We start from the raw sequence: 72,089 nt of genomic DNA, 5'->3' as shown, positions 1-72,089 counted from the left end.
CTTGGAAACTTTAAAGCATGTTTTGTTTACCCATGTATCTTAAAATGTGCAGTTTAACTTGTAATATACTGTATATAATACTAAAAAGATTGTGCTATAATAATAAATATTTGTTATTAAAATTCAAAACTTTTCATTACACACAACATTAAATATGATTGTAGATGGGAACCCATGCATGTGAATCGTGAGCGGTGAAAAAAAGAAGATATTTCCCTCTGGGAAAGCCTTAAATTAGAAAAGTTGTATAGATTAAAGTCCACTTTCAGACTCCTTGAATCACCGCATGGCTTCCGTTTTGATCTCCTTTGCCTTGATAATCTCCACAATCCACTGGGTTTGATTCAGTCATCTTTTTAATGGTATTCTAATCCATTTGCTCTTTGAGTTTTTGTAGAAGTCACAGTTCGCAGTCGCTAACACAAAAGAAAGCCGCCAGTGTATGACATTAAAGGTTTTGTGAACTTCTCCATACTTGAATGCACCCTTACATAGTGCTTATGCTTAGGGAAGTGCATGTTTTCATCCTTGTTGTCATGGTAATTCTGATTCCTGCTCTTGCTTTTTTTTTTTCGTACACATTTTAGATGACATAAATTAATTCTTCTGGCCTTTATATCGGACATGACTGAATATCTACTAAAGTTGCTTCTTTCACCACCTGCGCTTTGAAATATGAACTTGGAACAGTATGTTTCTTTAATGGGGAGGGGTTGGACTGGGGTGAAATGCTTTATGTTTCATGGCCTGAAGAGGGGAAGGTCTAAAGTATAACTCAGTAGTCACATCATAAAGCATAAGAACTGTTCATCAAGTGTCTCAGCAGGAGTTACACAGGCACAGATGGGGAATGGGACATGATGCCATTGTGTTTTTTATATTATAAAAGGTTTCGCCGGAACAAGGCAAGACATACAATTGAACTGAATGCAGAGACTCCTCAAGAGCAATAACATTGTCAAATAATACTATTCTGTAATACACGCTTACAGTCATATGATACAGATTCATCACAGTGCTTTTGATCATTAATAATGATGCTGTCACATAATATTGTTTGAATTTTTTTATCTTTTTAATAACCCCATTCATGTAGCTCAAACAGTAGATCATAGTGTTAGCAAAGCCAAGGTCATGGGTTTGATATCCAGGGAATGCATGAACTGAAATATAATATTCACAGTCTTCTAAAATATGATCTGTATGTGAAAGTGAAAGTGACATGCGAAGGCCAAGTATGGTAACACATACTCGGATTTTGTCCTATGCATTTAACCTATCCGGAGTAGTGAGTAGTGAACACACACACACTGCAAATCGTGGACACACACACCCGGAGCAGTAGGCAGCCTTTTTTGCCGTGGCGCCCAGAAGCGACTGAGGTTTGTTGCCTTGCTCAAGAGCACCTCAGTCATTTCCAGTCGGTATTGAAAATCGAACCCACAACCTTCAGGTTACTAGTCTGACTCTCTAACCATTAGGCCATATTATCTGATATCATTAGTTCTTGTGTGTCTCATAATCAACTCTTATGATGTCAAAACTGTGGCATAGGCACTATGTTTATTTTGAAATTAGCTCTTGGTGTGGAGAAGAGAAATATTATCAGTAAATAATACATAAATATACAATAGTAAAAAAAAGTGTGATTTTTTGTGTTGTTGTTAAAATAAAATATAAAATTAAATTTAATTCAATTTAATTTAAATAAATAAAATTTGTCCTGAGTTTTTACTGATTTATTCAGACTGAGAAAGCAAGCTTGGTATGACATGTGATGAACTGAAGACAGGATACGTCTAGATGTCTAGATTAAGGAATTAATCAGGGGTAATTTACATGTTAAAATAGAAGTCTTTTGTTCCCATTGGCATGTGCTTTATTGCTGGATTCTCGCTAACTGGATTTGGTTGTAAATGTTTTCTGGCTTTCCTGGACACACAGAAAATTGCTTTCGACATATCCAAAGCTCCCCCTCCTCTAACCATCACTGTGTCAACAAAAGGCAGACGGGACCTCGCCTCTGCTGACAGCAGAGAGAGAAAGGGACGGAGCCTCCAGCAGACGACATCCTGTCCTTGCTCAATGAGTCTGTGTCATTTATAACAAATTGGGCCCTTTAGTCGGACTACCTGCGTGGGCTCTGAATGCAGTCCCTGACTGACTTCGCCGTCTTGCCCGCTGCTGCTTCCCCCCGTGCCTTTTTGTTCTCTTTTGGGCAAACTCTCTCCTCTCACTCTCTCTCCATCTCAAGTGGGCTGGAAGTATCCTGGGAACCTAGCTAACAGTCCAGCAGAGCTCTTAGGACAGCTTGTGAATTAGCCCTTATTAGTCTCCCCCTGACATCATGACCAGCAGCGACTTGTCAGAGGAGCTACGGCTAACAATGGCAGGCCTTTTAACAAGTAAAGGGAAAAGAGCTGTCAGGCAGAGGAAGGCAGCAATTTGCTCAAGTAAGAAGAGTTAAATGACCCCCTCACGTACATAGGCTTTCTCTATCTCTTTCTCTCTGTGTTGATCCGTGTTATCCTCAAGATGCGCTAGCAAAAAATAGTTAGTCTTTACTTTGAGGCACATGTGATTACAATACAAAATGATTATTTTATCTTTAAATAGCATGTTTACAGGCCAGGGCAAAGTAGAAATGAGTTACAGAGTGTCCTATCCAGGTGTGTGTCTGTCCACAATGAAAGGAAAAATGCTACTCAATAAGAATCAATCAGAGCCAGTCAGTTAAAATATTTGATGTTTAATGCACAGTTATCTCAGTATTTGTATTTTGTTTGTCTTTTGTGTATTTTTGTCCATACACTGAAAGTCAGTGGGGTCCAAACCAAAATTAGACCCCAATGATTTTTATTATTTGGTCAAAATCCGTTGACATATATACACAGATCAGGCATAACATATGACCACTGACAGGTGAAGTGTATAACACTGATTATCTCTTCATCACAGCACCTGTTAGTGGGTGGGATATATTAGGCAGCAAGTGAACATTTTGTCCTCAAAGTTAATGTGTTAGAAGTAGGAAAAATGGACAAGCATAAGGATTTGAGTGAGTTTGACAAGGGTCAAATTGTGATGGCTAGACGACTAGCTCTGGGTCAGAGCATCTCCAAAACTGTAGTTCTTGTGGGATGTTCCCGGTCTGCAGTGATCAGTATCTATCAAAAGTGTTCCAAGGAAGGAGCAGCGTATGGGGCTACATAGCCGCAGACCAGTCAGGACCATGGAGCAATGGAAGAAGGTGGCCTGGTCTGATGAATCACATTTTCTTTTACTTTGCATTGGGTTCTGCAGGGAAACCTTGGGTCCGGCCATCCATGTGGATGTCACTTTGACACGTACCACCTACCTAAGCATGGTTGCAGACCATGTACACCCTTTCATGGAAACAGTATTCCATGGTGGCTATGGCCTCTTTCAGCAGTATAATGCGCCTTGCCACAAAATGGTTCAAAAATGGTTCAGGTATGGTTTGAGGACCACAACGAGTTTGAGGTGTTGACTTGGCCTCTAAGTTCCCCAGATCTCAATCCAATCAAGCATCTGTGAGATGTGCTGAATGAACAAGTCCAATCCATGAAGACCCCACCTCGTAACACACACAACTTAAAGGATCTGCTGCTAACATTTGATGGCAGATACCACAGCACACCTTCAGGGGTCTAGTGGAGTCCATGCCTCGAGGGTCAGGGCTGTTTCGGCAGCAAAAGGGTGGAGCAACAGGAAGGTGGTCATAATGTTATGCCTGATCGGTGTAGTGTGTGTTATTTTACTATTCTAGTACCATTGACATACTATTAAAGTTTGTGTTAATATTTAAAATTTTCATTTTTGAGTGAACTATCACTTTAGCCTTTAAGAGAATATGTACACAATGTGGGATCTCAGCATTTCACTATTTGAGTTCATGTTCCAGTGGGTCAGCAGCCCAGCAGCAGGCTATACTTGAGTATACAGCTGCTGCAAATTATAATGGAGGAGTGTGCTGGACACAACCATGCATAATTTGTCTCTTACACACAGTATTTTCTCATACATCACAGTTCCATGCTCCTACAATTTCTTGAGGTACCCGGCACATGGCATGCTGAGTTTTGGCTGCCTGCTACAATCCCACATCTTGTCTGCAGGAGCCAGGGGCCAGAGCCAGGCATCCAGGCAACTTGTTTGCCTCACTATGGTTCCTCCTCCCAGCCATTCATTAAATCTGGGGCTCCAGAAGCAGCAGCCTGGCTGCACCCAACATCCACCCTCACTCCCATTAGACACTGCTATAAAGCAGAGCACAGTTTATTCTAAAATGACTCACCACCTAATAAAGCACACCGCTGGGAAACAGATGATGTCATGTCGTATTACAAAAGACCTGTCTATATCGTTCTGTCAATGCACAGAATTCATTAGCTTCTCAAAAAAATATTAGCAATATTTATAGCGACACAAATTCATTTTGTGGGAGAAATTAACCTACACATGGCTTACTAACAACTTTCACTAAGTATCACAAGAAAACATTTTAACACTAAAAAAATACAATTTTAAACTTTTTTTTAAAGATATTGATCAGTTCAGATGATAACAACAAATGTGCTTTCATAAGAAGCTCACTCCTGAAGCGCAGAGAAACAGAAATGTCACTATATTATAAATGTGCTTTCTTGGATGAAAGGCCTATACATATGGAGAGCTTATGAGAGGGGATGGCTCTATGAACCTGAATGACAGCGTGGAATCCCAGATCTTCACAGCTGTCTCAGCAGGGCCAACAGGTTGTACCGATCACACTCGACGGTGAGATCCCTCATAGCCCTGGCTCTCCTCCTTCACCATCTGTATTATGTTAGGGGATTCGTGTCTTTACTCTCTCGCTCTTGCCCTCTGGACACGGGCCTGGTTTAGATCTAAAAGCATGCACATTGCTCATCTCCATTTTTCCTCTGCTGGAGCAGCAGGAATAGAGTTTATCAGAGAGCAGTTCACTGGCAGACAAACATGTCTGAATTTCAGGAGTTTAAAAAGCATATGACTTCTGTCTCACCAAAAAGAGTACAGCACTGCGTAGCTTTTAGTGTAATATCATTGCACTAACAACAGCAAGGTAATGGGTTTAACTCCCAGAGAATGTATGAACTTTATAGATGTTAAATGCATTTGATAAATTAAATGTCTGCCAAATGTGCAAATACAATAAACAACTAGATCCAAAGTGTTAAAAAAAATGTTGCTGCCTTAAGTTTTTAAGTACAATCAACTTAACTAAATATGTAATTTCAACTTAAATTACATTAAACTGACTTAATAAGTTGAATCTTTTATAAATTACAAAAAAAAAGTTGAAATTTTTTTGATGAGTTAAAGTAATGTAAAAACATGTTGTCATAACTTATTGATCATATAATTTTTTTTTCTTTTTTTTTTTTTTAACAATGTTAAGGTTGTGTTGCTGGACTGTTACTAAGTGGTTAATTACTGACCCAAGTCAAAATAACCCTCCATCAATCCTCTTACTTGAGTTATAATCTGAAAATAAATGTTTCCCATTTTATCATCCGCCAAAAAGTCTGACCTCATAGAAAACAAATCTTTGAGATTTCTTTCATGTCCATTTCTATTTCAAATTAGATGCCAAAGTTACATCCAAACCATAAGTTTGGTTTCAGTAAGATGAGTACACCCCATTTGAAAAGTAACATTTTAAACAATATCTCAATGAACACAGAAACAATTTCCAAAATGTTGACAAGACTAAGTTTAAAATAACATCTGTTTAACTTATAACATGAAAGTAAGGTTAATAATATAACTTACAGTGGGTACAGAAAGTTTTCAGACCCCCTTAAATTTTTCACTCTTTGTTATTGTCACGATCATTGCCCGTTCTTGTTCACTCCGGACTACATTTCCCATGCTCCCCCCCGTCAATCACATGCACTCACTCCACCAATCACCTGTTGCCACATCCACCCTAGCACACCACACTGATCACCACACCCAGCTGCAGCTCATTATCAGGACTATAAAGGACTCACACTCATACCACCAGTTTGCGAAGTCTTGATTTCCCTGTGTGTCATTTCTAAGCGTTATTATTCTGTCTGCCTGTCTGTTGCCGTTCCTGCCTGTTTCCTGTTTGTTGACCCGTTGCTGCCTGTCCTGACCATTGCCTGCACCCTGACTACGATTCTGCCTGTTCCTTGTTGTTCCCGTTTGCTCCCGTTTGATCCCTACCTGAGTCCAGCCTCCGTTACAGAAGACTTCGCCACAACCAGATCCAGCAGCTTCGGTGAGCGTCTTTCCCGTCTCAACATGGACCCAGCAATGCAACTGATCAGCCTCCGCCAAGGTACCAGTACCCTCGAGGTGCACATTCAGAACTTTTTGGATATTGCTTATCTATCCGATCTGCCGGACTGTGCCCTCATTGACTTCTTCGCTTACGGATTAAACGAACCACTAAAGGACTGTGTACTCACCAATGGTCCCCGCGGATCGTTCATTGAATTCCTGGACTTTGCCTTGCTCGCAGTTGGTTCGACTTTCACTGTGGGAGTCGCGGAGGATTTCGACACGACGGTGAATCCCGTAATGGCTGCCAAGCCCGAGAACACACACAAAATGGCGGTCACTACAACGAGTCACGTCGCCGCTGATCACCCAGAGCAACGTCACGCCTTCGTTGATCACCCAGAGCAATGTCACGTCACCGCTGATTGCCCAGAGCAACGTCACGCCTTCGTTGATCACCCAGCGCAATGTCACGTTGCCTCCAGATCAGTCAGGGAGCGGAGAGGACTACGTTCCAGTGTGGTTGATCCTCCACTGACTTCAGCTCGAGCGGCTGGCATTCCGAAGCATCTGCCGGATGCTTCGCTCTCAAGCCAGTCGGCCGCCCCGCTCACAAGCCAGCCGGCCGCTTCGCGCTCAAGCCCGGTGGTCGCTTCGCACTCGGGTCTGCCGGCCGCGTCGCTCTCAAGCCCGGCGGCCGCTTCGCACTCAAGCCCGGCGGTCGTTTCGCACTCAAGCCCGGCGGTTGTTTCGCACACACACCCGGCGGCCGTCTCGCTCTCAAGTTCGCCGGTTGCAACGCTCTCAAGTTCGCCGATTGCAACGCACTCAAGTTTGCTGGTTGCTATGGACTCAAGCGCCCTGGACGCGCTGGACAAGATGGCTGCTTTGCCAGTGCCCACGGGCAAGATGGCCGCCCCTGCAGTGCTCAAGGATGTGGGGGGCGTTCCAGCCATTGAGTCCGCTCCAGAACCCGCTTCAGCCAGTGAGTCTGCTCCTGAACACGCTCCAACCGGTGAACCATCGCCTCATCCTCGGAAGAGGAGGAGGAGGAGGAAGAGGAAGGCTCCTTCTATTCTTCCCCTTCTTACACCCAAGCTCCTCGCTCTGCCGGCGCCACCTGTGCTTCTTGCCCTGCCGGCGCCATCCACGCTTCTAGCCCTGCCAGCGCCACCCAAGCTTCTAGCCCTGCCAGCGCCGCCCAAGCTTCTAGCCCTGCCAGCGCCGCCCAAGCTTCTAGCCCTGCCAGCGCCGCTCAAACTCCTTGCGCTGCCAGCGCCACTCAGGCGTCTTGCCCTGCCGGCTTCACCCACACGCCTGGCCCTGCCGGCGCCACCCGAACTCCTTGCCCACGAACCTGCGACGGCCCCCGCTGAAATCCCCAAGAACTTTTTGGGGGGGGGGCAGTATACCTAGGGGTGGGGAGCTGGTGGGTGGGGACCCTGCCCAGCCACTGCTGCCGTGGCCGCCCGAGCCACCTGACCTGCCGTGGACGCCCGAGCCACCTGATCTACCGTGGCCGCCCGAGCCACCTGATCTGCTGTGGTTGCCTGAACCACCCGACCTACCGTGGCTGCCCAGGTCATCTGACCTGCCGTGGCCGCCTGAGCCACCTGACCTGCCGCGGTTGCCCGAACCACCTGACCCACCGTGGCTGCCTGAGTCCCTGGGGCTGCATTGGAGATTCCGTCCCCGTCTGCCGTTAGATCTCCAATGCACCCACCCCCCCCTGCCTAGCTGTTCCTTCTACGGCGCGAGGACGCGCCTTCCGGGAGGGGGGCGTTATGTCACGATCATTGCCCGTTCTTGTTCACTCCGGACTACATTTCCCATCATCCCCCCCTGTCAATCACATGCACTCACTCCACCAATCACCTGTTGCCACATCCACCCTAGCACACCACACTGATCACCACACCCAGCTGCAGCTCATTATCAGGACTATAAAGGACTCACACTCACACCACCAGTTTGCGAAGTCTTGATTTCCCTGTGTGTCATTTCTAAGCGTTATTATTCTGTCTGCCTGTCTGTTGCCGTTCCTGCCTGTTTCCTGTTTGTTGACCCGTTGCTGCCTGTCCTGACCATTGCCTGCACCCTGACTACGATTCTGCCTGTTCCTTGTTGTTCCCGTTTGCTCCCGTTTGACCCTGCCTGTATGACAACGCTCACTGTAAATAAAGCTTTGCATTTGGATCCCTACCTGAGTCCAGCCTCCGTTACAGTTATATTGCAGCCATTTGCTAAAATCATTTAAGTTCATTTTTTTTTCCTCATTAATGTACACACAGCACCCCATATTGACAGAAAAACACAGAATTGTTGACATTTTTGCTGATTTATTAAAAAAGAACAACTGAAATATCACATGGTCCTAAGTATTCAGACCCTTTGCTCAGTATTTAGTAGAAGCACCCTTTTGATCTAATACAGCTATGAGTCTTTTTGGGAAAGATGCAACAAGTTTTTCACACCTGGATTTGGGGATCCTCTGCCATTCCTCCTTGCAGATCCTCTCCAGTTCTGTCAGGTTGGATGGTAAACGTTGGTGGACAGCCATTTTTAGGTCTCTCCAGAGGGTTTAAGTCAGGGCTCTGGCTGGGCCATTCAAGAACAGTCATGGAGTTGTTGTGAAGCCACTCCTTCGTTATTTTAGCTGTGTACTTAGGGTCATTGTCTTGTTGGAAGGTAAACCTTCGGCCCAGTCTGAGGTCCTGAGCACTCTGGAGAAGGTTTTCGTCCAGGATATCCCTGTACTTGGCCGCATTCATCTTTCCCTCGATTGCAACCAGTCGTCCTGTCCCTGCAGCTGAAAAACACCCCCACAGCATGATGCTGCCACCACCATGCTTCACTGTTGGGACTGTATTGGACAGGTGATGAGCAGTGCCTGGTTTTCTCCACACATACCGCTTAGAATTAAGGCCGAGAAGTTCTATCTTGGTCTCATCAGACCAGAGAATCTTATTTCTCACCATCTTGGCAAACTCCATGCGGACTTTCATGTGTCTTGCACTGAGGAGAGGCTTCCGTCGGGCCACTCTGCCATAAAGCCCCGACTGGTGGAGGGCTGCAGTGATGGTTGACTCTCTACAACTTTCTCCCATCTCCCGACTGCATCTCCGGAGCTCAGCCACAGTGATCTTTGGATTCTTCTTTACCTCTCTCACCAAGGCTCTTCTCTCCTGATAGCTCAGTTTGGCCGGATGGCCAGCTCTAGGAAGGGTTCTGGTCATCCCAAACGTCTTCCATTTAAGGATTATGGAGGCCACTGTACTCTTAGGAACCTTAAGTGCAGCAGAAATTTTTTTGTAACCTTGGCCAGATCTGTGCCTTGCCACAATTCTGTCTCTGAGCTCTTCAGGCAGTTCCTTTGACCTCATGATTCTCATTTGCTCTGACATGCACTGTGAGCTGTAAGGTCTTATATAGACAGGTGTGTGGCTTTCCTAATCAAGTCCAATCAGTATAATCAAACACAGCTGGATTGAAATGAAGGTGTAGAACCATCTCAAGGATGATCAGAAGAAATGGACAGCACCTGAGTTAAATATATGAGTGTCACAGCAAAGGGTCTGAATACTAATTGCTCCAGAGACTTTCAGTGGGGTGTACTCATTTTTGCATCACCCTAATTTGAGTAAAACTGAAAATGTTGTTCCCTAAGTTATGTTATTAACCTTACTTTCATGTTAAAAGATGTTATATAAAACATAGTCTTATCAACATTTTGGAAATTGTTTTTGTGTTCATTGAGATATTGTTTAAAATGTTACTTTTCAAAGGGGGTGTACTCATTTACGCTGAGCACTGTATTAAAATATATATTAATATTTCACAAATGGTTCGCACAATATATGTGTTTTTACTGTATTTTTGATCAAATAAATGCAGTCTTAGTGAACTTAAGAGAATTCTTTCATAAATATTACAAAACCCCAAACTTTTGAATGGTAGTGTATGATAAGTTGTTGTATATATATATATACTGTATGAAGAAAGAGATATTCATACATGTGTATTCACAACATATTGTCGAGATACAGATAGTAGGAACAAAGAGTGTTTTGATAGGAGTTGAAAGCAAATGTCTATAGAATGTGAGTGCTTATCTTGGGCAGATGGTGGTTAGTGAGACTTGAATTGACTGCAGAAAAGCTTTACACAAACAGCATTGTGCAGAGTTGCTTTTCCATGCCTGCACTTGCTCCAGAGGGCAGTCGGTCGGCATCCTGCCAAATTAGACCATAACAGCAGGGAGTGCGTTCTCTCTTCTTTCACCTCTCCAGCTTCTCATCCTGACCACTGGCCCCCAAAGAGCTTTTTGTCAGTGGTCAGCAACGTGCACAATACCCACCTAGGGACCCAGATCCCCCATCCCACAGGGGGCCAATCCTAGCGATGGACCCAGGAACTGAATGCTCTCAGTAGGTTGTTGACACCAGGTCAACCCTGGCCTGGAGCTCAGTGGGTCGGCACTGGTCTGGCCAGGGAGGACAGAAAAGAAAGACGTCTGAGCTCTGACCACCCAAGGATGCACAGGTCATCAAGCACAGAGACCTGTGGAATTTCTGCTCATTTCAATGCTGAGACTTACTCCAAGTTGTAAGCACTATCAGTTGCAGTTGTATGGACTCTAATGGGCTTTTCACACTTAAAATTGTTAACCTAAAAAATAATCTGCATCGTCAAACTGTTTCTTACATCATACTGTTTCTTATCATGTCAGGTTTTGAGGTAAACCCTGAGTTAACGTTCTTATATATGTCACAATGTTAAAAAATTTGGGGTCAGTAAGATTTTTTTAATCAATAAACACTTTAATTCAGTAAGGATGCATTAACTTGGACAAAAGTGATAGTGAAGTCTTTTTAACTGCCTCCTAAAATAACAACAACAATAACAACAAATCTATTAATGCTGCACTTTAGAACTTTCTATTCATCAGAGTGTCCAGAAATTTTTTTATCACGGTTTCCATAAAAATATTAAGCAGCGCAAATGTTCCTTGAGGACCAAATCAGCATATTAGAATGATTTATGAAAAATCATTTGACTGAAGACTGGAGTAATGGCTAATGAAAATACAGCTTTGGAAACACAGGAATAAATTACATTTAAAAAATAGATTAAAACAGAAAACAGTTATTTTAATAATAGATTAAAAAGTGTTAGTCACTTTAGAGAAAAGCATCTGCTAAATGAATAAATATAAAAGTGTCAAAATGCAACAATGTAAATTTGTTAACATTATTATGTGCTGAAAACTAAGATGAATATTAAATATAAGCTCTGAGACCGTTAAAGATTGGTTGTTCAAAGCAGAACAGATGAGACAACAGCTAAACACTCTATGGTTTCATAGTCCAGTGTTAAAGTTCACTTTGACCCCAAAAATGACCCCAAGATTTATTCACTGTCAAGCCATCCTAGGTGTGTATGACTTTCTTCTTTCTGATGAACGCAACCGGAGTTATATTAATAAATATCAGGACACATCCAAGCTTTACAATGACAGTGAACAGGACCAACGAGTATGAAGCTCAAGAAAGTGCATCCAACCATCATAAACATACTCCACACGGCTCCGGGGGGTTAATAAAGGCCTTCTTCGTCTGTGTAAGAAAAATATCCATATTTAACAAGTTATAAAGTAAAATATCTAGCTTCCGCCAGACCGCCTTCCGTATATAACTTACAAGGAAAGTGTAACGCCTCTCGCAGTTCAGAAACGCTTATGCTACATCCTACGCCTTGGTCTGGCGGAAGCTAGATATTTTACTTTATAACTTGTTAAATATGGATATTTGTCTTACACAAACGCAGAAGAAGAGGAAGAAGAAGAAGTGTAAGGATCTCGAAAGAGATTCATGCTAAGTCCTTTTTAAACCAAGACAGTCCACTTGGTGATCGACTATCTTGGCTGCATCCATAAGCAGCTATTTCCAAAGTACATCTACATCACCAAAGTACAAGGCCGAAATCTCTCAAAATGTCAATTTGCATCAAATGGCAATAAAATCTGAAAATCTTTTGCTGAATTTATACAAAACAGCTGTATTTACTGTCTGGCTAAAGTATGTGGACATTCAAAAGTAAAAAAAAACATAGGCGATGCCTCAAATGTGAGTGGCATTAAAAATTTTATTGCTTCTTTTAACTGTAAGGTGGTCGTCAAAAAGCGTTTCTGTTTTTCCCATTTATTTTTATACGAGCTGACTTATAATGTCCCTGGTGTAATGACACGAAAAAGGATTCTGTTACCCAATACCTCCATTAGCACCATCAGTCAAACATGTGTCTTTCTAAAATGTGTGACATCCTTCCTGTTTATCTGGGCTGGCTTTTCTCATCTCCTTTGCACAGGGCTGATAAGTTGAATGACATGAGAAAACTGTGCCTCTCCATTATAGTGCGGCCTGATGCTACAGCCAAAGTGGCCACATGATAAGAGTGAGGAAAGCAGCCGATTGCCTTTAGCCCCTCATCAATCCAGCCCCCATCCTTCTGGGCTGACAGTGTTTGACTGTTTCCAAACGTTTGAGGAAGCCCTTCTGGAGATAGGCCTTATCAGGACCAAGCCAAACTGCCATTCTGCATCCATCCATCTATCAGCTGCTCGGCAGCCTGGAATCACATCTCACCGCTCACTGATCTGACATACTGCTGCGACTACAAAGAACAGTAGGATGATAGAGCGATTAAAAACAAATAAAATGCAAAAGTAATTTAATGAAAGATAAATAATGCTATTAAAGGAGCTACTGTAAATCTTGTCTTTGGCTCTATATTTTATGGATTGGAGTAAAGGTTTTTCCTAAGGACCAGAAGTGTTTTTGTACCCAACACTTCATCTCTTGAGAGTCAATGGCTTTTTCTTCACTGTGAGACTCATAGATCTATGTGACTTCCACTAGCTAGCTCTCTCCCACCCTCGCAATTTGCAATAAAACAACTGGCCAATTAACACCAAATAGAGACATACTTGGATCCTGATCTGTTCCAGATTAATGACTGGTCACTGGTTTGACTCCCAGTGGCCATTCATCAAGCTGCACAAGTAGGTCACTTCTACATCATGCATTTGGTCAAGTCCACAGGGGCCCAGCACTCACCAAAGGCTCCAATTTGATTTAATTGCTCGTTTTGGTTTGTGACCTGAAAAAGCCCTATTGGCAAGATTTCGCAGCAACTATGTTCACAGCTTTTGCTAGACCAGAGTTATGAATGGTTTCAGGGTGCTTTTCTGTAGAGTTAAAGCATCTACTGTTATGCTCGGTATTGGGAAGATGCTAATTAAAATTAATTTTTCAGCAGTATGACAGTTGCACGGGAGTTTTTAACACAATTTAGCTTTTCACATAAGCTACTTTTTCAACTTGCAGTTGTGACAAAAAGTAACTTTTTTGCATTGTTACATTTTGCATTGTAACTGTTGCATTGTATTGCGTACAGAGCTTTATAGCACACACCTAAACTGTCATCTTTCAAGTAGAATTGGGAAGTCCAATTCAGTTTTAAGTGAATGTTTGTTCTGACAGTTTGTGTAAATCAAACAATTCAAAAACAATACATCGAATGCATCAATTTTGGGGGGATAGCCATGTTGAAAAAAACAAACAAAAAAAAAACAGCAAATGCTGGTTAGGTATGTTTTGAAGCATGGCATCTGGTTTGAGCTGGTTTAAGCTGATCCTTAGTTGGTCCTTAGCTGGTCATGAGCAGGTTTAAGCTGGTCAAGTGTCTCAACTAGCTCCAGCTCAGGACCAGCTTAAACCAGCTCATGACCAACTAAGAACCAGCATAAACCAGCTGCCATGCTTCAAAACATACCTTACCAGCATATGCTGTTTTTTTCAACAGTGAGTTCACCCCAAAAATTAAACTTTTGTCATAAATTACTCACTCTTATGTCATTCCAAACCCACAAGACTTTCGTTCACATTTGAGTTTCCCTATAACATATTTGATCTATGTGTATTCATCAATATTTATATGTGAATAAAAGTTACCGGTCTACTGACATTTATGACATCTGCTTCAAACATTACAATGCCCAACTCTACAATAAGTAAATCCACTTCACTAGCTAATTACTCTGCCATAGAAATATACAGAGCTACCACTAAAATGAAAGTTCAAACCCAATATTCTAAAGATGGCTGCACACGTTTTTCTCTGGTGCATAAGGCCTGTAAAGCAATTGTGTCTCTTCAGATGACTTAGATTAAAACATACATTCCATATAGATCTCTCATGACCACTTTAGAAACTTCTCGCTTCAAAGTTTTGCTGTAATGGATTTTCAATGGAAGGACAGAAATCTCTTAGGTTACAATAAAAATGTTTTAATTTGTGTTTTGAAGATTAATGAAAGTCTTTGGAACAACATCAGGGTGAATAAATAATGACTGAATTTTCATTTTTGGGAACTATCCTTTTAAGTCTTTGTTATAAAACATAATACTTTGAATATTAATACTACAGTTCATCATTCTTTCTACTCCGTTATATTGTGTTTACTTTCATTTAGCATAGCGGAAGCAAAAAATATAATGTCATTTTAGAGTTACCCTCCTTTTCAAAAGAGAATTTTCTATTTCAACAAAAATCATATTTTTTTATATATTCATTGTTATTCCTGTAGTTCAGACAGGACCACTTTGGCAAGTTACTTTGAGTTTCTTGAAACACAATTTATCTTTGGTGGTATGGTTCCTTATGGGGGTGCTTGCTCCGAAATTAATTGAACATACAAGAGCCTTAACATTAACCCCCCAGAACCATCGGCTTGGAAATACATAGACAATTAAGACACTTTAGTAATGTCTTTAAAAGCGAACAGTGGTAATTGTGTAGATGTGGCAGTGGGACGTTATGGTTATGAGGATGAGTGTCTCTCAGCAGTGCGGTCCATGCCAGCTAGGACTTGAAAGCCTTAGTAATCTGAAACAAAAGACGACGACAAGCAGAAGATGCACAGTAATATGCTCATGCTTATAATGGGGAGGGAGGGAGGGAGGGTTGCGAGCAGTTTGAGCATACTTACCGAGCATTAATGCCATGTATATATGTCCCGTGTCTAATAGGTGAATGGTAGTGATTGGAACAATTTGACAGCTGTCCGTGTCAACTGGTCGCAGCACTATGCCTACGTGGCCTGATTGAACTGACGCTCGATTTCAGTCTATAACTTCAGTCATGTAAAGATTGCTTTCTTTTGCATTATTTATTATGTGGCAACTGACAAGAGCTGACTGAACTTATAGAACAATCTTCATATGTTTTAGTATAGCCTCTTGACTAATGTAGCTTTCCCAAAATATGATTACCGTGTGTAAACTCATGCAGAAAACTTGATGAAATCAGAAACAGTACAAAGCAGGCGGCTCAAATGGAATTACCGGCTTGCGGCTTCTATAAAGGACTAACAGCATTAGCAGCGCTGGTTAACACACTCGACCCAGACATTTATTGGCCTTAATTGAGGACTGTGTCAACAGCTAAAGTCCTTCTAATGGATATGGATCTGCTTCACCTGATTGGTATCCCAGTTAAGTGAATGCTTCACCTTAACACATGAACATAATCATCCATACACACCCTACAGAACTAGAATTTTTATATTAAAACCTAGATAAAGCACAATTAAAAGTCTAAATCTGTAATAAGAAAAGTATTATTTAGGATTGACCAATATTTAATCCCATGTTGCTGGATTAAACTAGTAAATGAAAACAGAGAACAAACCCTATAAGGATCTAATCTACACATCTGTGTATAAACAAAGTAAAGCTATACAGTTAACACAGACTGCCTTTTCTCGTCCCTGTGAAAAGAAAGCAGAGGATGAAGGCTGGAAGCGCATTGTGGATTGCATTTCAAAGCTGCCGTCATCTGTGGCCAGTCTGACCTTTGAGTCCTGGTCTATTCAGATAGTGGCCTTTGTCAGACCACTGGACAAAGCGCAGGAGGTCTCAGTCTAGCTGTTGAACTGATTAGAGAAGTGGACCCAGCAACGCTCTGCTCCAGTGCCCTCCCGGGACCCTCCACTGGCCACCGAGGCCTCGGGGGCCAAGGTCAGCGTCCACTGTGACCCTTTCGGACCCCTGTCATGTTTGGACACATGCGAGCACAATGCTGCACAGGTCCTAATCCAGCAGATTAGCATACGAGGAGGATAAAAGAGGGCATAAGGCTACGGACCTGTGCACCCACCACGGTGAATGCAGGGCCAGAAAAGAGAGTGTTGGCATGGAGATGGACAAATTGTAAGACGATAAACACAGTCTCATCTTCTGCTCTTTTTAAAGATGGATTTGTGGGGATGTATTATATAAGGAATCATCCTGAGTCTGTATTCAGCGGGATCTTTCAATTGTGTCCCAGGTTTAAGATGAATTCAGTGATCGTGCTTAGTCATGCTGTGGCTTGAACCCTTTTTTCTCTGTGAATCATGAGAATAGCTAAATATTGTGAAATATGCAATGACTGCAGAACATTTGTGTGCATGCACTTTGCTGCAAAGGATTGCTATTGAATTAAAATAAATAAATTATGCAAACTGTTCTTTTTGGAGATAATTTATATAAATATGATACAGGATGTGACAGTGATATTGCTATAATTTAAGCTACAGAACAAGAACAACAATCTTGCAGTTCTGAAAACAAAATGCACAAGTTGTTTGTATGCATGCCAAAACTTACTTGTTTGACCCTTGGACCCATGGTAACTCTGCACCATCCTTAATGGAGGCCATCCCCCCACTGACAGCAGCTGACCAAGTTTGCCCAGTTTTACTTTTAAACATTAAATGAAAATTACAATTAAAAAAAAAAAAACATTATATCAAAGCTTATTTCTGTAGGCCAAAACTTAGAAACAATTTAGCATTTTAGCACTTCCATTGTCAAAAGAAAATGGGATTTTGGTTAAACGCCTGAAATAAGGTCCGTGGTTAACACAAGTTCAAGATGTTGTCACTTATTACGGGCACTTGACGTTGAAGTCATGCGACCATGGTGTAGTTCAATTGTATTTAGGTTAAAAATCCAATTGGGTTTTTGTCGAGGGAATCAGGGTGATGCAAACTTCCAGGTTGGCCAACCAAAAATATATTATCTTTCCAGCGGAAAGGACCATATATATATATAGGACCATATTATTTTGGGATTGAATGTTGGTTTATAGTCATTGACAAACTTTAATATCAATAAAATAAAATAAAATATTAAATATTTTAAATAAAATAAAATATTTTAATAAAATATTAAAATAATGATAGTAGAATAATAATAATAATAAATAATAGTAGAAATGGTGTAGAAGTTGTCAAAATGATGTGACTCAGTTTTGAGGAATGTCATTTATATTATATATATATGTGTATGTGTGTGTGTGTGTGTGTGTGTGTGTGTGTGTGTGTGTATGTGTGTGTGTGTGTGTGTGTGTGTGTGTGTGTGTGTGTGTGTGTGTGTGTGTGTGTGTGTGTGTGTGTGTATATATATAAAGTAATGGGATAATGGGAAACCAAAGTGTACCATAAATGAGCAAAGTTTCCATACTGACCTGGTGACTGGGTCCAATCTCTTACCCCTTACCCCTGTAAGCTGGTGGTCTGCTTGGTCATTTCCTGTCAGGAATGCAAAGCCAGAGGCTGTATGTGTGTGTGGTGGTGTGGTGTTTTGGGAGGGGGTGTGGGGGGTGGGTCTCGCTCTGACGCTCCTGTGTGTTCTCATTCAACACAGGGGTCGTGTGTCAGGGGTGAAAGGTCAGGTCTGGAGGTGTGGAGGGAGTGCTCAGGCCTCAGGCAGGTAGAGTCTTAATTGGTCCTTGGGGATAAGGGAAGATTTTCTGTGCCTGTTGGGGAGTCAGTCTGTGATGAACTTGGAGCATTAATGATAATGACTGGATGAAAGAGAACTGTCATAGGGTGAAGATTTCAAGAAAAAGCCTATGGTAGTATTTGTATATACTTCCTATGGAATGATGCAGGCAGATGAATCCTTGAATTGGAATTTTGAAATTTTATAAAGCATTCTCAAAGTTTGAATAGTGCACGTGTGTTATCATGGGCTCTCTGTTGCCAGTGATCTCTCCCAATCTTTAGCCAAACTAACTTTAATCACACTTAACATTAACAAGAACCTCTATTCTCCAAAACTTCTGACCCTCTCATCAAAGTTCACTCCCTCATCTACACTCAAAGTTTTTCTATTTGTCCTGGCCAATTTGTTGACATAACTCTGCCATTACCTCAACTAAGAAGCATCACAGAGTGCTGGGTAATTTCATTAACAAGAGAGGGCCTGCAGCTGGCAAGAGGATATGGAGAGATGTAGTGAGTGTGAGGAAGAGGTGGGGGTCACATCTCTTGTTTGTCTCCAGTGAATGACAGGAATGTGTCCGGCTGAAGAGAAAGAGTGTGTGAGAGGCAGCAAACGCAGCTGTGTTGAGGCAATGGTATGAGAGGGTAATAAATGCTGTCATATATCTGTGCTTTTCTATAATGTGCTGATTGCAAAATAAGAGCAGGCCTTCCTCAGCTCATTAACCATCACGTCCCAGGGCTTGGGAAGCAGAGCATGAGGGCTAGGGATTGGTCACAATGAATTTCTATCTTTAGGCCAAGGAGTGTGTGCATGTGTCAGCTTGACTCATAACAAAGAAAACCTTGCTCGTCCTGAATGGTCTAGAACAGGGGTGTCCAAACTTGGTCCTGGTGGGCCACCGTCCTGCAGAGTTTAGCTCAAACCTCAATTAAACACACCTGAACCAGTTAGTCATGGCCTAACAAGGCATACTAGAAACTTCCAGGCAGGTGTTTTGGAGGTGGAGGGAGCTAAACTTTGCAGGACAGTGGCCCTCCAGGACTGAGTTTAGACACCCCTGGTGCAGAAGCTTGACCCTTGCCTAAGATATTTTCATCAATTATAAATGGATGGATGACGAACGGAAGCTCAAACGTACTGCGTAACACATGAGAATGAAACTCACTGGTTAAGCAGTACTTTTGAGGTTTCTAAAAGAGGTGTGTTCATGTGCGTCATTCAGCTTCTGCTTATGTTCGCCGATTAATGTTTATATGCGAGTAAAAGCCTAAATTAAATCTGTTCGTAATATAAAGTGGCGGAGTCTCTTCAGAAAATCTGGACTAAACCGCTCGATTCATATGGATTAGTTTTCCGATCTCTTTATGAACTTTTTTGAAGGGTCACAGTGTCACTGGCAAAGGCAGTCAATGGGGGAACAGACATCTCTCAGATTTCATCAAAATTTGTGTTCCGAAGACGAATGAAACTCTTACGAGTTTGGAAAGACATAAGGGTGAGTAAATAATGATTCATTTTGATTTTGGGGTGAACTAACCCTTTAAAACTAGGAGGGATACAGTATATTTATGCATACTGTGCAGTATTCAGCACATAGTAAGCCATTTAATTTTGAACACTGTCACTGTTAAAGATGACTAGGATTTGCCTCTTACAGGTTGCAGATGGCACGTCCTGTTAGTGCCTATAAAAGTGTGTGATGTACTGGAACGTGCTGTGCAAGACAGCCAGTGGATCGCCCTGTTTGCTCAGGGTGAGTCCCAGCACCCTGGGAGCACATTATCCACCTATTAAAGCCTTGTAATTATTTACCTTCCCCATCCTAAAGAAGGGCAACGTCTCTCAGATAAAGAAGAGCCTCTTGCTTTGCAAGTGCTGTTTGAGTTGAAGCTGGAGAGGGCTTGGACTAGACAGACTACAGTTGCTGTCTATTGTCAGAGCAAACATTCCTGAGCACAGGATCACAGCGATGGGTACACAAACTCGCAATCGCCACCCCCCGTACACACAAACCAACAGTCTTGGCACACACCCACCCGCACACATATTTACACACAGGCATTCTTGTCCCCTGGCTGCAAAGGGCAGGTCCTGGTCTGGTGAGGAGCACAGCAGTCATCCCGGACAATGAACACAATGGCCATTAGGCAGCAACTGTCAAAGGCTGTAGGGTGTGCATCAACCATCCCAAAGGTCCTAACCCAATATTTGAGCAGGCCTGTGGGTTTGTTGACCACAGAAAGAGCATCTTCATTGCTGGAGAAGTATACTTACAGACCAAACTGGGGGATGTTCCCTCCCTAACAAGCAGGTGAATAAACATGGTGTCCATAGTAACATCAGTGATTTATCGGTCGGGTACTCTGGGGCTCGTAACAGGTACTGAGCTCCATTCCTACATGCATGAGACATTTTGTCTCACGAGGATAAACGAGTAATCTTGTGCAGGCTCACCCGCCACACGCACCCTGGACTAGGACATTGGGTCATGCGACACTTCATTTCTAATTCCCTAGTGGAAACAATATGCTAGTGTATAGTTCTACCTAAATGAGTTACAAATATATGTAGGAATTTAACATTTAAAACTCAGCAGACTTCTGAGAAAAAAATGCTGTATGACTGGTGTTGGCATCCTATAATATCATACCGTTTTCCGTATACTCAACTTTTCCCTATACACATCTTCTGTATACACGTTTTGTTAGCTAAAAATGAAAGAAAAAAAGTACATTTTTAATCGACTGATATTTGTATTTATTTGATTAATGACATTTATGGGATAGTGTGACAAATAGTGCAAATAATATATAATATAAATGTTTCATAAGCACCAAATCATTATTTTAGAATGATTTTCGAAGGATCATGTAAGCTGAAAACTCAGTTTTGCCATCACAGAAGTAAATTACATTTTTAAATATTAAAATAGAAAACAATAATTTAAAATTGTAATATTTTTCACAATATTACAGTTACAATATTAATATTATTTTTGATAATATTAATATTGTAACCGTATTTTTGATAAAATAATTGCAGGCTTGATGAGCATAGGAGACTTTTTTCAAAAACAACAGAAACAGACAAATATATTTATACATATAGGTTAAGATTAGGGATAATCTGAAGTGTATTATGAACTGTATGCAACATAGTTATGTTACATGTAACATTATGTAATGGTAGAATAACAATATTCAACTAGATTCAATTTGGTCTCATCTAGTTGTTAGTGCTGCTAAGCTACAGAGGAAATGCAACCAGCATTCAGTCTTGTAAAGAATCTCTGCTTCAATGCAAAGGCTCTACACTTGTTTGCCAAAGGCTTTAGCATCTGCTAAGATACCATTCTTGCCAATGAAGTAATGTCACCAGACTCCGTTTGGTGCAGACACACTATACCACTTACACAGTGAATGCGGCCCTTAGAGTCTCCTACGCTGTAGTGGCAAGGCCCGACAAGAGCCACTCCGCTAGGAGGGATCAGCCTGCCTGTGGATACACTTTCATCCTGGCAACCGATCCCCCCTTGGTCCCTTCTCCATACCAAACAACAGTGTTTACCTAAAGGATGAGGGAGCTGAGCTAGGACCTCACCTGCTGGCCCCGAGGTTGCCATGAATACCCCAATAATCCCTCTAAGTCCATGCAAATTCACCCAGGCTGAGTCGCTCGGCCCAGCAGAGGCGGCGCTCTGTTGTTGATCAGTTTGCCATGGCAGCAGCCCTTATCTCCACATGAAAGTGGGAGCCTGTCATGATGCGGACCTCATTCGCTGTCTTCACCGCCTCCCGCCGTCTCCGAACCTTTCACAGGATGCCGCGTGTTTACTCCCAGCGCTCGCCGTGTTAAATTAAACCTCTAACAGTAAGCATTCGTGTCCCTTTATGAGTGAAAGAAAGAGCCTGGCTTGTTTTGTCTTGTGAGTGGAAAAGAGCCACGGAGGGATTAGGGAGCCGAAATATAGATTTGCCATTGGGAATCCATTAAATGCCCTCGTTCCTCTAACAAAAGAGCTAATTCATTTATGACATTCCAGGCCATGAGACAGTGAGGTCATCTTATTGATTTTTCCCACTTTTACTATTCAGATGAATAGTGAAGCAAAGAAAGAAAGAAGAAAAAAAAAAAAAAAAACATCCAATGCTTGAGAAACTGAACCGTGGATCTATTCAGCCTCTCCCATAAGCATTAGGGATAAGTGCGTCACAACCAGTGGCTAATATCTATGCTAAATAGTTATAGTAATTTATGGCTCATCCTGAGTCGTATAGGCCAGGGGGGATGGGGAAGAAAATAAGTGACCTTTGTGCTTTGGCCAAAATCCCCATGGGCCTAATTCAGCTGGGGGAATGGACCCCACAGCAGCAATGGGAAGATGCCTCAAACATAATGCACACAATAGCCAATTGTGCAGTGGTTTCTCTCCTTAACATAAAGCAAAGAACCCAGGGGACAGTAAAGGGTGAATGAAGCCTGTTGCTTTTCTCAGGCATGATGACACTCAGTGATGAAGGGGTGTCGACTCAGCAATCAAGAGTATCTCATTGTAAGATATACAAACCCATGAATTTAGGATAGACACTAAAGCTGTTCAGCACATTTACAGTAAAAAAAAAAAAAAAAGTAGTGTTCTCAAAAGGTTGAGGGGGCGATAATTGCTATTTTTACTTTGCATGGCTTTAGATTGAAGGCAAAAATGTAAAATTGCTGCAATTAAAAATCAATACGTGCGTCCAGATGTGATTTGAGTGCGCGCCAGTGTTTTCTGTACAGCAACCATAAATGCATTGCAAGTCATGATGTCTGATTCACAAACTCTTTTGCACCTCAATACAAATGATTCATGAAACCGCCTTAAACATGTTTATGAGTTAGCGGTTTCAATCAGATGTGTTATATTCACAAAATAGTTTTCTATCACAATCAGTTACTAAAAGGTAGGCGTGTAACGATACCCTCATGTCACGATTCGATGCATATCACAATACTGAACTCACGATACGATATTATTGCGATACTCCTAGACATATGGTAAAAGGTTAACAAAAAAATGTACTGTTGATTAAAATGCTAAATTTGGTATTACATTGGGGGTGGAAATTAATAGGCTTGGACTTGGTGCTGTTAACTCAATGCACAGGACAATGGTGACACCAGAATAAAAATATTCATGATTTTGTAACTGAAAATACAGAATTATTTTAGATGAATATGCTTGCACTCTGTCACTTACTAGATATATTTAAAATAATTTAGGCCACTTTTTACTGGTAACATAAGACATTTGGCATTTTCAGGACCCACAAATATCCCCCCATTGCATTCTTATACATTATATGCAACATTATATATAGTAGTTTAATGTAATATTGACACTAAAGCTCTGTAAACTTGAATTTTTTTCTCGCACAGTAATTTTCACTTTCCTACTAAAAGGTATTCTAAAAAACATTCAAATATTTGACAAAAAATATTATTAGTTATTGTTTAGCAAATGACTACCATGTGTAAGTTGAATTTAATGTTAAAAGTAAGAAGCTATGCATTCAATGAACTGAAGCACCTCTGAACAACCATCTTTATCAAGCAATTCTGTAATTTACCAACTACAAAAGTTATTTGGCAGGAAAATGTTCCATTTTAGTGACTTTTTTTGATTGGAGTTCAATATTTAGAATAAAGTTTTCTTGTAGATAAATTAATAAGAAAATCCTATTAAATGATTCCTACGATTAAAAGTCAAAGAACCCAAAAAGCATTAAGAATACACCGACATGCATAACACAGGCGGCTTCGCTCCAATTGTCATTGGCTTTCGGCCGTTATTAGTGCAGTAAAAAATTAAAATCCCACCCCGTCTTACAGCCCTTTATCAACTGCGATCTGTATAGGACTGGGACAGCACAAAGCCCAGAGGGGCTGGCCTGTCCCAAAAGACAAGCCTGTGAACAAATGGTTACATGGCCAAAACAGCCCAAGAGCTGAACTGCTGAATTTATTTCCTTTTCCCAAGCTTTATTCACAAAGTGACTCTGCGTGGCCACCCTCCCCAAAAAAGGCGGGCGGTGAGGTAGACTGGGGGCCGATGACAGAAGGGGCATAGACAGAACAAGTCAGTGTCTTTTGAGGGAAAAATAAAGCTTTGTGAGCATCGGCAGTGGTGGCACATTTGACAGGTCTTTACCAGTCTTCAGCTCCTTTGTGTCACTCACATAATGGAGAAAAACACAAACTGAGCCACTGTGGCGTTGTGGCCCTGGCTATTAGTCAACGTGACGGCCTTTGGAGATGCTAATGGCCATATAGTGTGTCCTCCCCCGTCTTCAGAAGCCGGTTATCTGATAGCACAAAGGCATTTCGCTGGAGGTTGACTTCTTCTTCGCCCCTATTGAAACGCTACAGAGTCATTAGGTTAAAGTCTTTCTCTCTTTTTCCCCTCCAAACACTCCTCCTTCTCAGACTATCCTTTTAACAAACGGGGAATATAACCGTTCTCCGAGACGTGAGAGAGGCCGGAGCATATGTATGCGTGCGACCCCTCAGGTGCTGGAAAAGAAATAGAGAGCTCTCTAAAAAACAGACACCCCGCAATTCCCTCCGTGCCCCTCCGGCGAGGTAACGATGCCAGTAACAATCAAGGCCTTGTGAAATGGGAGAGGATGCCCAGGAGTTAAAGACCTCTTGCCCACTGTGTTATTCATCAGTGTGGGCTGGAGCCGAGAGCTCAAGGGCCCCACGCTTCCACACATAGCCCAGAGGTCCGGCTCGACAACCCTACACTGATGAGCACAGGCCACAGAGTCATACCTCAGAGCAAGGGCCACTCATACCTAACATACATCATTTTCCAGCTTCATTAGTTGCAGGAAATGCACACTGACGTACAAGGACTTGAATGTATACGGCATCTAAAATTTGATTTCCAGTAAACGTAATATGAAGAAAATTCTAAATAACACCGCCTTTTTCTTTTTTGTAAACTAATCTAGGGCAGTGGCCTTCAACTGGTAATTTTGCATTGCACATTAAGCGAAAACCAAACTAACTCCCAAAATATATTGTTCAAAAATGCCATTGAATGGATAATTCAAATTAAAGGGTTAGTTCACCCAAAAACAAAAAATCTGTCATTATTTATTCACCCTCATGTTGTTCCAAACCTGTAAGACTTTCGTTCATCTTCGAAACACAAATGAAGATATTTTTAATGAAATATGAGATTTCTGTCCCTCCATTGACATTCTACGCAACTACCACTTTGATGCTTCAAAATGTTCATAAAAAGATTGTAAAATGAATGAAACGTATGAATCGAGCGGTTTAGTCTGGTTAGTTCTTTAGAGACTTGAACGCTTTATGTGATGAACAGATTGAATTTAGGCTTTTATTCGCATATAAACATTGATCACCGAACATAAACAGAAATCAACCATACTTGCTTTAATGCACAAGAACAAACCTCACTGGTTCTTGTAGAAGCTCAAATGTGCTGCGTAATACACTAGAATGAACCTCATTGGTTCTCGCACATCAAGCAAACATGCTTGAGCTTCTGTTTACCTTATGTGCATTTGTCAATGTTTATATGTGAATAAAAGACTAAATTAAATCTGTTCATCATCCAAATTTGGAGTAAACCACTCATTCATTTTACAAACTAAATGAACTTTTTGAAGACTCAAAGTGGTAGTTGCGTAGACTGTCAATGGAAGGACAGAAATCTCTTCTGATTTCTTTAAAAATGCCTTTATTTGTGTTCCGAAGATGAACGAATGTCTTACAGGTTCGGAACATGAAGATGAGTAAATGATGACAGAATTTTCATTTTTGGGTAAACTAACCCTTTGATTAGCCTTTTGAATAAACTAGATTCAACTAGATTCTGTCATCATTTACCCTTATTTTATTACAATATGGCTGCTGTGGAAAATAAAAGATATTTTGAGAAATGTCTTTTTGTTGTTGTAGGGTTTTTTTTTCTCCAATAAATAAAAGTCAATTCTTTGGTTCAGCATTCTTCAAAATATCTTTTGTGTTCGGCAGAAGAAAAAAATGACATGAAGTTTTTCCCTTAAAAAAAAATCAAATTGCATAAGGTCAACCATTTGCACAATTATTAACATTTAACAGGTTAAATAAAAAATTGACAAATTTAGTTTCTAAATGTCTCTTTAAATGAATATGCATTGTTTAACACTGATGCACTGGTATATCCAAAGTGACTTACATTGCATTCATGGTATACATTTGATCTGTTCATGCATTTCCTGGGAATCGAACCCACAACATTGGCGTAGCTTGCACCATGTTCTACTTTTTGAGCTGCAGGCGACCCACCAATTGAGAACTGCTAAGGACTTTTGATCTAGTCTTTTTCTTAATTACAATATTGGGATGAGTTTATTCTGGTTATGTGCATTTAAGCACAAAAACTGGACAGAGAGAAAGATGAGGCCAGGACACGGCCAAACTGTGGCTCTTTCAATAAATGTTTTCCAAAGTGCATCAAATGAGTTATAATTTAACCAGTTTTTTTTTTTTTTTTTTTTTAAAAAGGTTAAACATACCAGACAAAATGTTAAACAGCAATCGTCAAAGTTGCAGCAAGCAAAAATGTCATAAAAGCTGGAAATTTCTGCACATGTTGGATATCGCCCATCACGTCATCTTAAATAGAGATCTGTTTAACATACTTTAAGTCACTTTTATTATTACTTTTTTAAACACCAATTTAATAAATAAACCACATCTGTTTGGGTACAACATGCAAACATTACAATCTACAACAAAAGGGGGGAAACATTCTCAAATCTACCCACAGATATTTTGTTACACTCATATATTTTCCCGTTGTGACAACAGATCCATGACTTCAATGAACTTAAGGATACTTTACAAGTACATATATATTTACCCATTTACATTTTTGAGCAACCAGGAACAAAGGTGTTGTGTCCCTTACACTCAAAATTATCAGGACATGAAAGTGGATTTTATATAAAACCCAATCAGACCACAAAAATTAGAGGATGCGAGATATAAAATGTGCAAGCAAAAAATAAAAGTGCACTAAAGCTGAAGATGACTGATGAAAATCTTTGAAAGATTTGATTTTGAAAGAAAGAAAAACAAAGTGAGGAAATGTTCTGTAGAGCAATGTAATGGAACAGATATGCCATTGCATTTTCATTCATTTGTGAGAGCAGATGACGTAATGTCTCTATGTTTTGCATCTTGTGACTACAAACAAATGGTAACAATGAGGTGCAGATGAGATCTACTGTACTATTAATATCAGATTCTACAAAATAACTACAAAGGATTTATATGGTGGTCTATCGGTAAGATGTTAAGTCGTATAATTTTAACTGCCCTCCCTAACTGTGAATATGTCATAAGAGAGATTTTGTCTAAATGTTGTAAAATCCCAGCTCCAAATGATGAACAAAGGCGGCAATTAGTGATAAGACATTTTTGAACATTTTCTCTATTCACAGCAAGGCCAATCAATAACAGATGCACTTTACCATGTGGATTATCCATAAGCATCACCTTAATTAATAAAGAAAGTCAGGGGAAAGAGAGACCCGGACAAAGCCATTTATTGGGAAGGAGGGATGGGAGAAGATGTATGTGCATGTCTGTCTGACTGGTTTCTCCGAGAACATGTCTGGTGAACACATTGGTGGCTTTTAAGCACTGGAGGAAGTAAGAATAAAGCATGGCACTCTGACACATGCCATCTTTAGCCAAGTAAGTGCTTTTTCTCCAACACTGAATAAATATGCAGCAAATGTAAAGGGACTCCAGCTCACTTCACTAACTTTAACTGTTGTTAAGGGGGAACAGTGAGTGTGTGCATGTGTGTGTGAGGAGATACGTTAAAAAAAGTGAAGACGAGAAGCTAGGAAGAAAGTCATTTTAGAAGGGCAAAGAGCAAAAATGATGTTGTATTTAATCAGTGCATTTTCTTCTCTAAGGGCATGACTGTCCAGAAACAAGATGATCCTGAAAGAAGACAAAACGTTAAGATTTAGTTCTCAGATCATGAAATCCAGCAAAAAGCATAAGTACATTTATAATAATAATAAACTTTAATACGACAATGAACACTATATAACAACCCATGCTTATTAATTATGGCTGTCCATTGATTTAACATTTTGAATGTATAGAGGGTATGCATCGACGTCAATTTCCCGCCGGAACAAGCTACCTCAGCTGGACTGAGTGGCAAAAGAACCTGCTGCATGACTGGATTTAATAGGGGAAACTGCGAAAAGCCGAGTAAAACACTAGGTTGGGCTCGAAAGTGTTCCTTATAACATGTAAAAGAAACCTAATCCATGGATATTGACATGCAGCCAGGAATCGTGTTTCCTGACATTTATAAGTGCCTGATTTCGAAGCTGGGGAAATACAGAAAGCAAATCTGCCCGTGAACTCTTTATATAACTATACAATATATATATATATAGCCATATCGTCCAGTCCCAAAGTTTTTGTCAGTATTTATTTAAAAACACCCAATTATGCAGAATATAAGATGGTAAATATTTAATTGATGAGTTGTCAACACAATATATAATAAAAAGGGTTTGATTTTACCCCAAAATCCAACATTTTGACACAAAATGATAACTGCAAATTCACATTTCTCTGCCTGGAGTCCAATTGATACTGTGAATTGCAGCAATCCATTTACTTCTTTTTTCTGTAAAAAATTTACCTCAGATTTTGTGTCAAAGCTATTTGTACAGTCAATCACAAAGCTCTTTTTTGTGTTTTTTGCGGCATTCACGCTGAAAACCAATGCTGCCACTCAGTCTTTTTGCCACTCAGTGGGTGTAACCGCAGTCATAATGGCCGACGGTGACATCACCCGCATACCCTCTATTACTTATGTTGCATAATTGCATCTCATGTAGTATATCAAAATCTCCAAATGAAAATAACTCATTACTTTATACAAAAAGATGAGCAGACATTGAAGAGATGAAAAGTGACTTAAAGTCTTTTTACATACAAGTCAGAAGGCATAGTTTATTTTTTAGTATTTTATTGCATTTCTTGTGTTCTATTTTTATATTAAAATGATAAAATACACTACAAAAAATCATTAATAAAATCAATTTTATTTTTAATATTTAAACTAATTATTAAAAGTATAAATTATAATTAAATTAATAATAAACGTCAACAAACTATTTCTATCACTTTCTCTCTAGTTTTCTTTATCCATGCAGAAGAAATAAAAACCACCTACTGCTCTATTTCTCTTTGTGAAGAGCTTCAATGAAGGCTTCAAGTTTCTCCTGAATTTCACGTACTTTTTCTGTAAAGAAAAATGCAAATGTGAGCAAACCACATACTAATAATGCTGCCATTTCAATGGCACAGAATTGCTGGATGATAATCACTTGTCTTCTCAAGTTCAAGCTTCTACTGGGAAAAACCCTAACATGGCCACATCACTGCAGACACGCACTTTCAAGTGGACTCGTATGCATACAAATATTTGTAGGTTTTCTTGCAGATAAAGTATCAAGTCGTGTCAAGTGCCACTGTGGGTATATTCTCTGTCACCCAAACAGCAGATGGTGGCCACTGACAGTTCAGCACTCAAAGGTGTGTGCGGTTGAGGAGCAGATGATGAAGAGGTGGTGTTCTATTGCACCTCCTCACCTCCACATGCTACTTCAAAGCCTGTCCCCTTCAGGGAGTCATGGAGGAGGAGTGGTAATAGGTGACAACTTTTAACTATGTGAAAGAGAGGGGCGAAGGTAATGAAAATGTTGCAAGGCGATGTCCTTTAAAATATGAAATTCAATTTCATTCTCATTTAGAATTTCTGTTCCTACATGGGTAAATCTCACAACAAGGTGTCAAGGTCTTACAATTTACCCCAAATGTCCCCACACACACACACACACACTCACAAAATATGACTTATTCTTGTCTTTTTTTGTTGTTAGGTAAAATGTGACCTTTACATTTCTTGAGGTTTAATGAGACTCATTCACATAAAATTCATTCATTCATTCATTCATTGTCCAAGATGGCTGATGATGCAAAAGAAATATATAAATATATAAATCATTAAAATGTAGTAATAGCAGTAAATGCGTAATTACATGCAACTAACCCTAATCTTAACCCTACGTTAATAAATATAATTCAGTACTTAAATGTATAATTACACTGTAACAAGAACACCTTAAAATGTAACTTTAAGAAACTCATAAGTACACTGTAAAAATGATTGTGATTTTATAACTGTAATCGATCTAACCATACATTTAATGTAATTTTACAGTAAAATACTGTTAAATTTACAGCTTTTGGAAGTGAAAAATAACAAGTTATTGTATTATTTACAGTATATAAAAAAAAAAAAACGGTAAATTGACATTCCCAGAATTCACTGCGTAATACTTCACATTTTATGTATCTTCATTGATATAGCTATTTCTTCTTAGTTTTTCTTATTTTTCTTGTACATTGGTTTTACATAAGATCTAATATTGTTAAATTAATGTTTATTGTATTTTTTTTATTTCATGTGTTACCATGATGGTGTTTAGTTTTTGTGTGAATGACACTGTGTGCACCTTCTATATATTAGTATTAACCTTCTCAGCTGGTGGAAAAGCTGCTTGTGATGAACTTTGATTCATCATGTGACTCATCACCACTGTGTTTTGTAGTTGTCAGTGTATTATAAATGTTTAAAACAGACATTAGTTCATCAATAGTTTGGTAAATTAACATTATACTATATCAGTTAATGAAATACGGTATTTTACTGTAAAGTCTAAAATGTTGCTTCCGTATTTTTACAGTAAATTTCTGGCAACCACAGCTGCCGTATTTTACCGTAAATCTAACAAAAAATTTTTTACAGTGTAACTTCCAAATCAGTCATTTATGAGGCTCAATGACCAGTTTGCAGTGAGGCAGCTCACAAGGTTTTGAAGCAGAGCTATTATGTAAGTTATGTATTCATGCAAGACCATTTGTGGCCTAATAGTGTGAGAACAAACAATCTAAGGTCTCATATGACAACAGGTTAACTGGGCTTTTCAAGTGGACACTGGCCTACAAGTTTGTGGCTGTAACTAAATACGGTCATCTGAGGCTCGTGCAGCCGTTTTAGGTGTATTTGTGGTGTGGGGATTCCCCAATCTCCTCAGAGGTGTAGGATGAAAGAAATAAGACAGCCTTTGTGGACATCTGAAATCTCTAAGGTCTGAAATACAATACTAAGACCCACACACAACCGCACACGTGCTCACACGTACAAACACTTTCGCAAATATCCTGAAGCCTGGAAACATGACCCTTCAGTACCTTCTGAACACATATACGCAATCTCATGGCTTAGACTTTGAGCATCTTTTTTGTGCCTAGGGACAAAAGGTTAGCGACTATAACAGGCATTAAGTTTTGGAAAGGGCCTTGTGACACAGCAGGTGTGGAGATAAAACTCAAGCCATCCATGGTCTTTTCTGAAGAATGCAGGACAGCTATGGCTGTCGGGGTTAAGGAATTTCCCTTGCGGTATTTTTGAGTGGCTCAATGGCGTAATATGCGGTTTTACCACCATTTGTGTGTGTGTGTGTGTGTGTGTGTGTGTGTGTGTGTGTATACACACACACACAAACCCGATTCCAAAAAAGTTGGGACACTGTACAAATTGTGAATAAAAAAGGAATGCAATAATTTATAAATCTCATAAACTTATATTTTATTCACAATAGAATATAGATAACATATCAAATGTTGAAAGTGAGACATTTTGAAATGTCATGCCAAATATTGGTTCATTTTGGATTTCATGAGAGCTACACATTCCAAAAAAGTTGGGACAGGTAGCATTAAGAGGCCGGAAAAGTTAAATGTGCATATAAGGAACAGCTGGAGGACCAATTTGCAACTTATTAGGTCAATTGGCAACATGATTGTGTATAAAAAGAGCCTCTCAGAGTGGCAGTGTCTCTCAGAAGTCAAGATGGGCAGAGGATCACCAATTCCCCCAATGCTGTGGCGAAAAATAGTGGAGCAATATCAGAGAAAAATTGCAAAGGGTTTGAAGTTATCATCATCTACAGTGCATAATATCATCCAAAGATTCAGAGAATCTGGAACAATCTCTGTGTGTAAGGGTCAAGGCCGGAAAACCATACTGGATGCCTGTGATCTTCGGGCCCTTAGACAGCACTGCATCACATACAGGAATGCTACTGTAATTGAAATCACAACATGGGCTCAGGAATACTTCCAGAAAACATTGTCGGTGAACACAATCCACCGTCCCATTCGCCCTTCGCCCGCTAAAACTCTATAGGTAAAAAAAGAAGCCATATCTAAACATGATCCAGAAGCGCAGGCGTTTTCTCTGGGCCAAGGCTCATTTAAAATGGACAGTGACAAAGTGGAAAACTGTTCTGTGGTCAGACGAATCAAAATTTGAAGTTCTTTTTGGAAAACTGGGACGCCATGTCATCCGGACTAAAGAGGACAAGGACAACCCAAGTTGTTGTCAGCGCTCAGTTCAGAAGCCTGCATCTCTGATGGTATGGGGTTGCATGAGTGCGTGTGGCATGGGCAGCTTACACATCTGGAAAGGCACCATCAATGCTGAAAGGTACACCCAAGTTCTAGAACAACATATGCTCCCATCCAGACGTCGTCTCTTTCAGGGAAGACCTTGCATTTTCCAACATGACAATGCCAGACCACATACTGCATCAATTACAACATCATGGCTACGTAGCAGAAGGATCCGGGTACTGAAATGGCCAGCCTGCAGTCCAGATCTTTCACCCATAGAAAACATTTGGCGCATCAAAGAGGAAGATGCAACAAAGAAGACCTAAGACAGTTGAGCAACTAGAAGCCTGTATTAGACAAGAATGGGACAACATTCCTATTCCTAAACTTGAGCAACTTGTCTCCTCAGTCCCCAGACGTTTACAGACTGTTATAAAAAGAAGAGGGGATGCCACACAGTGGTAACATGGCCTTGTCTCAACTTTTTTGAGATGTGTTGAAATTTAAAATCAACTTATTTTTCCCTTAAAATGATACATTTTCTCAGTTTGTTATGTCATCTATATTGTATTCTGAATAAAATATTGGAATTTGAAACTTCCACATCATTGCATTCTGTTTTTATTCACAATTTGTACAGTGTCCCAACTTTTTTGGAACCGGGTTTGTATATATATACACACACACATACATGCGGTCATATTCAATAACGAAGCCAAATAGGGCGTTGAAACAGGAAGTGAAGTAACAGAAGAGAATGTCAAAATAAGGGTCTACATAACAGAACATAAACCTGACAGTAAGATCGTAGGGCTATTGTTATATGTAAAATAGTTAGTTCCGATCCTCGAATCTGACTAAACGAGATTTTCTGCTAATATTTCACGAGTATAAGCAGAACTACTCATCTCTGCGCATTCCAGACGGGCTGTTAGTCAGTTTAGTTAAATTGTTGTGCCACAAGGTGGCAGCAAGGGACTGTCTGTGAGTCTTTAAACCGTTCATTCAACTACACGTTCAAAAAAGCTAATTCATTTAAAGATAGATGTAATGAAGCAAGCTGTTGAAATCATTTTAACTTTGAGCGCCACTTTATAAGGCTCAGCTGACCAGTAATGTGTCAATGCTAAGGGAGAGATTTCTATTCTTGGAGACGACAACCTTTTTCACGAATAGGCCTATATGTCTCGGCCTGAAGGACAAACGCAGGTAATCGCACGCGCTCAGTCGATCGCTCTCACGTTCACTGTCTGTTTAGGCTTGTTAAGTGCAAATCTACGGAGCCTCTGTACAAATTACCATGGTAATTTGCTATCATTATGCTATCATTATTAACTTATTTAATATTTAGTACACATGTATGAAGTGTAAAACGAGGAGGATATAACCTTTCAAAAAATAGAAAACATGCAAATATCACAGTTGCTGCGGTTTTTGCAGGCATCTGCGGTTGGCTTGTCAATAGCTTGGTATTACGATATTGCGGTTATCGCGACAGCCCTAAGGACAGCAGCATAAAATGTATACGAACAATTTTGAGGATACCTGATCTAATTGCATGTCACTGAATAATAGAGATCTGTGCATTTATTATGGAAGCACTGATATTTACCAATAAGAGATAATTGAGAAGACCTATGAATGGTCTTCTCAATTATGATATTTACTGATATTTACCAATAAGAGATAATTGTTTTCATGTTATGGATGAATTATAAATTAAAAAAATATTATAAATTTGTACTTGTATAAGTAAAGAAAAAAAAAAGAATATAAAATAAATAGTTTGCATACTACAAATGAACTTCACATTATAAAAATGTGAATTTTTGGGTGAACTAACCCTTTAAAGAAAAAGAAAGTAATCTAAATCTTAAAATAAGGTAACAATTAAATACGATTAAGTATTTATATAATGTTGAATATTAAAAGTTTGTTTATTTGTTAATGGAATTAGTGGCTTGTTTTGTTTATAACACACCAAGACTACTTTGTAACACACAAATAGAAACTCTAAAAGACTGGACATGGTATGAATCAAGAGGACGTGATGCACGGGGGGCAACAGCAAGTCCATGGAAACTGTCAAATTGAAAACGAATACGTTTACAGCCAGTGAAGTTTTAAAGAAGAATGGACAGCTAAGGATGATGTGAATTTGTGTGTATATGAGCTTAAAGTGTCTGAAAAGACTGTGAGAAACAGATATTTATTTCTGGTCACCATCTGTTTGTTCCACATGGAGGAACGCAGAATGTCGGCTAAGAAAAGGCTAAAACAAGACCGTTCTTTTCAGTGCCTCGGAATTGTGACGCAGGAGAGAGAACTGCTCCTTCCCCTGCTTCTGTGAGTCCGAGAACAGGGTCCAAACTCCATTTAGACCCCTGTTTACCTAAGAGATGAGCTTTTGGACACATCCATTCATAGGTCTTCTCTCTTTATCTGGTCATGAATATTCCCATAATCCTTTGGCCCCTGTCCCAGCAGCCTCCTTTTTAGGGAGGTGTGTGGTGGCTTTCTCTCTTTCAGGATTCCTCCTCAATCCCTTCTTTGAAAGGGGCTCTCGCCTGATCTCCACATGAAATGATATCTCTTTCACTCCCACTCTTGCGGGCCTCTAAGCCTCCTGGGCCGGAGCGGCAGAAGGCTGGAGAAAGCCCTTAATTGACCTGTAATTAGACTGTGAAACAGTGTGGCCGTGGAGAACAGAAGGACGAGGAAAAAAGCGAGAGTCAGGGCACGGGATACCGCCAAGGAGATGGAGCTGAAGAGAAACTCAATCCCTTTTGATATAAATGGTGGCCTTCGGTATTTGCCATCAAGTAGCACGACCATTAATGGGGAAAATGGCAAAGAAATTAAAATGTGGCAACAGCCTTTTCAGCAGCTCACGTTTCCCACCATGTTTTCCCGGAAACAAAACTGCTGAAGACGGTCTATGGGAAATCATTGTCAGGTATGAACCCGTGTGACAAGAAAAACCGTTTGAAATGTTAACATCTAAGATAAAGCTTCTCAAGCAGCAAACAGAAAACCAGAGAGGTCCTTAAATTGATAGATCACCCAAAAAATGTTCCAAACCTACATGACTTTCCTTTGCAGAACACAAAATAATATATTTTGAAGAACATGATGGTGTCACAACTCCATGGAAAACGGCAGTTCCACAAACCAGCTCTCCAAGTTATCTCTAAAACATATGATATGACCACAAGGAGGAGAGGAACTGCTGCCGGAGATCTGCTGTGGAGAACCTCAGGGTTCAACATGAGGGTAGCTTCCAGCTTACCTCAGATAACTGGCTTATTTCAGTGCGTGAAATCTTATGCACGGCCAGTTAGATAAAGTGCGGAATTTCTTGAAGTTAAAACACTTCCCCATAACAGTATAAAAGTCACTAGTAGGCTGATTTCCAGATATAACTTTCATTAACACAACTAGCTAAAAATTACATTCTTGACAAACAAATCTCACATATATTCCTTTTGTCCAAATATGACAATGTCATCTTTCTGGACTTATACCATATACCCATATAGCCATATACCATAGAGCTGTGCTAATTATCACAATGTGAACCTGTGACTACAATGGAAAATACATCACATTACATGCAAGATAAATATGTAAATATCAATTCATCAGAATTGGTTGATATTGGATATATTAAAGGGATAGCTCACCAAAAATATGAAAATTCTGTAATCATTTCCACACTCACATCATTCTAAACCAAAAAATGGACATTTATTCGTTTTTGGCCATAACATTAAATGACATTCCTAATCCCTATATTGAAGTAAAATGTATTATGGATGTTTTAAAGGAAATGGACCACTACAAACCACAAATAACTTCATCAATATCTTATAGCATTCATTTCAATACACCCAGCAGTCAGAAACTTTGAACAACATCTGATGGTGCATCTAATGGTAATTTTCACTTCACTTTCCCCTTAGGCTGTGTGAGAGACTATTGCTTATGAGGGCTGTACAGACAGCCTTGTGTCAACCCAGGTGTACGCTGAACTCCTCACCTCCCCTTCACAGCCTCCCTCCAGCCTGGTCTCCAATAAGCATTTAATTACAGGGCTTTGGCACAGGTAAGACAGGGGCAAGTCAAGACGTGGAACAGCCAGAAAACAGTCAACCGGACAATAGACGGCCATCCCTCTATGAGTATTTGAGACCAAAAGTTACCCTCGCTGGAAAGAACAATCTCATAGCTGCATGTCAGTCAGCATAAAGTTCTTACTTCGACCCTGCACTCACAACTGCAGGTGGTCACAGTGGATTTCCATCCCACCTCTAATTCCCTGCACCACTGATGGGCATCTAAAAGGGATAGTTCATGTTTCTTCTTTGTATCGCATAAGAAGACATTCTGTTTTTCTGTTCATGCAGTTTAGTTCAATGTGATTTTGGACCCCAGTGACTTTCATTATAAAGACAAAAATAATAAAAATATCTTATTTTGTGTTCCAAAGAAGAAAGAAAATCATACAGGTTTGGAACGACACTAAGGGTGAGTAAATGATTTTCATTTTTGGTGAACTATCCCTTTAACCCCACTTATGTGGAACCCGATCTGTCTGAATATTACAGTCATTTTAACTGGCTAATGTGTGTGCAGAAATCCATTGAGGCCTTTCATTAGGTCCGGATTTAATGGATCATTAGGTGGGACATCGTATTCACTGTGCACTGGGTTAAGGGTTCAACATTAGGACTCTGGATGTAAAAGAGAAAAACACACTTTTTTGCAGAGGTTTGCAGAATATATTAAAGTGATGCCGGGGACTAAAATTATAGCTTCAGTAAATCCGTTTTTTTAACAATGAATTGAACAAAGACATGATAAAGGAGCAGCACTATGTCATGCAGTGTCACCTCGAATGGTCCAGAAGGTGAGGCATTGCAACAAGTGCTCTATTTTTACTGAGCGAGGAAGGAAATGTATGGTTTTCCTATTACCTCATAACATACTATCTGACAGATAGATGTATAGTGTGGTGTGCAGAGGCTTTGAGAACAGCCTTGCAGGAGACCTACTGACAACGGGACTTGGTCTCGCCAACCCCAGAGGCACTTTTTGCGAAGGGACGAATGGTGAAATGGAAATGCAAGATTGCCGGTCCATTTCCCACTCATTTAACTTCCGCTTCCCCAGGTTTGGAGGCAGGGTGACTGTAAAAGAGAGAAGAGGGAAAATACTTCCTTCACTGGGACAAGTGTTGAGAGATTTATATGTGGAGAGCCGGACCTCTGAGAGCACTTGGGTGGGGTGGCGGGGATACGTTAGTGGGAGTGGGCGGCCCATTATCAGCTTGCATGGGAAGACTGGGCCACAAGCCAGCTTCAGGGGGAAGGGGGGCTCGCTCCAGCTGTTTTAGAGATGGGAGCGGTTTCCTCTCAGCCTGAAAGAAAGGCATAATCGTCTTTCTGTCACTAGAGGGGCAGGCCAAAAATATGCTTTTCAAATCAGAGTGACGGGGTGCAGGGAATATGGTGGGAGCGTATGAGAAAGAAGAGGCGAGAGTGAGAGGAGGAAAAACATAGGAGCTGGCCACAGATGAAAGACAAGTGCATATAGTTCTCCATAAATTGATGGGTGACATCCTAAAGCGTGCTGTTTTGTTTTCAATACAGTTTCATTGGTTGAATCAGTTTCTTTAGTGAACTGAACAATCATTTGCATAAATCAATAAAAACAAGTTCTCAGGTCAATACAGGGCTCAACAGTAAGAATGACTCAGAAGTTGCTGGTTGAAAAGACCACCACATACCCAATCCGGCTTGAAAAAGTGTCCTATATGGAGTTAGTTTAGTAATTATTTTACTTTAAAAACCTATAAAGTTATTTATTAAATATCAGTGTTTCCCATACATTGACTAGACTGTGGCGGCCCGCCACATTCTAATTTGTCCCGCCACAGTCTCAAAGTACGCCTGTCGCGATATTTAAATAATTGGTTGATAATTGAGTCATAGGGCAAAAGAAATAGAGTTGCACCAATTAAGTTTTTGTGCAGGGGCGGTTTCTTCATTAGGGCAATAGGGCGACGCACCACCAAAGTGAGAAAGGGACGGATTTTTCAATCACATTCAACCACAGAGTTACGCTAGCTGTCACTGCTAGGCTGTTTGTTCTGCCTCTGGATATAGTCCAATCAGCGTCGAGTCACGCTCTGTGGAGTACCGCCTCTTTTTGGGCATTTCAGTCTGGCGGAGATTTGCCCCGACTGCTCCCATAGACTTCCATTCAAAGATTTTTTTTTTTCGAACTGCAGGCGCTGCAATGCAATCTCTATGGGTTCCGGGAGGGCTCGAACTAACGTGCTTTCGTCATCATACGTAACCTTAACTTGTGCAGCGATTGGTGGAAACAAACATACCTCTATTAATCATTTTTTTAAGCTGAAGTGACATTTAATAATTTCCTCAGTGCATAATTTACATTTGACAGACATATTCTCCATCTGTAAAAGTTAGAAAGTCGGGAAAATATTTCCATTGTGCAGTCAGGCGTGGACGAGCCTTCAGCAAGCACAAACTTCCGTGAACGAGCGCCGCCGCGCGCCGAACAGACGGAGTTCAATCTGAGTAAAATACATTCTGCTCAAAATATTTGTTGAAAATTTGTTTTTGTTGGCGAACATAATTATGTCATATGGAGAATTTCGAACCTACAACTAAGTGTATTTGTATGATAGCAGTAACTGTGTAAAGTGACTATTGTAGGGTAATCAAAATAATAATTATTAGTCTGTTCTTTTGTTTTTATTTATTTTCATTTTTAGTTTAGTGTATTTAATTTCTGCTTCAAAAAACATTTTGTTTTTAGATTGTAAAGGTACAATTTTAGAATGTAGCCTAGGCCTAATGTGATTTGACCCCTTTTTTGCACATAATTTATAGCATATACTACACAGTTACATTCATGTTTTTCCATAGCCTTCAATATGAACATTGTTTCTAGGACAATATTGGGCAGGATCTTAATTTTTTTTTTTAACTAAATACAGATATTTTTTTTTTTTAGATCTCAGCCCTATGGCATGCTTTAAATACTGAATTTTCCATGTTTTAAATAGATGATGTCACTTGTTAAATGGTTATTTAACAATTAGCCTATTCATTCCTGCATTTCTAAATTGTTTTTTTTTTTTTTTTTTTTTGCGCCCCCCCAAGCATACTTTTTGCTGCTAATCAAAGAGTGACCATTAGTTTTACAAATATAGATATATAGATACAGGCCCCCCACTAATTATTCTAGAAATAAATTAATTCAACAAAGGTATCCTCTTTTGCTAAATATTTCTTAATGGTTTAAATCTATACTCTACATGTTTGACCACATATGAACTATCAATTAGCCTACTATATGTTGTGTGCATGACTAATGTGCCCTACCATCACCAATAAATAAATTACTATTAGAGCACAAAATTGTTTACAAGATAAAAAAATTTCTTCATTGATCTAGTCACTTAATTTTGGTCTCAGAATGCACCATATTTATGCATTTAAATTTAAAATACAAAATTTTCCTCCGGGGGGGCATGCCCCCGAACCCCCCCTAGAGGGACCGCCCACCACAGTCTCACAAAATCCTGTGGGAAACACTGAAATATATTAAAATACAATATGTAAAATGTAAATAATCATGACATTTTATAAATAAATAATAAATTAAATATTTAAAAAAATTAAAGGGGTCATGAACTGCATTTTTTTTTTTTTTTTTTTATTATGTTCTCTGAGGTCCACTATAATGTTCTGAAGATTTTTACATCAACAAACATCCTAATTTAGAAGAAATAAGCTATTTTCTATCCTGTTTTGTTCTCAAAAACTTCTGATTAGGGCTGCATGCTATATATTTTTCGATATCATTCATCGATAGCTGTACGCACACACAGAGCCGCACAGACAGCATGTAAACACTGAATTCAGGTCTCTTTCTCTTCTTTTTGAGCTTGAACATACACGTAATGTCAGTTTTTTTCCAATATCATAGAGCCCTACTTCTGATGTTAAAAATATTTCGTTACATAGCTGAAACATTTGCCAACAATGTGAAACATTTATGCATATTAAATATGCTTTATAAGTCTTAGTTGTGGCAAATAAAGTTTAAGTACTTGGAGCTACCACGGTTATAACTGACAAAGAATGACTTGGTGTTTAGTGTAAACAGAGTTATGAATGAATGTACCATTGTTTGTCACACTGTTGTCCTTATAGGCTATTCATAGTTCATCTTTTTCAATTGTCATGTTTTAAATAAAATGAAACAATGTTTTACTGATGACAAAACTGAAGATGTCGGTCACTGAAACTTTTATTCAGGATTACAGTGAATGGCTTAGGCCAAAACAATAACAAAAGCAGCATTCTCTACGTGCTCTCTTCCGTATCTGGGAATCCAACGCATTTTGTATCGTGGACGGGGCTAAAGAAGTTTTGAAACTTACAGGATATTTTTTATAGTACAATGATCACACTTGTGTATATCAATGTGACTAAAATAACACTGGTTTTTAAAATTCTCAGTTCATCTCTTTGAAGAAAAGCTCTATAATCTAGCTACCAGGGCAACATCACGAACAGATGATAATACTCACAAGATCAACAGGTCACACCTGAGTTGTACCATATGCGCCATAAGTTTCATATTCCCAGCTTTTAGATAAACCAATAAAAGGCAAGAACATCAAGGATAGAGGACAAAGAGTGAGAGAGAAAGACACTGTAAAGAGATGGTACACCAGCTTCTGTGGTGACCTAACGCCTCATGCAAACACAGTTAAACCCTGTGTATACAGAGCTCAGGGGCAGCAACAGTACATCACTACACAAGGAGGAAATGGAGGAGTGGTTCTCATTGAGCACTAAAACTGGTTTCCATGTCATCCTTTGAGAGACAAAATGATGTAAAGGTGATGAGGGGGAGTGTGAGACCGAACATAACAGCATTTCTCAAGGACCTGCACAACACTGAGCTGGTTTAACTTCTGTATAATCCTTGCAGGAGATGAAACTGTGGAGAAGCTGTAACCTCTAATTTTAACGATTATTTTGATAATCGAGTAATCAGTCGATTATTTTGACGATTAATTGAGTAATCTGATATTTTCGTGGTAATAAAAATAGACCTAAGCAAAGACGTAAGCCTTTAAAATGACTTAAAATACATATAGGGTGAATTCAGGTTGATTTAGATATTTTTTCCAGACACCTCAATGGTAAAAAGTGACACAATCAACCTATAATAACAGTGAGGCGATAATATTTGGTTCAAAGAAAGTATCAAAAGCAAGTAATCATATGGTTTTATTGAACAACACTGTTAAAATACATAATATACATAATATAATCATCTTATGTACATTATGTATTATAAAAAATGCCGTTTTTAAAATTGAGTGCTTGAATTTAATCAAGGAATCTTGACAGCCCAACAATATTGATTAAATTATTTTAATTGAGCTTTATTTCGATTAACTGATTATGATTCTTAAATCCCAAAATCGAATCTTATTGTGAAATCTGTGTTAATACTCAGCCCTACCTCCAAAGCACTTGTCACAATCAAGTGTTTTTAAACTGCCAATCAAATATTCTTGTCAAAATCACAGCCTAAGACACTTGCTCCAATACTTTGGCCTGTGGTTCACTAACGATGACATACGGCCCCATTTCCAATCCCCTTAGTCTCAGTTATTCTCACGAAAAATGTAAAAAATAATGGATACCAAAAATAAAAATAAAACAAAGTAATGGATTCCAAAAATAACACAATAAAAATAAAGATTCTAGCTCATATAAACTTTTCTAAAACATAACTAAATTATTTCAACTGCTTTTACTTATACACAACTATAGACTTGTAGTGCTGCTGCAGGGTTGCATGTTTGAGCCCAGACTATTTTTGTCTTGATCCCCCCTCCTCTCTACAATAATGTCCTGTCACCCCATAAAAAGTGAGAGTAATGCTCAAAATGTGGAAAAAACATTCACACTTCAGTTGCCATGTCTCAAAGACTAATTTCTAAGTGCTAGAGGGCCCTTAAAAAGCCTAAAAAAAAGAAGTACCTAAAAAAAAAAATTACTCTGGCTGTTTATACATCAATTTTCCATCATTCAAAAAAATGAATGGAAACTAAGAGCCAAGTCTATGACTGTCATACGGGCTGACAAGACAGGGAGCCCCGCACGTCCTGGATTGCTGTAATTGAATTGAGTCTATTAGGTAAATCAAATACTCATAAAGCCGTCTCCTGACGTGCCTGCAGTTGCATATTAGCGATGTGGGCAGAGCTCCAGTGAAGGCACATTGCCATACAGCTGCCCTGGCACTGCGCGCACACACGACACATCACCCACAGGCAGCAGCCACAGTAACAAGCCTGAATACAGCCATCTTGCACATCTAATCCCACGCATTCCCACTCTCTCACTCACACATGCACAATCCCCAAGTGTGAAACCAGAGCAGCTCACTGCCTGCCTGCCTGCAAGTAAGGGCAAATCACTCTTAACACCAGACTTTGCCCCAGGGGCAAAATTTTTTTCTCTTTGTTAAGGGAAGTGCCCCTGTCCTCCCCCAGCTCCTCATCTTCAAAAAGGCAGACAGGTGAGACCAGGGTCAGCGGCTTAGCTCCCTGCACCTGTGGGAGTAATAGCCCCTCATGGCCTCGTGTGAGCTGGACTCAACCCCTGGCCCAGCCCCAGGTTCCATGAGCCCGTCAATACATCTCTCGCTTTATGAAGGGGGCTGTCAGTTTTTCCAATCCATCTAAAAAAGAAAAAAAAGAAGGCAAACAGGGAGCAAGACGGGGAGCATGTAACAACAGCTCATAGGTGATTTAAAGAGCATGGAGCTTGAAATCCCCCTGCTTCCTAACCCCTCCCGTCCGCTACTGGATTCTGGAATCTTTTCCTGTTGGGTCTTGTAAGGTGGGCGACGTGGTATAGATGTGGTTTGGAGACATATTCCCAAAATAAATCGCCCACTTTCCACCTTCTAAAAATCACCATCCAGAAATATATCAATGACATCAAAGGTCCAATTTTATGAACTCAATGCAGTCTAAGATTGGATCTACCAAAGCGTCATCAAAGTGAACTGAAGCACAACGCTCAGAGTGCTTCGTAATGAGTAATGGGCTTCACTGATTTGTAAAATCTCAAGAAGCTCTCCAGAAGTCAAACGTCTAAGAGACTCTTGTCAAAACTGCTGGTCAGAAAGTGATACTTCAAAGTGGATGGAACTTTAGCAGGAACCAACTGAGAGAGTATGCTAGGGTTATTAAACTTCTGGAAATTTTGGGATTTTTATTTTTGTCAACAATTCTGGGAAGGTAAGAAATAAAAGCTAATTTTAAGCTTTAGATCAAAGTCATAGAAGATCCATTTTGGGATTAGCCAAAGAACCTTTCAATGAACAGTTCTTAAATATATATATATATTTTTTCTTAGCGTGAGGAAGATTCTAATATCTAAAGAACTATTTTCCACTGATAAAGAACCTTTTGTGCAATGCAAAGGTTAAGGGTTATTGTTAAGGGTTCTTCATGCAACCATAGATGGCACTGAAGAACCTTTTTTTTTTTTTTTTTTTTTTTTTTTTTTTAAAGAGTTTGATTCAGATTGCAAGAAAGAAAAAAATCACTTAAATTTTATCAGCTGTTACCATATTAATTTGGGATCATCTGAGAGTAGCAAACTGGTGTTTGAAACCAGGCCAGTTTGAAAAGCTCGCTGTTGTTTAAATGTTTTAAGAATTTAGGAGGTGAGTGCGGTCAAAATAAGATCATTTGTTCTCTTAGAGAGGAAGCAGAGACAGCACATCAAAATACATCAAAAGCTCCAGGAACCCTGGGAACATGATGCCACCTCACGCAGGAAAGGCGGCAAGGCCAGACAGGCCCACAAATTCCTCCCTGCTATTTGAAAAGAAATTGGAAATAGCCAGGATTCTGTCCAAACTCACGTTCTTTGCATATCCCTTCAGGATGTGGCAGAAACCACAAAAAGTGGCTGAAAAAGGCTGGCAAAACTAATGCACTTACAAAAACACCACCTCTTGTACAACACCATGCTGGGTAAATTGTGTATAAAGAACAGACAGTAGTATGCTTACATTAAACACACTGGCAAACCTCTGGTCTGAAAACTATACAAATATGCTTTTGATTACACAAAAAAATGACAATATACTGTGAAAGAAAATGGAAAAACTGAATATAATATGATACTGCACATGATCAAGCCATTATGATTCCTGTAAACTAATGCCAAATAGAAAAGCCTTTTTCCACTTCAAACTTAAAACAAAAGCGCACCACAATGACGACAGGATGAAAACAGCTGGGTCTGAAATTACTTAATTTATAATGAGAAACAGTTTCTGCTTCAATTCAAAACATGTTGTTTATTAATGAAGTTAGATCAATGCTTAATGTGTTTATTATTCAGCAATATTCAATGTACTGTTACTAGGTCTGTCAATAGATTAAAATATAAATCATGAGGGCTTTTTATCATAATTAAAATTTGCCAATAATTTTCCAATTATACTGTTTTAAAATGTGTAGATGTAATCCATTTAATGCTGTTCAACATATCCGTTTATTTTTAAAGTCTCTTATGCTCGCCCGAAGGCTACTTTTATTTAATATTGTGAAATATTTTTCACAATATCACAATAACAGCTGTGCTGCCTTATATTTTTGTAGAAACCGTGAAACAAATTTTTTTCAGAATTTGTTGCTAAATAGAAAGTTCAAAAGAACAGAATTTATTTGAAACTGAAATGTTTTGTAACTATGTAAAATTCTTTACTTTAACTTTAGATCAATTTAATGTGCTCTTGCTAAAAAGTATTAATTTATTTAAAAAAAAAAAAAAAACTCTGAACGGTAGTGTATGTTGTACTTGTTAAGCTATGATGATAATTCAATTCTAATGAATTTTATAATGGGTAATAATATCTGAATTGCCTTTACTGGCTGTTAATAAGGTCTTTTGAAATTAATGACTATTAAACAATGGTAATTAAATGTTAAATGGCATTACATTTATTTTATTAAACGTTTTGAGCATAAAAGCACTGAATTTGTTTTTGACTTTACAACAATTAATTTTGTTTTATTAATTTTTTGCCTCAATTTTTTCCCCCCAATATTTATTTTTGGCATTTTTGCCTTCATTCAGATAGTACAGTTGGAGAGAGGACAGACAGCGAAGTGGAGGGGAGATCGGGAAAGAACCACGAGACAGGATTTGAACTCGGGTTGCCCGAGGCGCAATTACGCTACAAGTCAGAGCGCTGCCCACGAGGCTATCGGGCTATCCTACGTCTCAAAGCAAAATGAAGCATTTTTAAAGCAAAAAAGCTATGTTAATGTGCTAACACCATTTACACCATTAAAAAGTTAATTAATCTCAAAAGTGATCACTTTAGCAGGCCTAAATGTTACTTTTTACTAAACTCATAAACCCATTGTTTTTCATATCATGGCAACCATTATTAACAATCCAAGACCTGTCACTACAGCCATCTCTCTCTCTCTCTCATAAAGACTGACTGCACCTTAATAGAGTGACCATGTGTTTTGTGCAGTGGCAACAGCTAGGGCACTGATGCATGCATGCCCAGACTTGCTTTTATTAGCATAACAGCCACTTCTTGGGAGGTCATGCTTGTGTTTTCCCTAAGTGCTGGTTATCCACCAGGCAACGTCATGCTTTACAGCACAGGAATCCACTCTAAGGGTTACCCAATGCCAAGCATCGGGCTTAAACAGTGGAGGGTCGGACATCTACTTGGACTAGTGGACGTGTGCTTGTGAAACCAAAAAAACCCAACATCCTGGTCTTTATATTCAGGCATGGTATAAAATAGATTGAACACTCTTAATGGTTAACATGGTCCATCTCTGTCCTGAAAGACTGTGTCCTAAAGACTTAGTCTCTTAAAAAAAGCAGAATATATAAAGCTGCATATCAAAACATTTGTATGAATGCACCTTTGCAAAGCTTCAATGCTTTTTTGACTGATAAAAACATTCTTGGAAGATATTTGTAGTTATGGGATAAAATCACTACCATCTCGCTTTTTCCTGTCCACTGCGAAGACACTTAAGCTAGTCAACCTGGTCAAAAGAGACAGTGCCCACTAAACATTTAGAGAGGCCTCTTAGATACACAAAGAAATTCTTCATAGAAAAGGCAGAGTGGCTCTTTACGACTCAAGACACTGTATGGGCAGTTTGACCATTGTGTTTAAGCACACACTAACCTGGGCGGCAGTGCCATTACCTCATTCTCTGTTATCACGGTAATGACAGCACTGGGATTTACGTGTGTGCGAGTCGTGTGTCTGCGCGAGATCAAGTCTGAGCATGTCAGTCGTGCCTCCACAAATTGCTGCTTTAATCAACAGAGTGTTTAACAGTAACCAGGGCTGAAGACATGACAGACAGCAGGCAGTGTGCAGCCAGGAGCTCTCTCACACTGTCTCCCACACTGTGAAGGGCAATTAAGGGTTCAAGCCTCAACAGAGGAAGGAACAGGGAAAAAATGAGAGGGAGTGTGAGAGAGAAGAGTGTGTGGGAAGCTATCCGTACTCTATTTTGAACTAATATCACTTAAAATGAGTTAGAGGGTACAGCAGAAAAAGGATTGAAAACAGTGGAATTCCAAATATACAGACCTGACACTGAAGTACAAATAGTTTTGGCCCTTTAAAAAAACTTTTAGAATTCAAATGTGAGACGAAATGCTTAGAAACTGATTTTTTTATGAAAAAAAAAAAAATGCAGATTTGATTAACCTTTCTGACTCATTGTACAACAATAAAATTAAAAAAAACAAATAAGAAAAAAAAAAAATCAACTGAACTATTGTTGCATTAAAAAAAAAAAAAGAGGATTGATAAACATGATAAACAAGTATTTATTAAAAAAAAAATCAAATATTCATGAATTTTGTAAATGCAACAAGAAAAAAGGAAATTTAATGCTGGAGTGAAATTTGATAAATGGATAAAATTACCCATATAGACCAAATGATTGGACTCTTAAGTGCAAAACAACACTGCCCTCTGGTGGTCGACCTATCTTGCTGATGTTTACAGGCTGAATGAAGAGAAAGTTTGAGAATGAACTTACTGAGGTCTTCTGCCAACTGAACCCTCCTGCCTGTGATCAGCTGGACTTTCTTCTCATTGTCCTCTCCAAAGTCCTCTAATACTTCTTTAACATTCTTCTCCAAGCGCCGCACTGCACAAAAAAAATAAATAAATAAATAAAAATATTGCTTATTTGTGTTGTTTGAACATGGAATGTAAAAACTACCAGTAGTCTGTCACTGTTCCCTCCCACTGAAGCCTGCTTAATTAGTAATGAGAGACGTTCATTTGTGCTGATTATCAACCAAAACTGACGACTTTGCAGGAAAGCTTACCTTCGGTGTTAGTGAGCTGTTGTCGAAGAGTATTGCCTGTGATGGCCAACATCCTCTGGATCCTCCAAAACAGAACCACATCATTGCACTCAAGCTGGAACACAGAGAAATATGAGAAAATATTAGCTAAATATAACCTTTTAACATGAACCAAACACAAAGCTAATTTTACAGAAACTGTGTGTATAAAGTAGGGAAACACCAAAACTTTTCAGTCTTTGGCTGAAAGGGAGAGAAAAAAAAATGTTATGATGATAATTCAGCTCAGTTATACAAAGAGTTCAAATGACTTCAGTTTTGTTATGGATAATTAATAATCTGGTTTTCTTTTTTAAATAAATTCCTGTTAAGAACTTTCATATTTTTTTAGTACTGAATACAGACAACAAGGGTGATTATTATACAATTGAGATTAATTAAATGTTAAATGGCATTACATATTTATTTTACTAATTTTTATTAACTTTTGCACTTTAAAAAAGATTAATTATATTTAATTATGCATTTTTTTTCTCTCATAAAACAAAAATAAGCGTAATTAGATCAATTTAATCTAATTAAACATTTAATTGTCAAAAACACTTTCCAGACTTATTTTTTTAAATTAAATTTTACTAAAAAACAGGCATCTTCTCTACCTCAGAGTCTACAAAGTGTCTCTGGTAATAGTAGAAACCTCGCCGGCAGAGGTTACAATGTGATAATGCCTTTTGCAGAAAGTGGCGTCGATAGAGCTGGTGCCATGTGTCCTTGATCTACAGAGAGAAATCATTTATACATACATTAGTTTAAAAAAAAAAAAAAAAAAAAAAAGGGGCATAAAATCAAATGTGCAGATAATGCTAGATATTTTCTCTCAGGGTCTCACTGACCAGTACAGGGTCCACCTCCACTCCTCGGCCCTCCAGGTTTTTGCGTACTGTAGTGACCTCATCATTGGCCAGGTAAGCTGTGTGATCTTCATGCAGCTTCAACAGACGCTCTAGCTCGTTTTTAGTTTCATTACGGATGTGCTACAATTAGGAAACAAAATTATGTTGACTCTTTTCACTAGCACCTAATGATACCACAAAAATAGTGTCACTTAATTATATCTCCATGATCATAAAAACAATCCAAAAAAAAAAAAAAAAATGTGTGGACAAATATGTAGTGTTGTCTGTCCAACCTGCTCTGGTGTTCGATTTTTCCAGCTCAACCACCTCTGCTTCCAGTCTGGCCCCACCATATCTGCTATTACCGAGTCAGCTGCAACACAGGAAGATGAGTCACACACTCCATACACAGAGACATGAAAGGGGTTTATGAGGGGTAGACGTACTGTCTTTAAGGCGAGACTGTAGCGTTTCCTCCATGAACTGAATAGCAGCGTCCCACTGGGGCTTGTCTGTGATAGAACGATCCTCCAAAGCGTTGTGTTGAATCACTCTCTGTGCCGCACATACACGAGTAACATTTACTAACAGCAATCTAATGTGTGCTGCATTAGCAAAATAATCTACTATCTCTGATAATAAATTCTATATTGAATTTCTGGTATTGTACATGATATTTACCAAGCTGTCCATGGCTGTTTCATTCCACTTGTGTCGTTTAATGCTCTCATCTTTGACAGCTTCCTTAAGTTTATCAAAGATGTCATCCTGGTCTTTCCCTTTGTATTCTGCCATGAAACGGGCAAACTCCTCCTGCAACGTCTCCCAAGCAACCTGAGCAAGAAAAGAAAAGAGGATAGATTTAAACACAGAATGAGAGAATTTGTATTTTCACATGCTGTTCTACATCACTGTACAGTTTAGGGTCAGTAATTTAAAAAAATAAATAAAAAAAATTTAATTATTACTTTTATTCAGCATTAAATGGACCAAAAGTGACAATATTTTTACATTGCTGCAAAAAAATACTATTTTAATCAAATGCTGTTCTTAAATGTTTTCAACACATTGATAATAATAATAATAATAATACAGTTTCTTGAGCACCAAATCAGTATATTAGAATGATTTCTGAAGACTAGAATAATGGCTACTGAAAATTCAGCTTTGCCACCAAAGAAATAAATAACATTTTAACATAACAAAACAGAAAACAGTTCTTTTTAACTAATAATATTAGACAATATTACTGTTTTACAGTAATTTCTATCAAATAAATGCAGCCTTGGTAAGCATAAGAGATTTCTTTCAAAAACATTTAAAAAGATTTTACAGATCCCAAATGCACAGGGGATGTCAAAAACCATTTTTGTAACCAAACAAAATTTACACATTTCACATGAACAGTCTTTTTCAACCTGACGATTTGGGAAATGTAACTACTAAACATCAGCATTCGGCACAAAGGTAATACCAGTGTTTGTATTACCTCTAGCGCTTTATGAGGAAGTTGTTTATCAGTCCACTGCTTGAGTTTGATGTCTACAGTGGTGTTGAAAGTGCCCGAGTTCATGGTCTGGGCAGCAGGCAGGTAGATGTTCTCAATAACGTGTGTCGAGACCCTTTCCCAAAGCTTTTTCTGTAAGATGGACTCCCTACAAAGACAAAATTTATGTTAGTTCATTCTGAAAATACACATGACCAAACTGCTATCAAATGGAGACCAAGAGCAAAACCATCAAATAACACATACAAAAAACATCAAAAATTTACTTCAGAATTCTAAACAGTCGTGTGGAAGTATAAGACCTGACATTGAGACAAAGATCAAGCTCATTTATCATAAAAGGCACCATATTTCATAGCTTCCTGTTTGCTTTGTTCTTTTGTGGCACATCAATATACACACATCTCCAATAACACCAAACTACCGCTGCCCAGAGAAGCCACCCTCCAGCTATTCATCATGCCATTGATTTGAGAGGCTGATGGAGCACACTGGGCCGCCTACAAACATCTGATCTATTTCATTTAGCTTGCTCCTCTGGGTTTTGGGTTCATAACTCCAGGTACAGCTTGCAGCTTTGCATTCTGATGGTAGAGTCAACCCTGAAGCCATGAGATGGAAATGCAGAGTTTAATGTCAGCCAGCCAACAATGAGTCGATGAGTGAGAATTCCTCATTTGTTGTGGTTTTGCTGATGGACAGGATATACATAAATATCAGGGCTGGGTACTGACACAAATTTCACGATTCGATTACTAATCACATGCTTTCGATTCAATTCGATATCGATTATTTTGGATGTAGTATTTCAGTTACAGTACTTGGCAAATTTTCTAGAGGAAAAAAAATCTCAACTAATGCTGTAAACTACACATGGGAGTCAGTTGGTACTACTATAATAATATTGAAGGTTAAATTAACATATCTATATACAAACACTTAAAATTACACTCAATGATGTTTTTATTATAAATAAAGTTTAGAATTACATAATCATATTTATACTCCAATTCGTTTTTTTGAAATATAAAAACATTTAAATCGCGCCTGATTTATTCAAACATGCATTAAATATTGAAGAACATTAAAAATTATAATGAATATGTAACATATTCTGCTCATTCATAAACTGAAAACAGACTAGACTTATCGATTCTTGGGATTTAAGAATCGATATCAGTTCGTAAAAATGAGAATCGATTAAAATCGAGAAATTGATATTTTTTACCCAGCCCTAATAAATATGCTACTTACATAATACAGCATGTTCAATATTATCCATGGTTTTTTACCTTGGATGTGTGATATCAAACGGTATATTTAGCAAAGTATAAATATCATAAAATAAAATGAATAATGAATAAAATGAAATTAATAAATAAATGAATGAATAAATAAATGAATGAACTAATGAATGTTAATGAATTAATTAATAGGCGTGTTCGACTTGAAGTGGCACTGTGCAGACTGATCAGTGTATGACAAAGTACAGCGAGAGAGGATGGCGCTGTATGCTTTCGAATTGCTCGTGGTACTTCGATGTCATACACCGATTGGGCTGCTCAGCGCCACTTCAAGTCGAACATGACTAATAAATGAAATAATGAACAAACAAACTACTAGAGAAAAAAATTTAGTTGGAAGTACCAACTTCATGTTTTGGTAAATCTGAAGTCTATTACGGAGTAGGCAGAACAACATTTTAGTAATTTTGTTCTGCCTACTCCGTAATGGACTTCAGATGCCATCCACACAGGACAGATAATTAATTTGTTGAAAATTTTTAAATCCATTGACAGCCCTACAATTAATTTTGTAGTTAATGAAAAGAGAAATGCTTACCAGTGTTTTGGTGTAACTTGACTCAAGCTGATCACCTCATCCAAGATCTCATTTTTGGCCTTCTCATAGAGCTCATTCTATGAATGACATACACAGTATAAAACATATATTAATCTCTGGTCATATAATTATTAAGGATGTACATTACAGAATTTTAAGTACTTCTTTCCTTTTTTCACTTTCTTTTTGCAAGGACAGCACCTTTTTATGTTACTAATATTATTCACTAAAGTTATGTTGATTTAATTATTTGCCATACTTAAATTAGAATATTGATCTGACACTTAACAAGAGCCGCTTTTACACCGTCGGGCCGAACGGTTCTTAGAATTGTAAGGAACCGTTTCAGTTGTGTTTCCACTTGAGCCTGGTACGGCATGGCACGATTACAAAATGTTCTCTCGGCCTGGAATTCTCGGCACGGTTCTCTAACCACGCTGAATCGTGCTGGTAGAATCCGTGAAGTGATGTCGCCACTCAGGATTGGTCACTTGTCTGTTGCCTGGCTACCAGTTTCTCTGTAGCTCTATTTGAGCAGACGTAAACAAATTTATAATAAAATTAATAGAAATATCTGATCATCCTCCGTAATGCGGTCATTATTAACATCTCATATCATCAGTAAACTGCTGCGTTACCAAGGCAACGACTGATGCTTTTGTATTATATTCCAAAGAGTGGCCGTTACCAGCCCCACAGTGGAAAACGAAACTGTAACCGCATAACAGATGGCCCGGATCGGCATGGAATGGAACGGTTACGCAATAAGAACTGTTTGGCCCGACGGTGGAAAAGTGGCTAAGGTGTTCTAAACTTAAAGATCTAGTAAAGATCAACCAGGAGCTGATTCTTACCCTGTCCAGCTCTCGTAAGCGAGGATAGTTGTTCTTCCACTCAGTCTCCAGGTTAAATCGAGATGCTGGTCAACAAGGAAGGAAAGTTCAATTTAGATTATTTTCATTAATATCCATAGATTTTTAAAGGATTTTTTTTAATCTGGGGGGTTTTAAGTATAATGCCATTTAGAATGTTTTTTAAACTAGGGATAGTCCACTCTAAAATTAAAATTGTTTCATCATTTATTCACTCTTATATGGTTCCAAACCTGACTTCCTTCTGCGAAACACAAAAGAAGATTCCCATTGGTGCCCATTGGCTTCCATTGTATTTTTGTTGTCCATACAATAGAAGTCAATGTAAACCAAAATATCTTATTCTGTGTTGCATAGAAGAAAGGAATTCAAACAGGTTTGGAACATTTTGAGGGTGAGTAAATAAAGACAATTTTCAATTTTGGGTGGACTATCCCTTAATATTTTATATAATATTTTTTTATAATTTTATGCACAGTGTGTCTTACACAAGGTCACAACAGTGAAATCTCAGCACCTCTAACACATAGTAAAAAGTGTTAGAAGTTACATAACATATCATTTTCGGTTCATATGACTGTAGCAAGTAGGTCAGATTAACAGTAAGTTAAAACATGATCATTAGCAACTTGGCTATTGATGTCATACTAAAAAAAAAAAAAAAAGATTTTCTATAAAACAATGTGCTCCAAGTTCACTTAGCCACCTAAAATAATAGAGTGAACTTTGACTAAAACTTTTCAATGACGACAGCCCTATTCCTCAGACACTTCCCATCTCCCTCTGTCTCATTCCCCGAACAGGGACACCAGATAGCCTGTGCTGTGGTCCTGATCAATGCACCTGGAGCCAGGCGTGCACTGTATCAGCAACCTCACTTCCCCTGGGGCCTCGCGTCCCCAGCATACACACGGGCCGGCCGTCTCGCTCACACAATGGAGATGACGCTAATTGCTCTGGTTATCGGGCCGGCCCTGGTGCAGCTGTGGCGATCGATAGCCCACACAAAGGTTTGAGGAGTGTCCCAGGTCAGGTAATAAATCTAGAGGCAGAGCGTTAGCAGAAGTGGCCTGTTAATTGGCAGCGTGGAGGTCTGCAGCGTGCCCTGTGCAGAACGTCTGAGTTGAGGTGAGGTGTGACGGGAATCAGCACGCACAGGACTGGGAAACAGCTCTGCTGAAGTGGGCTTCAGAGTTAAGTGGCTGTCAAGCTGTTGGTTTGGATTCTATTAAGGTTTATTTACTGGGTCTCCTGAGAGCTGACGTGTACTCTTCTCAAAATGCCCTTGAAAATCAGCATCTTATTAAGTGATAAAAATAGCAATAATCAAACTCAAGACTTAAAAGCACAGTACATGTGCCTTTTTTATTTCATGGTTTTCAGATATGTCCTAAAGCTGTAGTTAACAACCTTTCTGACTTCAAGGCTCCCCACTGTCTATAAGAATAACCAAAAGACTATTACAAACTATTATTTGTGATTTACAGAAAAAGGATGGACCTTTTTCATAGACTGTGATGACAAGTTTCGAAATATTAACATTGTAAATCTAGCAATTCTATTTTAGATTTTCATCATATATATGTCTGTGTGTGTGGGTGTTTATAACACAACGGCTGAGAAAATGAGGGCAAATTTGACATCTTTCTCTTCTGACCACTGTAATCAATCTCTCAAAATTTTTTTCCCCTTTTGGAAAATCATTAGAAACACTATGAAGGATTTTTTCTTTCGCTATTGGAGCAAATGGACATGCAAAAAAAAAAAGATAACTGTTGTAGTTTCTATTCACCACTATAGAAGATTACCCATTTATGACAACTTCTGCTTCTCAGAACTCGGTAAGGAGAAAACGGTATATTATATAAACATAAGGATTTTTAAATATTTGATTTAATTAATTTATATTAATTTATTACTCACAATTTCAACCTCATTGCTTAACAAGAAAATGTTTATTTATTATAAAAATGTTCATAGAGTTTAAAGGTCCCGTTTTTCGTGGTTTTTTGAAGCTTTGATTGTGTTTATAGTGTGCAATATAACATGTGTTCATGTTTCGCGTGTAAAAAAAACACAGTATTTTTCACATAATTTACTTGTCTGTATACCGCTGTTTCCACTGTCATAAAAACGGGCTGATGACTTCCTTGTTCTATGAAGTCCCTCCTTCAGAAATACGTAACAAGTTCTGATTGTGCCAGCGGTTCCTGTGTTGTGATTCGACAGCAGATTAGCAAACCTTGCCCGGAAAGGTCACGCCTCTTACCATAACGTGGAGATGCATGCGCTCAGTGTTATTGTAAACATGTCTTTAATTTTACCCTATCAATTTGAGCCGGAATCAGACCCGGTGATTGGACTGCGGGATGAAAATAACAGCGTTTCAACGACATGGCGACAAACACACTCTACAAACGCAACTCTTGTGTATTCCTGTGGGCGGAGGTTAGTCAAAAAACTGTTTTAGTGACGTCATTAAAGAAGGAAGTAGAGGGATGTAGTCCAAACTGGCCGTTCGATGTAGGCGACTTCTGTTAAATAACATATCTCGCTTGGCATTGAACTTTGAGCTTTAAAATTTTACAGATTTTATTTATACTCTAACAACAACATTACACACTAACTAAAGTTTGAAACATGGGATCATGAAGAACGGGACCTTTAAAAGATTATATTAATTTAAATGACTTTTTCAAGTCTAGAAATCACATTTATTATTATTATTTATAATTTTGATTAATTTCAGATAACTTGAATGTTTTTGTCATATTTTAAATAATTTCACGTCATCTTGAGGCCTCATGTTAAGGGTAGAGATATAATATGTCTTTAGAACAGTGGTTTTCAATCCTGGTCCTGGGGACCCACCAATCTGCACATCTTGTATCTCTTTTCTATCTTACCTTTGAAGGCATCTGCTTGTTGTTCTACTGACTCTCTCACCATCTTCCAGAAGCAGTCTGACACAGCAAGACTCAGGTTCTTTGTGGTCACCTGATGAGCTTTCAACATGCCATCCCTGTAACAGTTTGAGAAAATACTGTCCAATCAAAACATGTGACAGATTAAAAAAAAGGTAAGGTAGAAATATGCATTTGAGTCCTACCTCAGCAGTCTTGATGTTTGGAAGAAGTCCTCTTCGTAGTCTTTGATGGAGTCTATGCTCTCATTAGTACTGCCTACAAAACAATCATGGGTTTGAATGACATCTAAGTCCAGCAAAATGCAAATTGCAAATGCAACAAAAAAATCATTGTTTACCTTTGCCGGTTACTACTGCAAAGTAGCCCAAAGCCTTCATTGGGAATAATTTGCCTTCAACTATTTGCTGGATCTACAAATAGAGAAAATAAATAATTTGAGGCAAATAACTAAATATTTTAATCTTGTATATGAAGTGTAAAACATTCCCAAGAATCACCTGCACATAATAGCATGTAATATTTCCTTCTTAGTGTCAGAGGATACAAAGGAGCTCCCTCTAGTGGCTAATACAGTAGTTAACAATTAGTATTGGGAGTTCATTTAGTGAAATAACTAAAGGTCTTACTCTGCTTGGACTAGCTAGGTTCTTTTCAGCCATGTCAACCTTGGTAAGAACAAAGATGGTCCTTTTGCCCTGAGGGTCCATCTGACTGACAAGATCAGTGACTATACTACGCTCTGCATCTACTGAGCCATCTGAAAGACAGAAATAAAACAAGAGGCTGAGAAATATTAATAGTGTTGGCTTAAAGACAAATATTTTAACGAAAGAGTGAAAACTCACCCTGAATGCAGAGGATGATGGCATTTGGATTCTGCATGTAGGCTTTACTAATGCTAAAAATGGTTTCCTTTGTGTCAGCAGCCATGCCGGCCGTCACAGTCTGTACACAAATGAAACAGTCAGTGACATCAAACTACTTTTAGTCAAGTCAAGAATCAGTGTAACATGTCCTGCATAGATGTATAAGCTTATATTATGTGCAATGAATAAAAAATTTACACAAAACTTACACTGATAACCCCAGGCAAGTCAACAAGCACCATTCTCTGGATTCCTGGGCCCTTTACACTTAAAGAAATGGTCTAACACAAAATATAAAACATATGAATGATGAATATCAAATCATTCAGGCAGATTCAAGTGTACATGTTTTCACAAAGCACTGAAGAAACAAGGGTCTCACCTCAGGGCTGACTGTTTGGCCTTCCTTCACACTCTTCCTCATCCGGAGTTCAATCTCGTGCCTCAATGCTGCAAGCTAGAAAAGAAATGAACCTCATCTCAGTGATCTGCCAGTCAAATATAGAGATTTACAAACTTGTACTACATAATTTGATTTAAGATACTTACATCCTCCTCTTTCCCAAGGTCAAACTCACGAGTGCTGTCTTTGAACATTGCTACATGGTGAGGGCCTTCACTCAATGTCACCTTCAAAATAAAACAAGTCAGGTAAACGCATCACAAATATGAAACAGCACAACTGTTTTCAATATTGATATGATTTTTTTTAGCATCAAATCAGCAGTAGAATGATTTCTGAAGCATCATGTGACACGGAAGACTGGAATAATGGCTGATAAAAATTCAGCTTTGACCTCAGGAATAAATTACATTTTAAAGTATATACAAGTTGAAAAGTTGTAATAATATTTCACAATATTGCTGTTTTACTGTATTTTAATCAAATAAATGCAGCCTTGGAGAGCATGAGTCTTTTTTCAAAAATATTTTAAAAAATATTAATTAATCAAAACTTTTGAACAGTAGCGTGTGTATATGTGTGTGTGTGTGTTATATATATATATATATATATATAGTAGTAGTAATAATAGTAGTAGTATTATTCATGTGTCATGTACTATCAGTGTAATTAGTTTAATTCACCTTGACAGGAGACCTGGTCATCATTTCTCCAGAGCCTCTGGGAAAGATTCTAGCTTGAGCTATCATCTCCAACACACTAGTCTTTCCTGCACTCTGGTCTCCGACCACCACCACCTAGAGAAAAGAAGACAGAACCTCATTATGAGTTGTTTTATGTACAGGGAAATAATCAGATTGCATTAAAGTCCCTGTAAAGTCAATTCTGAGAATTCTTTCTAAACACTTTATAAATGTTACAAATGTATTGCTGAAACACATTACAAAGACTGTGAATTGTGTAATGCTTAATTGTGAAGTTAGAGCGTTAAACAGTTTTTCACCAAGTCTCTGCTCAGGATTTTTTGGGGCGGAGCTAAAACGGGGGTCTGATGACGCACTTGGACCCCCGAGCATAGCCCCTCCCCTAACACTAAATAACTGTCGATGATGCACCGAGCGTGGCGCCGCCTCTAACTCTACAGCGATTCACTCACTCAATCTCGAGAGTCATTACAGTCATACAGCCCTTTGCACATTTAGCTAGTAATGCCTTCGTCACGCAAATGCATATTACATGGTTGTTATAATATAAAATATGCTCGGTCTCCTTATTTAAATTTCCTAAAACGATGATATGAAGGATTCTAAAGTGATCGTTCTACACCGGATAATTTTACAAACTTTCATCAGACAGCTGGGATTCACAGATAATCCGCTGTTTTTGGTGAATGGGACTGAACAGATCTCGGCCCCTCTCCCGCCTCGGCCTTCCTACCGTCCCACCGATAACCGATGATATATGAGGCCGGACAGATTGCGGCACCGTCATTTGTCGACACGACAACAGTCGGCAGTACGTGCCCACCAATGAGTGTAAGTTGCCGAGTTTGCTTATGTTATAATTAGTAGGTAGTCCACAGTAACTCTACTAAAATTTGCAACCCTCTACTGTGATTCTTTTGCTTATTTGCATCAGTATGTTTGACTCATTAGACTCAAGTCAGTTGAGATGGCTGCTCTCACGAGTGGGCGTGGTTTCAGCGCCGACAACGGACACGCCCCCAGCGTTTGAGCGCAGAAAGCGCTGCCTATTTTTCCAAGATTTTGATAACTTATTTCATTTACTTGCAGATTTTTTTAATCATTCAAATTTGGCTGGGTGGTTAATAACACATTTTTCTGCGGTGTGACAAACTCAGAACACATACTTTAAAATGACTTTACAGGGACTTTAATGTGTTATGTTCAAAGGAGGGAATGTGAGTTTTCCTACAAAGAATTCTAAATTTTACCTGTAAAAAGTAGCTTGTGGTTTGTTAACATTTCACTTTATATTGTAATCTTTAAAATGTAAACTATTTTGCTCTCAAAAATAATAAATTAGAATAACACTTACCCTTGGCAGGTGATCTTGAGTATTGTAGTTGGAGTCATAATCTGAGAGAATGTCCAGGACCTCAGAGTACATATCAATCAAAGACTTCTGCACAGGATCAAGAACAGGACAAATGCATTAACAAAAACCCAGCAATTTGTTCTTTGTGTTCACCAATAAAAAAGTAAAATCTGACCTTGACTTTTCTTTGGTGAATCCCCTTGTCATCTTTCTGTAAAACGACTTTCCTCAGTTCCTTATTCTCCTTTTCCAGACGCTCCAGCATCCGTTGGTACTTCATCTACACAAGCATAAGAGAAATGGAGTAAAAAATGATTATGAACAACTCGAGCATAAAAAAGCTACAAGCAAAAATCAATGACACTTAACAGTTAATACCTGAGTTCGAAGAAGTTCTTCCTGAAGCTGGTCGATTCTTTCTTTATCAGATGACTGTAAGCACAAGAAACAATGTAGCAGACTATGACTAATGCTATTTCTTTTCATGACAGCTGATCATCTTCCAAATATCCCCCTGTAAGAGTCATTGCACAAACAATCCACATCTCATGCATTCAACTCCAGTGGGCATCCCAGCAAAGGAAAGGAAAGTTAATGCTAAGAGAAGAAATTACACTTCGAGATTTTTCAAGCATTTAATCAATCATTTATTCTTTACACAACCACACCACACAAAAAAATGATTTGGTAAAGGATGCTTGGATTATAAATCAATGCATCAAAAGCGCTTCTTGAATAATTTATTGGCCCGCACCTGCAATGCAACTGTTGAGCACACACACCTCAAACTACCGGGCAAATCACAGAAAAGCAGTGAATGATTGGACACAAAGGAAAGGACACAAGGATAACATCAAACATAGACAAACACACATCTACTTAAAAAACAAGGGTGTGTGATATAAAATGGTTTTTGTTTGCTGCTAAATAACATGTCTTTTGCCTATGTGCATACAGACGATGTAAATGGTTCTGGTGTTAGGCAGGTTAGTTTTGCTGGCCAACAGCTGGAGCAAAGTGCACTGCACTCCATGTGGCAGGACGGCAAACCACTCCATGCAGTGAATATTAACTGTACACGAGGGACTTTGTAAATAAACGGGTTTGCATGAGCGAGGCAGAATGGATCAAGTTTGGGTTTATCGTAAAAATGATGCAAATATACGCAGACTCACTTTATACTGCTAGTGATAGATGGATGGCAAATATCATGTTTGGTTTTGTTTTGTTTTTTACTTTCAAAATAACAATTTGTTTAGGGGTTGTTTGTTATGTTTTCGAAATCACTCAGAGTTTGACTGTTAGAAATCAATGTCAATGCCGCAAACCGTGGGGTTCAAAAGTCTGGGACCACACTGAAAATCTGAGATTCGAAATCTAAAGTTTATTTAATCTTGTAAATAAAATATTTTTTTTTTTTAGTTGTAGCTAAAATTATAAACCAAGAAACACTATAGCATAAATTGAATAATAAATATTCCATACAGAAAGATTCTGTTCTATTTCTAGGTCACTAATAAAATTAGCAAATTTGTGACTTTGATCATGTACAAAACATTTGTACAAAAGGTCAGATTTCTTTCCATTGAAGCTCACAAAATGCTCTTAGGAACATTCTCAAATAGAGGGGCGTTTTGCCACACTGTATGAGGTAAGTTGTCACAATAGAAAAATCCATTTAAAAAAATATAGGCTTTTTAGCAAAATCTAAATAGTAAAATAATGAAGAAACACGAAACAATTCATGAAACAGTGAAAATATACAAAGTAAGAAAAGGTAAAAAAAAATGTCAGATCATTGTTTTGTTCAACAAATGTTGTAATTAAAACATTCATAACATCTAAAACACAGTTTAGCTTGCCCTGACCTGACATTTCTGAAAAATATACCTGACCGAGAACAAAAGTATGATCTTGTAATTTTATTTTTAGAGAACAGAATTCAAAAAAAGTTACTCAAATTAAATGCAGTTTTTAGTTTTATGTTTAAAGGGTTAGTTCACCCAAAAATGAAAATTCTGTCATTTATTACTTACCCTCGTGCCGTAAGACCTTCGTTAATCTTCAGAACACAAATTAAGATATTTTAGTTGAAATCCGATGGCTCCGTGAGGCCTCCATAGGGAGCAATGGACACTTCCTCTCTCAAGATCCATAAAGGTACTAAAAACTGCATCGGAGCACAGATGGATCAGTGTGTCAAATCTGTGGTTCGGAGCGCCAAAGTCACGCGATTTCAGCCGTTGGCAGTTTGACACACGATCTGAATCATGATTCGACACACTGATTCATCTGTGCTCCGATGCTTCATGAAGCAGTGTTTTGAAATCAGCCATCACTAAATAAGTCGTTATTTTGTTTTTTTGGCACTCCAAAAATATTCTCGTCGCTTTATAATATTAATATTGAACCACTGTACTCACATGAACCGATTTAAATATGTTTTTAGTACCTTTATGGATCTTGAGAGAGGAAGTGTCCATTGCTTCCTATGGAGGCCTCACGGAGCTATCGGATTTCAACTAAAATATCTTAATTTGTGTTCCGAAGATTAACAAAGGTCTTAAGGGATTTTTCATTTTTGGGTGAACTAACCCTTTAAATAGAGACAGCCTTTGTGACAACTAGCCTCAGTATCCCCTATATTTTGGAATAAAATTATTAAATAAATAAAAACTGTTTTATTTGGTGGTCTTAGGCTTTGGACCCCACTATATAAGCTATGAGATGGAATAAGATCACAGAGAAATCAGCATTTTGGTGGGAAGAGCATGTAGCCATACAGATGCTCAGACTCTAAATTAAAATACGGATTAAGCCAAGTTCTCATTTAGGACATGTAATTTCCTACAGGCGCCTGGATGGGTGGAGCTACTTATTTGGCTTATAACTAGAGAATATTAAAGCTGTAGTTCTCTCACACCAGTCGTTAATACCTCCACCATTCTGCTAGCTATATTATAAACATAAACATCTTCATTATAGTCAGCTACGAAGAATTTGGGAAATATATATTTTTGAGAGTCAGAAATTCAATATATCCTTTCAAAAGCAACTAAAAAAAGAATGGTGTGGGGCAGTCAAAGACTGGCATGAGAGCCACAGCATCAGAGGGATGGTGGGGGAGTGGACCTTCACCTTGCGTTTGGACTGCGAGGGGCTGGGGTTCGGGGCCGGGCTGGGACTGGGTTCAAGCGGCGGAGGCGGAGCATTATTGGCTGCCGCCCGCCGCATCTCCTCCTCGTGCTGCTGGATCTGCTGCTGAATGAGAATGAGCTCGCTGAGCAGCCCCTGCTGAGGGACGGCACAGTGACAGAGAGGGGCAGTCAATCAACCTGCTTACCAACCAATAGGAGGACATGGCAGAGCTTTTGGGAAATGGTCCGCCTCACTTTAATGTACTGCTCTTGATAATAAACTCGGCTATGGCGAACCTAAAATCTAAAAAAGGACTAGAAGCGACCATAAAGGTCTCTCAGCAAACCGGAGGGGAAGAGCTGAACTGCGAACACCAGAGGAAATTAAAAAGAGAAATTTTATTCGCACTAATAATGTTGAGTCACATTCAAGACCTGCACTCACAGTCAATATTGTTAAGCTGCTATAATGCAGTAAGGGCACATCTAATAGTTTTAACAGATGAACTAATATCATATAAAACTAGTGCTACAAGGCAAAGCAAGCATTTGAGGTACAATAAGTGATTGAGTTGGAGAGCAGTGCAAAGCCTGAAGCTGGAGAGAGCAAATATAACTACATCTTTCAAAAACTGATGCTTCCGAACATAGGCATTAATTCAAATTTTATGATTTTGTCTTACACAAACACATATTACCATTCAAAATTTTGGGGTAGGTACAATTTTTTTAAATGTTTTTTGAAGGATTCTTTTTTGTTCACCAAGGCTCCGTTTATTTGATCAAAAATACAATTAAACAGTAATATTTTGTAATATTATTACAATTCCAAATAACTGTTTTATACTTAATCATTTTAAAATATAATTCATTCCTGTGAAGGCAAAGCTGAATTTTTAGCAGCCATTACTTTAGTCTTCAGTGTCACATGATCCTTCAGAAATCATTCTAATATGATAATTTGGTTCTAAAGAATCATTTCTTATTATTATCAATGCTGAAAATAGTTGTGCATTAAATATTTTTGTGGAAACCTTGAAACATTTTTACTTTGATGAAGAGAAATTTGAAAATAAACAGCATTTATTTGAAATGGAAACTTTTGTAACATTATAACTCACTTTTGATCAATTTAATGCATCCTTGATGAATAAAAGTACAATTTATAAAGTATTATATAAAAAAAAAAAAATACTGACCCCAAACTGAATGATAGTGACTTCTAATATAGCTGCAACAACCTTGTCTGTTTAGACATTTCATAGGCTATATCCTCTTTTGGGTATGCTAATATGAAAAACTTCAGTGTTAATCTAAGCTAAACTAAAAAGTATATATAGTTTTCCACTGCAGACAAAGTGATTCATGAGTGATGAAACAAAGAAAATGAAAAACAGAATACTGACATTAAACATTAGCTTATGAAGCAGTGAATTCTTTGCTCGCAGAGAAGTAAGCTTTCTCAGAGAGCATAAAATGACCATGGCAGACAAACATGTAGGAGTTATAAAAGGGGAAGCTTTTACACAGACAATGAGCTGAAAAAGACAGAAATGAATCAGCAATCTCCTGCAATAAGAGATTAAATACAGTTGCAAGACAAAAGATATGTGAACCCTTTGGATTTGCATACAATGGGGATCGAAAGTTTGGGAACCCCTTTCAGAATCTGTGAAAATGTGAACATTTTTAACAAAACAAGAGAGATCATACAAAATGCATGTTATTTTTTGTTTAGTACTGTCCTGAGTAAGATATTTTACATAAAAGATGTTTACATATAGTCCACAAGACAAAAAAATAGCTGAATTTATTAAAATAACCCCGTTCAAAAGTTTGGGAACCCTTGGATCTTAATACTGTGTGTGGTTACCTGATGATCCATGACTGTTTTTTGTTTTGTGATGGTTGTTCATGAGTCTCTTGTTTGTTCTGAGCAGTTAAACTGAGCTCTGTTCTTCAGAAAAATCCTTCAGGTCCTGCAGATTCATCAGTTTTCCAGCATCTTTTGCATATTTGAACCCTTTCCAGCAGTGACTGTGCGATTTTGAGATCCATCTTTTCACACTGAGGACAACTGAGGGACTCAAACACAACTATTAAAAAAGGTTCAAACATTCACTGATGCTCCAGAAGGAAACACGATGCATTAAGAGCTGGGGGGGGGGGGGGACGTTTTGAATTTGAAGATCAAGGTAAATTGTACTTAATTTTTCTTCTGGGAAACATGCAAGTATTTTCTGTTGCTTCCGATGGGCAGTACTAAATGAAAAAAAATTATATTTCAACAAAATAAGAAAAATGTGGACATCTTCATCCTGTTCAAAAGTTTTCACCCCCTGGCTCTTAATGCATCGTGTTTCCTTCTGGAGCATCAGTGAATGTTTGAACCTTTTTTTAATAGTTGTGTTTGAGTCCCTCAGTTGTCCTCAGCGTGAAAAGATGGATCTCAAAATCATACAGTCACTGCTGGAAAGGGTTCAGATATGCAAAAGATGCTGGAAAACTGAAGAATTTGCAGGAGCTGGAGGATTTTTCTGAAGAACAGAGCTCAGTTCAACTGCTCAGAACAAACATGACAAAAACCATCACAAAACAAACAGTCATGGATCATCAGGTAACCACACACAGTATTAAAATCCAAGGGTTCCCAAACATTTGAACGGGGTTATTTTAATAAATTCAGCTATTTTTTGTCTTGTGGACTATATGTAAACATCTTTTATGTAAAATATCTTACTCAGGACAGTACTAAACAAAAAATAACATGCATTTTGTATGATCTCTCTTGTTTTGTTCAAAATTTTCACATTTTCACAGATTCTGAAAGGGGATTCTTAAACTTCTGATTCTGAAACTTTCAATCCCCACTGTATATAGGTTATAAAACTGGATCTGACCTTTGAAACACCTTGGAAAAGTATTTTAGATCTAAAATTAAGTATTGTTGACTTGAATGAAGCTAAAAACATTACAAAAATCTCTCAAAAAGATGATCCTTGATGATCAACTGCAAATGTTTCAGCATGTCATCTGCACACACTGAGAACTGAGAGAGACATTTCGTTCAAATAATGTGAAGATGTCCAAAAGAGGAAAAATATCAACTGCAAAGTACAGACTGCTGACAAACAATTCCCACCCAAAAAACAACTTTTCTATCATATTTTACTATTAAAGGGGCTATTAAACTACACGGACAAAGGTAGAGCTTCTCTTCTGATCAACTGGTTTTAGCTAATTCAGTTACACCCATTACTAGCAGGAGCATAAAAACAAGCACAAAGCCATGCATAGACATCTGGAGCAGAATGGGGCCTTTTCTGATCCAGCATGACAGTCCATTTACTTTTTAAGCATGTAGTTTATTTTAATTTGTTGAGTAAGGGGGAGCTTAATAAAAGAGAAGCTTAACTTCAGCATTAGCAAGTTGCCACAAGCTACTGAAACAGTATCAATATTTAGCAGGACTGCAAAAGTGCAAGATAGCCATCAACCAATGGTGGTTGCCTATTATAGTAAATAGTTGAAACAAATGTACAGCAAATGGCAACTCAGTTAATGCTGAAAAAAGCCTAAGCAAAACAGCTAAGCAGAAAATGCAGATAAAGAAAGCTGCTTTAATTATTATAATGGCTGGATATAGTAAATGATGAAAAGACCAAGCTGTCATAATATCATGGTAAAGCTTTATCATTCAGAAAAGCCATTTGAAACATCATTTATGCAGTTTACCTTCTTGAACTGTTTATCACTGCTGTCAGACATGGCTGCAGATGTTGGTGGGATATCTGGTGCTCTCAGGGCTGAATCACCTGTGGTTTCTAGAAAAAAACAAATACAACATATATATACAAATTATTTTTCCCCTTTTTAATACACACATTTAGCATTTAGACATTACACATTTAGAAAAAAGAACTTTGTGTCAGGCGACAATAAAAATAAGCATGCGAAAGCATATATTTGCTTGTTTTTTAAAGCAATTACATTAGGTCCCCATATCCCAAAGAAACTCCAAGGTTTGAAAAGTAAATGCTGCAAAAGTGCTTGAGAAATAGTTTATAAATCAACAAGGTACATTTTAGGACCATATAATAGAGCATATCATTTTAGGATTGTAGTGAGTGTAGTGATGAGAATATATACTGTATGAGAAAATATGTGCTATAAAAAAAAAAACCATGAAGAGGAATATGAGGAATATAGGAATATTTTATATAATGCAGTTCTAAACAATCGTTCCCTTTCTAAGATACTTAGAAAGAATTCAGATATTCAATCAGTGTACTTTTCAAAACTCTTGAGCTGTAAGAACTTTACACATATAGAATAAATTAGTAATACTGATGGAAAACGAGAAAAAGACAACCACAGGGAAGAGCCCAAAAAATCTTTAGAGAGGAGAAGGTGAAGTCAAGGGACCAAGTGGCAAGACAATTAAAATCGGAGAAATCACACATTCACAGATACTGTTAGTGTCATTAACTGCATCTGTCCAGTAAAAACATCTGAAACTGACTGGGACTGACTTATGTTAACTGAATGCTGTAGCATCCAGTTAAAAGATCTCAGCTTAGTGTCTATTATAAAAAAACCAGACAAACTAAATAACACTTGAGTGTTTGTGATCCAGTTTAGACTAAATATACACTAGCGTTAAAAAGTTTGGGGTCAGTACTTTTTAATGTAAGAACTTCATACATTTGTTCAGCAAAAATGCATTAAATTGAGGAAAAAGTGACTGTTTCTTTGAATTTTCAATTCATGTGACACTGAAGACTGAAGTAATGGCTGCTGGAAATTCAGCTTTGCATCACAGGAATAAATTACATTTTAAAGTGTATTAAAATAGAAAAAAGTTATTTCAAAAACATTTTGAAAAATATTACCAACCCCAGACTTTTGAAATGTAGTGTATTTACAATGCAATGCAACACTGTAACGCAACTGCAACAGGAAGCTTACTTTATGTTTCAAATTAAGCTTCTGTCACATAAAGAAGCTGTAGCTCTGTACAGACAATGAAGCGATTTCTGCCCAACAACATTATTATAATATTTTAAAGATTATTTCCTTTGATAAGATGGGTTTTGCTGGTCCATCCTTAGAGGCCCACACCCCATCAACTTAATCCATTTTACATCAGTGCAGGAGAAATCGAGGAACGCTAAGTGAGGCATTTACACACCTAATAACAGACGCAGACCAGAAGCTCCATTGACTTCACTACCCAAACCTGTGAAGAACGTGGAGGGAGGGAGAGGAGAAGGGAGGAACAAGAGGAACAAATGAAATGAAAATAAAATAAAGGCTGTAGAAAAAGCGTGGAGCGCTCATTTCATTGAACACTGGATTGGGATTCTATAGCGGACAAGCAGTGTCAGCACTGTATACTAGAAAATATGCAAACAAATAACCCAGAAAATTCTTAAAATGCCTCAATGTCACATTACCATTAGGAAAATGCTGATTATGCATATATGAAAATGATTGTAAGCAATGAAGTGTCTAAGAATATACTGATCTGTTTAGTTGGCAGAAATCACAGAGGCAAACTACATGGAGCCCATGGTTAGATTTAGTACCTTGAAGCTTTAAAAATCTTTCACACACACATTCACAGAAGATGACATTCACAAAAATTGCAGTAAACTATGATTTTTGGAAATCATTTCAGAAGATCAAAAGCATAGAATATATACCTCAACCTTCACTATGTTAAACTTAATACATCTTTAAATAGAAATTTGTGTTATATGGTTACTAAAATACTAAATACTGTAAGATTTGCACAACCATTCAAAGGTTTGGGGTCGGTAAAATTTTATAAATGTTTTTGAAAGAGCCTTATCCTCTTTTTTTCATAGGCAGTGTCTCAGAACCAGCCATTTGCAGATTCTAGCTTTTGTGATGTCACATGACTGCTGATGGACTCTGCCCTATTAGCATAGATCCCGTCCTGAGTGAGCTGTACACAGTCTGCCATGTTTATCTCCTCACCAGAGCATTTAACAGCAGCATTCAATTAAGAAATGTATTCTTATTAAAGCAACTAAAGTTAATTCAATCAAAAGCAGTGAGTGATTTTCTGTTTTTCTTTTGTTGTTTGATTCATATTAACAGCATATATGGGAGATTATCAATCTTGAAAACAGTTGTGCTTCTGCTCATAACACTTTTTTTCAGGAATATTTGAAAAACAGACAGCTTACCGCTGGAGAGGAGGCTCTTCAGGAAAGTGAAGTTCTCTCCGACCTTTTCCATATCAGGTAGTAGTTTGGCTATCTCTTCTAGTTCAGGCAAAGCCTTGGCGAGCTTGTCTTTATTCGGGGGCAAAGAAATTACATCATTAGCAACCCAGCCAAACATATCCAGGGCACTTGCACTAAAAACACAAAACAATTCACAACTAAAGCATATGCTAGGGATACACAATATATCAGCCACTATATCAGTTTCAGCTGATATATGTTCATTTTTATATAGGATGCATTTGGTTAAGTTGATTAACGCGGTAGTAAAGCGCTCCAGTTTACCGGTGACCATCTTTAGCTTCAGAGCATGTAGCTCAAACAGCAATGCACAACATTAAGAACTATGAATAGGAATGTCATATACATAAAATTATAAAGAGAACACTATTGTAATAAAACGTTGTGAATTCTTTGGGGTTAGCTGCCGTGTTTCAGCGCATTGTTACGGGAAAATCACATTCAAAACAGGAGTTATCCAGATCCTCACTATATAGCTTACTTCAAATTAACTTGTGCATTTGCATCATTTTGTGCAGATATAAGTTGTAATATTATGTTTATGTTGCATGCATATCTGATTAATCTCATAAAGGATTGTTTTGTTGTAGTTAACCCACTAACATGTGCCATGTTCTTTATCCATGGCACATGCATTTTTATTCTTTAAACGTGTTGTGCAATGACTTGTTTGCATTATTTAGGTTATTTTTTTATTATTTCATTGTAAGGCAATTTGGCCATTCGGAGTGTAAAAATTAATTTTAAAAGTCATGGAATCTTACACTTAAAGTTAAGGAATCTCAAACTAGGCTACTGTACTGTATGTATAATTTATGTTGAAGTGCTTTGGACACGGCTTTTAATGGTAAGGTTCTAAAAAGATTATATCAAAATATGGATTTAGATTTATCGGCTTTCAAATATAAATAATTATCGGTATCGGTCAAAATCGGTACATCCCAAGCACATGCATATTGTTTGATCAAAATAAGTCTGTGAATTACTTACCTAAATCGATATTTTCACTCAGCTCCCAAATGAAGTCTGGCACAATCCATGTGTATTGGCTCATATCAGGAAGCATTTCTTTCCATTCATCGTAAGTCTGTAAAAAACAGAACAGACAGGATTTGAGTAATGGTGTGCTAATAAACATTTTGTCTGATTCCAACAACAAATAGTGTTTTTGTTGATAACTGATATGATGGTTGATACTATAAGGCCTGGTTTCACAGACAAGGCTTAGATTAAGCCAGGATTAGTTCATTTAGGACATTTAGTAGCTTTAATAAACGTGCCTTAGAAAAAAACATTACTGGTGTCCATCTTGAGACAAAAAAAATGGCGGTGACATATTTTAAGATATGCCAGTACAAGTTGCTTTCAGTTAAAACAGCTCAAACATGCATTTTAGTCTGGGACTAAGCTAAAGCCTTGTCTGTGTAAATCTATAAATCACATCCTTAATCTGTTAAAAGAACACAATGACATTAAAGTCAGTGATGACAATGAAACCCAAATATCTGGATCCTGTTTGAAATAGGACAAACAGCACACCCAGTGTTCATTCAAATTCAGACTCTGCGTGTGCAAGTAAAATGACCTTGAGGTCAGTCATGTCAATTAGCTCAACACAACAAAGTTAAGCGTACCTTTTTTGCTGTATATCCACCTCCAACTGCTGAGCCAAGCAAGATGTACCTCAGTTTCAACAGTCTGGCAGCAAGTCGGGCCACCCAGAAGGTCCGGTGTTGTTGATAGCCATGTCCTCCTGACCGGGATTTGGGAGGACGCATGGGAAGCCTGGAGAGAGACGTGTAATGGCGGGCAGCTGAGCAGTGAGGTGGTCTTTGTGGATTGTTGTTAGCAGAGTAGCGGTGATGGATGGAACGAGAAAGTGGGTGCAGTTTCTGCAACGGAACTCTGAACTTCACCCCCATTCTGGAGGGAAGCAGATTCTTGCAGGCAATGCTGTGGAGACAGAGAGACACTATGATCAATCTGACACATTTAGCCTATACTCTTCTGAATCTCTTATTTTCCAGATTATAACAATATATGCAGGAATATTTGAAGAATATAGACCCTAACGTTACTGTAATGGAGAACCATTAGGGTTTTCTGTAAATAAAATGTAAAAAAAAAAAAATAAATAAATAAAAAAAATTAAATATCTAAATATTGACTGGTCTCCAGCTTTCTGTCAGACACATGCAGCATGCAAAACCACATTACTGTATAAGATATAAAGTCCCAAATTTGACTGTGTTAACAGACCAACAAAAGCATGAAAAAGTTATCATTTAAGTGACTATAGATACATTTTCAAGCTAGAACGCAAAACAAAAATAGTTCTTAGTGGTTCCTGTAACCGTTGTCCAAAGGCTAATGCTTTAAAATGGGAAGAAATATGTCAAATTAGACAGCAATATATATTATTATATTGTTACGGATATTATTATGATATCAACAAATAATTTTTGTTGATAATTGATGTAATTTATCTAAAAACGTGAAAAGTGAGTCAGTGTTCGGGTGGTGTCCATTTAGTGCAGTGGTGTAGCCTGTCAGTGTCATTTAGGAAACGAAACCAAGTAACAGTAGTCATTAAGGGCGAATCTTCACAGTTAACCGTTATAATTATTGTTTGGTGTATTTATATCAGAGATGTAATTAGACATTTTTATTTATATGTCCAATAACCTGGTTTCCAGTGTACTGTATCTGCGTTAAATTCTGTAGCTGCAAACGAGCTACTCCACTTACCAGGTTACTACACCACCGGCTCGTAACATCCTGCTATTGGCTCTAATGGAATATATAGGTGTCTATCAGATCTCTTTCCGATATAAGTTTCAATTCATCTTTCCAAATGTGGCACTTAGGTTAGCTGCATGGCTAACAAGGGCATAGCAAGCAGGCGATCACCAGTGTCAATTGCTGCAAGAGGAGTGGAAAGTACTTCCTGGTCCACAACGTGACGTCATGATTTCAAAACAAAAGTCAGCTAAAATAAAAGTCGCGGCCTAGGTCACATATGATGTAATGCTACCTTTTTTTAATATTTATTTGCAATGACATGATGTACAGATGTGAGTTTTAATGACCGGTATAACTGGAGAAGAAACCACTTTAACAACTTTTTTTTTAACACAAAGGTAAGACACCATCGAAAAAACAAA

At 38.5% G+C, this 72,089-nt stretch overlaps 1 protein-coding gene across 5 annotated transcripts; it reads right to left on the bottom strand.

Annotated features, from left to right (window-relative positions):
* Positions 1–26,817: 26,817 nt before the first annotated feature.
* opa1 (OPA1 mitochondrial dynamin like GTPase) lies at positions 26,818–71,880 on the bottom strand. 5 transcript variants are annotated; one of them, XM_048199277.1, is made up of 31 exons: positions 71,674–71,880; positions 70,560–70,878; positions 69,916–70,012; positions 68,866–68,973; positions 67,842–67,889; positions 66,386–66,474; positions 62,652–62,807; positions 59,892–59,945; positions 59,689–59,793; positions 59,514–59,600; positions 58,139–58,252; positions 57,602–57,682; positions 57,435–57,509; positions 57,262–57,333; positions 57,032–57,131; positions 56,813–56,943; positions 56,524–56,596; positions 56,369–56,441; positions 56,166–56,281; positions 53,242–53,306; positions 52,388–52,464; positions 50,528–50,693; positions 49,720–49,872; positions 49,485–49,593; positions 49,332–49,411; positions 49,036–49,176; positions 48,802–48,918; positions 48,164–48,257; positions 47,869–47,979; positions 29,401–29,469; positions 26,818–28,142 (listed from the first exon to the last, which is right to left on the bottom strand). In XM_048199277.1, exons 1-30 carry the CDS (start codon positions 71,700–71,702, stop codon positions 29,405–29,407), a joined length of 3,105 nt encoding a protein of 1,034 aa, XP_048055234.1. In that variant the 5' UTR covers positions 71,703–71,880; the 3' UTR covers positions 26,818–28,142; positions 29,401–29,404. The 5 variants fall into 5 exon arrangements, with proteins under 5 accessions (XP_048055234.1, XP_048055236.1, XP_048055235.1 ...); XM_048199279.1 differs by lacking the exon at positions 62,652–62,807; XM_048199278.1 differs by lacking the exon at positions 67,842–67,889.
* Between the last annotated feature and the right edge of the window lie 209 nt (positions 71,881–72,089).

The sequence above is a fragment of the Megalobrama amblycephala genome, linkage group LG8 (assembly GCF_018812025.1).
Source record: "Megalobrama amblycephala isolate DHTTF-2021 linkage group LG8, ASM1881202v1, whole genome shotgun sequence".
Taxonomy (NCBI): Eukaryota; Metazoa; Chordata; class Actinopteri; order Cypriniformes; family Xenocyprididae; genus Megalobrama; species Megalobrama amblycephala.
The sequence above is the reverse complement of the archived record's forward strand: the minus strand, read 5'-3'. Positions and strand labels throughout refer to the sequence as shown.

Excerpts from the sequence above, each read along its gene's own strand:
- opa1 (XM_048199277.1), bottom strand. The coding sequence starts at position 71,702 with ATGTTACGAGCCGGTGGTGTAGTAACCTG. Across the intron at positions 57,510-57,601 it reads ACCTTGGGAAAGAGGAGGAT|CTTGCAGCATTGAGGCACGA; the intron begins GTAAGTATCTTA and ends TTTCTTTTCTAG. Across the intron at positions 48,919-49,035 it reads TGGAGGTGGACCCTGTACTG|ATCAAGGACACATGGCACCA; the intron begins GTCAGTGAGACC and ends TTCTCTCTGTAG.